This window comes from Diprion similis, chromosome 14, assembly GCF_021155765.1.
Source record: "Diprion similis isolate iyDipSimi1 chromosome 14, iyDipSimi1.1, whole genome shotgun sequence".
Lineage (NCBI taxonomy): Eukaryota > Metazoa > Arthropoda > Insecta > Hymenoptera > Diprionidae > Diprion > Diprion similis.
Genome location: NC_060118.1, coordinates 9,287,041 through 9,356,233, shown reverse-complemented (window position 1 = coordinate 9,356,233; position 69,193 = coordinate 9,287,041). Strand labels below are relative to the sequence as shown.

The 69,193-nt window shown below is 40.5% G+C and overlaps 7 protein-coding genes across 16 annotated transcripts; 3 read left to right on the top strand and 4 right to left on the bottom strand.

Moving 5' to 3' along the window:
- Nucleotides 1–6,225: 6,225 nt before the first annotated feature.
- Nucleotides 6,226–12,267, bottom strand: LOC124415086 (synaptic vesicle glycoprotein 2C-like). Its single transcript, XM_046896384.1, has 12 exons — nt 12,044–12,267; nt 11,714–11,782; nt 11,490–11,651; nt 11,271–11,433; nt 11,057–11,175; nt 10,751–10,989; nt 10,507–10,682; nt 10,094–10,353; nt 9,337–9,496; nt 8,349–8,476; nt 8,233–8,270; nt 6,226–6,407 (listed from the first exon to the last, which is right to left on the bottom strand). Exons 1-11 carry the CDS (start codon nt 12,117–12,119, stop codon nt 8,236–8,238), a joined length of 1,587 nt encoding a protein of 528 aa, XP_046752340.1. The 5' UTR covers nt 12,120–12,267; the 3' UTR covers nt 6,226–6,407; nt 8,233–8,235.
- Nucleotides 12,268–14,816: 2,549 nt separating this feature from the next.
- On the top strand, nt 14,817–16,015 carry LOC124415090 (outer dense fiber protein 3-B-like). Its single transcript, XM_046896391.1, has 4 exons — nt 14,817–14,861; nt 14,937–15,152; nt 15,218–15,422; nt 15,688–16,015. Exons 1-4 carry the CDS (start codon nt 14,819–14,821, stop codon nt 15,944–15,946), a joined length of 723 nt encoding a protein of 240 aa, XP_046752347.1. The 5' UTR covers nt 14,817–14,818; the 3' UTR covers nt 15,947–16,015.
- Nucleotides 16,016–16,279: 264 nt separating this feature from the next.
- Nucleotides 16,280–18,692, top strand: LOC124415088 (outer dense fiber protein 3B-like). The gene is made up of 4 exons (XM_046896390.1): nt 16,280–16,539; nt 17,829–18,029; nt 18,105–18,279; nt 18,353–18,692. The coding sequence occupies exons 1-4, from the start codon at nt 16,446–16,448 to the stop codon at nt 18,606–18,608; spliced, it is 726 nt and encodes a 241-aa protein (XP_046752346.1). The 5' UTR covers nt 16,280–16,445; the 3' UTR covers nt 18,609–18,692.
- Nucleotides 18,693–19,433: 741 nt separating this feature from the next.
- On the bottom strand, nt 19,434–23,591 carry LOC124415091 (sodium channel protein Nach-like). The gene is made up of 10 exons (XM_046896392.1): nt 23,414–23,591; nt 23,093–23,270; nt 22,284–22,429; nt 22,048–22,186; nt 21,822–21,944; nt 20,983–21,154; nt 20,431–20,484; nt 19,978–20,173; nt 19,800–19,906; nt 19,434–19,655 (listed from the first exon to the last, which is right to left on the bottom strand). The coding sequence occupies exons 1-10, from the start codon at nt 23,572–23,574 to the stop codon at nt 19,444–19,446; spliced, it is 1,488 nt and encodes a 495-aa protein (XP_046752348.1). The 5' UTR covers nt 23,575–23,591; the 3' UTR covers nt 19,434–19,443.
- A 5,496-nt stretch (nt 23,592–29,087) lies between these two features.
- LOC124415085 (transient receptor potential cation channel trpm) lies at nt 29,088–42,510 on the bottom strand. 7 transcript variants are annotated; one of them, XM_046896377.1, is made up of 22 exons: nt 42,150–42,510; nt 41,611–41,734; nt 41,279–41,539; nt 39,728–39,846; nt 39,139–39,221; nt 38,236–38,292; nt 37,418–37,628; nt 37,118–37,331; nt 36,897–37,056; nt 36,684–36,820; nt 36,439–36,595; nt 36,084–36,237; nt 35,710–36,018; nt 35,055–35,613; nt 34,735–34,946; nt 34,209–34,397; nt 33,766–33,828; nt 33,100–33,312; nt 32,667–33,015; nt 32,437–32,582; nt 31,759–32,349; nt 29,088–31,681 (listed from the first exon to the last, which is right to left on the bottom strand). In XM_046896377.1, exons 4-22 carry the CDS (start codon nt 39,788–39,790, stop codon nt 30,494–30,496), a joined length of 5,055 nt encoding a protein of 1,684 aa, XP_046752333.1. In that variant the 5' UTR covers nt 39,791–39,846; nt 41,279–41,539; nt 41,611–41,734; nt 42,150–42,510; the 3' UTR covers nt 29,088–30,493. The 7 variants fall into 7 exon arrangements, with proteins under 7 accessions (XP_046752333.1, XP_046752334.1, XP_046752337.1 ...); XM_046896378.1 differs by having other exon boundaries at nt 41,625–41,734; XM_046896381.1 differs by lacking the exon at nt 33,766–33,828.
- Nucleotides 42,511–43,153: 643 nt separating this feature from the next.
- On the top strand, nt 43,154–44,499 carry LOC124415087 (probable U3 small nucleolar RNA-associated protein 11). Of its 4 annotated transcripts, none has more exons than XM_046896387.1 (2): nt 43,154–43,258; nt 43,626–44,499. In XM_046896387.1, the coding sequence occupies exon 2, from the start codon at nt 43,639–43,641 to the stop codon at nt 44,398–44,400; it is 762 nt and encodes a 253-aa protein (XP_046752343.1). In that variant the 5' UTR covers nt 43,154–43,258; nt 43,626–43,638; the 3' UTR covers nt 44,401–44,499. The 4 variants fall into 4 exon arrangements, with proteins under 4 accessions (XP_046752343.1, XP_046752344.1, XP_046752342.1 ...); XM_046896388.1 differs by having other exon boundaries at nt 43,217–43,298; XM_046896386.1 differs by having other exon boundaries at nt 43,234–43,293.
- A 121-nt stretch (nt 44,500–44,620) lies between these two features.
- Nucleotides 44,621–46,811, bottom strand: LOC124414589. Its single transcript, XM_046895566.1, has 5 exons — nt 46,715–46,811; nt 46,182–46,316; nt 45,976–46,062; nt 45,797–45,887; nt 44,621–45,668 (listed from the first exon to the last, which is right to left on the bottom strand). The coding sequence occupies exons 1-5, from the start codon at nt 46,809–46,811 to the stop codon at nt 44,639–44,641; spliced, it is 1,440 nt and encodes a 479-aa protein (XP_046751522.1). The 3' UTR covers nt 44,621–44,638.
- Between the last annotated feature and the right edge of the window lie 22,382 nt (nt 46,812–69,193).

Sequence of the window (69,193 nt, the reverse complement as noted above, 5' to 3'; positions counted from 1 at the left end):
GTCACCAAAATGAGATTTTGGTGTACTTCGTAATCGAAAACCAGATCAGCTGCCATCTCGTCATTTCACCATCAAATCTCATGGAACTGGGCTCAAAATGTCTGTTTCATCACCGCCGAGTGGCATCATACCGGATAGTTCGATCCATTCAGTGTAACTGTGGAAATTTGGTCAATTTCTGTGGGTGGTAACCAATCCGTAATTTTTTTTTCCAAATTTTGAAAAAGTAAAAAGAAGCTCCACTTTTTGCGAAAATAAGGCATTAATTACCCAAGTTTCACTTTGATCGCTTGAGCGGTATAGGAGTTTTGCTTCCCCAAGTTTTCGAGATGTACGACGCTTGTTTATAAGCACCTTAAGTCCAGTCCAGCAGAAGAGAGAAACTTTTTTCGAGCAAGAAGCTGCACTCCTAGCCTAGAACAAGAAGCCTAGACTCTGAAGGCGTGAAACGCGCTGTAGAAACTGCCAATCAGCTCGGGTAGCCAGATTGCATGAGGCGCGGGCCCGCTGAGGTAGATTGGCACGGCCCTGACCGGAATGAACTCGACGAGAGGAGCTCACTTGGTATGCATCGTTGCACGGACCCGCGTCAGCGTAGAACAAACAACTCGTCGAGCACCGCTCGTCCTTTCTGCCCGCGGCATCGAAGCCCCAGGTCACTGCGCAAATTTGAATTTCTAGTACTCCATTCGCGAATTTGGACACGCGCTTTGATGGCGATCCGGAAGGCTGGAAGTAGGCCGTGAAATCTAAAATCCGATTTTCGGAAAGCTTTTCAGGACTCTGGAATCTTTTTAACGAGAAAGAAATACCAGGTCGATCTCTTCGATTTAATTTCTCTTGTAATATGTTATAGTAGACTAAAAACTAAGCGATACGTATTTTTTTTTTTTTTACCTTCCATCAAACACTTTAAAGGGGTTAAACCACCCTTCAAATTAAGATGGTTTCAACCACTAGAACATAATATTTCTTAACCAATTCAACTGAAAAAATGTAATTTTTGCAATGAAAAAAGAAAACAAAAAAAAACTGCCAAATCGCCCCTTGACATGCCTTATTTCGGGGCTGTTTCATCTCCCCCCCCCCCCAGTGTTTAATGGTAGATGAAAAAAAAATGCGCGTTGCCTAGTTTTTACCCTACTACAACATATTATAAAGGAAATCAAATCGGAATGATAAGATCTGGGATACCTTCTTCGTAAGTACTTCGAAAGACTTCTGGGATACTTTCGATCCTAAGATATCCTTTCAATGCAAGCGCAGGATTTTATTTTAATCTTATCAATACACGATAGCGACAATAGGTTTACCGAAAGCTGGCAATAGGTTGTGGAATCCAAAGATTGATTTCGAGGAAGCTTTCGTAGTCTCTCGAATTTTTTGAAGCCTCCTGGCATTTTCAGAGATTTTTTTGCTGTACGAAATTCTTTCAAAGTGATTGTGAGATTTTTCAAAATCGCTTCAATACGCGATGGTGGTCGGGAAAGCTGGAGATTCGATTATGAGATTCCGAATCTGGTTTTTGGGAAGCTTTTCGGGTATCTCGAATCTTTTTAAGCCCTTAAATCTCTTCTGAGCTTTTTACAGTCTTACGAAGTCCTTTCAAAGCAATTGTGAAATTTTTCAAAAATCGTTTCAACAAGCGTCACTGTTCCGGGAAAGGTGGATGCAATCGTGAAGTCAAAACTACGGTTTTCGGAAAGCTTTTGAAGCTTTCGGAGCCCTCCCGAAAATTTCTGAGATCTTTTTAGCCCACGAAATCCATTAAAAGCAATCGTTCAAAATGTTTCAAACAGTTATTGAGAAGCACTGAATGTTTTTTGTTCATTTTTTTATTTTATTTCTTCGAAATATCATTCAATTATTATCACTTCTGGGCAAAATTGTACTCAAGAATCATACGCGAAATATCCGGCGGAAACGGAATGTTAAAATGGTGGATATGAAACCTTTGAAAATCTGCAATATTGTTTAGAATCTTATATCATAATCTTACTTCAGTCCAGGGATTTTATTAGGCAGTAACGTCTTTAGGTACAAGAAGTTTAAGAAAATCAGAGACAGAAAGAAAGTCGCATCGTCATCTCGTTGTTTCCACATATTGTGTCATTCTTCAATCCCGGCTCTTTGCTGAGCCTTTGACAAGGCGGGCGTATAAAATGCTCAAATTTGATTCGAGAGCCTCTTGTCTCAGTTTCTCTTTGCACATACATACATACGTGAGCGAAACGTGAAAGTCACAATCCGGTAAGACTCTGATATCCACGAATCAAGGGGGCCGAAATTAAGCTGATACTAGGTTTGTAAAAAGGGATGAAACTCCGGCATAACAGTTTTATCGAAAATTCCGTGAGTTTTCCGTGAAACACGCTGCTGAGCGCCGGCAGATAGGCAACCGGAGTTGCACATCGAATAGACAGGATAGGAACAGATGCAGCATCGGTTGCCTATCTGCCGGCGTCAAGCGAGCAGTTTCACGGCAAACTCCCGATTTATCAAAACGGAGATACGAGGAAAGGTAAGGGAATTAAAAAGTTGGCCCAATTCCGGAAGTGAAAAGTTCGCAGAGGGTCTAAGACTCGATACCTACTCGGCGTACTGAACGCACCTGGGCATCGCCCCTCAAACGTTTCGTGCAAAAGTCGGACATTTGACACCGTCGAGCCGCAACGAGAAGGGGAAAAAGTTCCTGCAGGAACCTTCCTCCAGTTTGCAACCCTATGAAGGATTTATCGCGGAGAAGAAAAAAATTGGCTCCTCGACGCGTCTTTAAACCGTTATCGAGGAGAAAGAAAGAAAAAAAAAAAAAAAAAAACAGGAAAAGAAAATAAAAGAAAACGACGAGGAGGAAAAGGACGAAGCCCCGAGTTTAGGCTACGCGGAAGTTTGATGACCGAACTTCAATTCCGCGTTTCACAGATAAAACTTTACCTTTTTAGAAAGCGTGAGTCCTCGAAAACGACTCTTCTTCCCTCTTTTTTATCACCCCACGACTCGCACCGTTTGAATCTTAATTCGCTGTTCTTCTAAAATGATTCTGATTTTTATCTAGGTATATATATATATATATATTTCAAACGATGGGCAAAAAGAACTCAAGAATTGTTAGATTAAATTTCAAACTTTTAGTCGATCTGACCCGAATTTCGTGTTTCGATAATCAAATAGATCTCTCATAACCAGTTAATGTGATCGAGTGTGATTAATTAAGATTTGAAACATAATTTGGTCTCATTTGTAATATTTCTATTATTTGGTCGAGTAACGAAGAATTTTTAGCAAAAAATAAAAAGTCTGGGGAGAATACTCGTCCAGGATTCATGAAGCGGTTTAATCAAACACGACATTGCAGTGACGTGATTAGGGCAACATTGTCCGCTGACACCAGTCAGCATCACACCCGACATGAATTCGAATTCTGCATTCTGAATCCAGAAGTGGAACTCTGGAAGACAAAGAGGCACGCCCCAGATGAACTCACAATTAATCAACGTTAACTAATTCGAGCAGTTTCCATTCATTTCTCTTTCAAATCTATCTAATTTTCATTAACTTTCTAGCATTATAGGAAAAATTTTCGTCATATCGATATTGGATATATGGAATCTTTGTTAATAACTGTAAATAACTTTGTAAAGTCTAAATCAACGGTGGAAAAAGTAAGACTTGCAAGGATTACCATAATGTCAATTAATTCCATGAATTTCGCACGATCCCTAGTTGTTTCGAAGAATTTTCTTCCCACAATCATCAAAGTCCCTTTGATTAATAATCCGGTTTCCAAGTGTTAAACTCACGTCTTCCTCAACCAAAAGCAGGATCCTCGAATTGACCCTTTCCTGACCTTTAACGAGGTTTGGCAGAGACGAACGAACCGAAAATCGCGTGCAGACAAAAAAAAAAACGTGGCGAAGAAGAATGCTCGTGAATTTTCGTCACCCTAAGGGAGAAAATCGTCGCTCCTTTACCGGTTTCCGGAAGCCGGCATCGCGTCGACGGCTCGACGGTTCAACGAGTCTCCGAGTAATCCGATTTTCGAATGTCGGATTAGAGGGCCGTGGCTGATGTCAGATATTGCAGCAGCGGTCAAGCGGAAAATACATCCTAGCCAGACGTCGGTCGAGCTAGAGTCCCGGCTCATTTCACGGTCAGTTGGCAGGGCCAATACGTGAAGGCACCCCCACCCCCCCTTCTTATCGTTTCTTTGACGGGTTTCCCCGCTTCTTCGACAGCCGCACGTAATTCGCGTCCGCTCTTTTTCGCCCTGCCTTTATGCCCATTCATTTTTCCCCTGTATCGAGGGGGGAGGGGGAGGGGGAGGGGGGGTGTAAAATAAACATGCCTAAAGAGCCCCACGAGAGCAGCGACAAAAGCCTTTCACGCGAAAGCTCGCTTCCTGAAAGGTTCCGAAATTACATAATCAATATATAGCCGATCGTGCTCTTATTTACGCCCATCAGAGCGAAGTCATTGAATGAAAGTAATTCGAGAGATTCAGAAAGATGGTGAAAGAAATTCAACTCACCTTATCATTCTTTCGGCACTAACGTATGCAATTTATCATAAAATATTACCGAATTCAATTACATTTTCTGAAAATTATTATCAAAATTTTACAAAAAATTTCAAGTTTGAAATTTTTTTAAATATTCGAACCACCAAAATATATGCTTGAAAATTCAACTTTTCGACTGTTTTAATTATTTTCAATTAAAACAAAACGAGTAGTAATATATTGAAAAAAAAAAAAAAAAAAAAAAAAAAAAAACCATCAAACTTTTATGCACCGGATTATAAACCACACGCCGAAACCTCGCTTCGTGCGTAAAATAATAATTATTTACAAGGCATCTGGCACATATGCCATTGACAGCGTTCGGCGTGATATAAAACGCTAGGAAAATCCAATCTCCGAGCGAGAGGGTGAATATATATATATCGAACTGTATACATTATAGGTATCGATAGAGTTGGGGGGGGGGGGGGGGGGGAGGAGGAGGAGAAGGAGAGAAAACTAATCGACCAGCCTTAGGTGCGCTGAAGTAAACTATATCCTGAGGACCAAGTCTCAACGGTCTTCCTAAGAAGCGCGGGAATCAATACCAACAAGGATCAAGCCACGTGTTCACGATTTCCGAATTGTTTACCTCAATTCCTCTCAGCCAATCAGGGCAATTGATTGAATAAGTTGGCCAAGCGGCCGTCGGCATGGCCATAAGGAGCCCCCATGGTAATAAAGAATATTGGGCAAGAGTGAGGGGTGGGAGTGGGGGACGGGGGAATTCAGCGGGGGTTGGATTAACCGGAAACGGGGTCGCAACCTAGGAAAACCCGATCGGGGGACCGAACGAACTGACTCTAAATCGGCCTTGGAACGCGCTCAATCTCATCTTATACTCAATTAAACGGGGGCTAAGAGGGGGTTGGGGGGTAGGGGGTAGGGGTGAGTCCCTGGTGTACCCCAGGTTAAAAGGTAGTGCCGTTCTAAACCCGGTAGACGATAAAGCGAAATAACCCAACGCGAAACGCTGTGAAAATGCCGACCGGAGGAGGGAGGGAGGGAGGAAAAGAGGGTGAGTTGTACGGGAGAATTCAATTCCCGGCACACTTTCCTACCCCTCTGATCCAGAGGTGCGCGTGCCCGGCTACACGCAGCTGCTACGTTATAGGTACAGATTGAAAAGTTTCGATTCCCGATATATATATATATATATGTATATATTATAAGGAGCTGCGACGAAGAACGTCGCGATATAAGATCAGCTGCTAGAATCTTCGTCGACGCGAAACAAGGTTATATGCCTCGTCGAAGAGTATCGCAACTATTTTAACCGTTTTTATTTCTATTTTATGGACGTGCAAAAGGAGCAGCGTCGTAATATCGGAGAAAAAAAAAAAAAAAACTCGAGGAAAAAAAATTAGATGAACATACATGCGTCATGCAGTCTATATGTAAGTATAGTCAACTTATCTTCTGCAGGTCTGGATTTTACGATCCTGTACTGTAATACATATATAGTGAGCCTAATGATTGAAGAGTGAAAAAAAAAATTTGCTTCGAAATGGCGAAGAATTTTGATTATATATCTGAAATTCGATCGGAGTAATTTTGTTTCTGATTTTTTGGTAATAATTTTTTTTTTTTCGTTACAGTATATCGTGAAATTGTTGTTAACTGTACAGCTGAGACGAAATTCGAGATTCTGTGAAAAATATCGTTCTTACATGATATATCATTGGTTGTATATTTTTTTTAAATTGCTCACGTTCCAAACGAAGGCTTTCAACGGTCAAGATTTAAGCTGCTGAACCGAGCGTTCGCCTCAGTGGATATCTGTGTGGGTATATAGAGCTTGACAGGATATCCGGTTTCCGCTCAACTCTCCCGTGATCCTTCTCTGATTCTTCGCCGGCAGCAGCAGCAACAAAAACACGAGTTGAAATTAGTTTTTCTTATCGTCGAGAGTGTAGGGGATATTGTACATAGATACATGTATACACGTTATAAATAAGCAGGTTGAAAAAGTAAATAAATAAATAAATAAAAACAAACATGATAAAACGAAGCGGGCGTTTATGCGAGCCTGCACGAAGCCAAGAAGCGATTCATCGAGGTAGAGAAAATTTTTTTATTTAAATCTCACTTTTGAAAAGATGAAGAATTACCGCCGATCTTAAACTGATTACAGAATCCAAGAAAGGATGGAGAAGGAGGATGAGATGGGAGGAAGTGAAATTGAGATTTCGTGACATTATCGAAAGTGTTATGGGCGCGGATCGTTCGGGTATGAGTGCCGCTTTATAAAAGGTAAAAAGAACCCGGTAGCGGAACGAGATCGAAAAGAAAGAAAGAAATGAAAATAAGGGTGAGGGAGGAGAAGGGAAACGGTAAGGATTGGACCACCGGCAGAGAATCAGCGATGGGTCCAGCTGGATACATAAAGCGAGAAGAGCGGGAATTGGGGAGGCGGAAGATGGGACCGGGGAGGGCCATTATTGGGAATGATTAAATTTCCTTTGGGCAGTCAGTTTAATAACACGAAGCCCTCGTAAAATAACATTACCCGGCCTAGCGGGGGTGGAAAGCGCGAATCGCCACCCCCCGGAAGCTGCAGTGCTCTCCGAATGTATGGAAATTAAAGCCAAATACAAGGGTGGGTTACCAAACTGTACGTCGCGCTGCAAACGTCGCCGGAAAGCCAGCCGGGTGATCACGAATCCCGACGGTTTTACCCCTATTGTGCGAAATTGAATCGAGATTGCCGGATGGATGCGGTCACCTCGCTTGACTCACTCTCTCGGTCTAACTAGACATTAGACGTCAGGCCAATATCGGACGATCAAATTAGATTAGCTCGATATATTAGACGCAGAAAATAAAAAATCTGATCTCCACAATTATTAGTAGATATGTGTATAAGGCCGTTTCTGCGTACAGATACCGATACCGACATTTTACCGACATTCTAAGCCACTTTATAGCTCAGACATAATACTTTTTTCGGCTGGAGGTTATCCCCGCAGTGGTTAAATTTATCGATGGTAGGTAAAATCGGTAAGCGTCGGTAAAATGTCGGTATCGGAATTTGTACGCAAAACCAACCTTATATATATATATCTACTATTATTAAATTTTTGTTTTCATTTTTTATTTCTTCTATAAATACATTTCGAGGGAAAGACTGGATGAAAGGATATTTCAACGAGAATTTGATTTAGGTATAAATCAATTCCACGGTAGATTTGAATACTGTCTTTTCCATAGAAGTGAGAATGACAATTGATTTCCGTTTGAAAATGGTAAAGATCACTGTCCAAAACTGGACGAACTATTTCGAGGAAATTCGTTTCTCAAAATTTCTGGATGACATTTTCGTGAAGTAATGTGCAACCGCAATGGTTATAAAAGGATTTTGCATCCTGATGTTAAGCCGAGCTGATCGGCTTACCGCATTTCGAATAGAACAATACCCGAACAACCCGAGAGCTTCGTAGAGTACAGAGATTTTGTTGGTTGCTGCAATGACGCGATACAACCCCGGCTTACAAAGACCCTATTCCTGTATTCACACGCCCACATAAATACTCCGGGAGTCTATGTGGACGTTGATATTGTGTGAATAACGTGATATCACCCAACGATTTTACGGATCATTTTTTAACTGCGTGAGTAAACCGATTACAAGGCGGGATTTGAAAAACGAGATTAAAAGGTCTATAGTACTGCACCGTTTATTTCGGAAGCAGGATACAGAGGAGACTGCAAACTGGAACAAATTAAATCGCAAGAATAATTCTTTTATCGCAACATTGGAATTTTTTTTTCACCAATAATTGAAACTCACTTAAGGTCACGCAACTCAATCCAATCAGAGTGAAATCACAGTAGGATTCTATAAGGACGCCAATTGTATTCAAAGCAAGTGTGATACCCAAGCGTCCGAAAGTGTATGCCAGACCAACTGCCATTGCTCTGCAAAATAAAATGACAAAAAAGTAAGTGATCGTGATAAAGAACAGACGAATTTCGTTCAACCCGTTCCTTCTCTAAAGGATCCTTCCTCACGAGGAAAATGCTTGAAGAAAACTACTCGACGAGAGACGCCACAACCCGCAGTTTTTCTCTTTCGTTTCACTTCAGTCTGCTAACCGACATCAAAGAGCAGTCGGCACTATATTCGTATTGAATATTCTTCCAACGACGTTCATAGAGCCGCTTTTCTTATTACGCTCTTGCGAAAAGAATTTGTCAAACTACCCGCGTCTTTGCGAAGGCAATTATCATAACAAGCCTTTGAAACCGATACACTAACATTCAGTTTTTGCCACGTATAAACGAGACCTCAGTGCAAAGAAATGAAGAGCCATTCACTTCGAAATCGTTAATGATTTCCAGACGGTTTCCAATTTTGGGAGATAACTTGACTTGATTTTCACGTCAAATGTTAATTCCAAGTTTTTACTCGATAGCTTCAGTGATTTCAGACCAATTTATAAAGAGAATGGCCCTTTGCAAAGGAGTCGAATTATTTTATAATAAAAACTAGAGCAATGATAGTCAAACTGAAGATAATAATCCGTCCATTTTCCCTCAAGCTTAAGTTCGTTAAGTACAGAATTTTTTTTCAAACATTACTACAATCTCATATTTTATCTGCTTAGCATGAAAAAAAAACTCAATTAGACAGGATTGAACAAAAATAGGGGGCAACTGATAACATTGAAGCAATTAGGTAACGATGCGATTTTGGCGTGAAAAAGTTAAACAACAAAACAAGTTTGTAAATCAACTTTACGTTGTTTTTAAATTTAAACAATATTACACCGACTCACCTAAAATTGGTGGGATAAACCTCGACGATGATGGCGTTCGATACCGTGGCACAGGTTCCGGTGAGAATGATGGTTACCGATATGAGAAGAGCCACGATGATCTCATTCCTAGCGAAATAGCTTCCGAAACCGGCAATCGCACTCAAGAACAGGGCAGAAACTAATCAAGAAAGCGATTAGATCGATGTTAGTTTATACGGCTTTGGGTAAGCGCGTTTACCACGTCATGCATAAATGGAAGCAGTTTGACCGTAGACTTGGCATGTTTGTTATCAGCGTGATTATAAAGGTACGTATGGTCATGACACATTTATGGCCGCGGCGTGATTCACTATAACCGTTCAACCGATTAACAATAGCTATTTATGTGGCATGCCGGTAAACTGTCTGTTTTTTTTTGGCAAGGCTAAAGATTTCAGGACGAGCTGAAGGCGAGCCGGAAGCGAGTACTGAAATTATCCGAGCCAAAAAATGGTTTACGGGCATGCCACATACAATATTTTTTACGGTATGGGCATTGAAAAGCAAAACGAAGAGTGAGGTTATGTCGCGATCTGTTCGACGAAGCTACTTTATTCGCCAGTTTGGGATGCGCACTTCGAACTGCGCATCAAAACTGCGGAATAAAGACTTTATTCCGCAACTTTGTTCGCTGGCGTATAAAGCGTCACTTTACGGAACGAAAACTGCGACAAAAAGTGAACTTTTCAATGCCCATGCCGTAAAAAGAATATTTACCGCACTGCCTTATGTCTACCTAGCACTGTCTTCTTCCTTAGGATCTTGACCATCCCTCCGAGGGTCCCATAGGATACCACAAAGAGGACCCCAGTGACCAACGTGCTCATATAGACCTCGCTCCTGATCAGGCTGCTGCACTCCGCGGATTCTAGCGTGGAATTCAAGGTCAGATTAGCCTGGTTGGCCAAGACTAAGTCGCATATCGTCGCCCCGGATCCAGTCCCTGACTTCATCATGTTCACCAGATTCGGTAACCAGATGTACATGCCTATCGAGCTTTGGAACCAAAAATTACACTATGAAGCATATGATTGAGACGGAACAGAACCAATAACAAGAAAACAAGTATTTAGCTGTTGTTGTGTCACCGAGTAGAAGAACATCAGAGAACACAGTCTTAATTTGTATAATTTTCATGAGAATTCATACGTGCCGTAGATGCCAAACTGAAGCAGGCAGAAGAGTAGAGTGGTCCATCCGTATGGTGGGCGAAGAATCGCGATGGTTTGGCGCCACATGATCCTGACGAATCCTTGAAGCGTCGAGGACACTGGCGTCATAACGTGGCCGGGAGTGTCATGGACGTCGAACTTAAGCTCTTTGACCTGTGAAGCACGTAGGGAGCTTGACAGGTTGCATCTAAATTTTAGAGTGAACAGTTTAGGCAGCATACCGGATACTCGACGTTGCTGTTTCCCGAATTCCTGTTGTAGATTAGTCTGAGAACATCGAGTGCCTCGTGTTTCCGTCCAACCCACATGAGGAACTTTGGGCTTTCCGGAAATAAAGGTAACAGGAAACTCGTTGCGAGTGACAACGAGCCTACGGCTACCAAGTAGACGCGCCACGACGTGTAAACTACGAAACCAAGGTCCCAGTTTACTTCCAACGGGATCAAAACCCAAGCCAAACCTATCACGGGATGTAAATTTGATTTTGTAAACTGTTGCTTGGCTTCGTCCGTCGTTCATAAACTCACCGGGCATCAGAAGGTAGGCGGCTGCCATGAAGCCACATGTCCAGGTTATGATACTCCCTCGTTTTGAGGCGGGCAGAAACTCGCTGAGATAAACGTACACCGTCGATTGGTTGCCGCAGCTGGAAGTGAATTGCTCTGAGTGGTTTAAGCATCCTGACTGCACTTTACGAGACTCCGTAGAGCGATAATCGCGAGAATTTGAACGACTACTTACAACAAGCCTGTTACGAATCTGAGGACTATGTAGAAGTTGGTGTTTGGAGAGAAGCTCGACATGAAGCTGAAAGCCCAGGTACCGATGGTGGTGATCAGGAGTATCTTCTTCCTCCCGAAGATGTCTGCGAAGAATCCCCAGAGGTGCGCGCTGATGATCATTCCTGAGGGAAGAGCGGATCAGATTGGAAGATGATTACAGTCATCATCGGCAACTCACCCAAGAATAAAGTTCCGGACAAATAACCCTTTTCTGCGGTCGTCAAGGCCAACTCACACTGGGCTGCTGGCAGGACGAAACTTATTCCCATTGTCTCGCAGACCGTGATGATCAGAAGTGCACCGCATATTGCAATCAGTCCGATATGATACCATCCAAGACCTAATTAAGGATTAATGTTCAATTTGGTGAATAGAAAGAACTTGCGACGATGAACAACTCACCCGTTAACTCGATGGCGCGTTCCAAGTCTGCTTCTTCATCAGCTGACTTCAGCCCCCTTGGATGATCTCGTAGACATGTTTCCGTGTTCATAGGTGGAAAAGGGTGCAGGTAGGATTCAAAACTGTCAACTATCTGTTCAATTACTTCATCAAATGTCATTAATCAGAAAGATCAAAACTCCGATTGGTTTAAAATGCTAAAGAATGAACCCCTCAACGCTTTACCATAACTCATTTTTTTGATTTATTGTAATTATTCGGGATTCCGACCATTCGATATGGTTGGATTAGACAATGATCGATCGACTTATCGCCGTTAAGCATACTCACCTGACGAATAGTCTTGCACCTTCTTCAATTCAATGTCACCCTCCGGGTGTTCAGAGACTCGGTAGCTGTCTGACATTGACACGGAAGCTTTCACTGACGATATGGAAAACGGTTTTCAGTGACGATTCACAGTTTCCGTATTGATGGTCCGTCTCGCTTTACGGTTAAATTATATCTGCCAATGAGCAGTTCCCAGTTTGGCATAACGCTTGGTACGAATCCGAATGTTTTATGTTCCCTATCAGTAGAGCGAATGGGATTCAGCTAAAAAGCTTATCAACGAGCTCAGGCAGCGCGGTGATGCATTTCTTGTAGTTAGTTATTGGCAAAGTTTTCAATTCCGGATCCTGCGGCCCTTGGGAATCAGGATCACGATCTGGTTAAACGCAATTTCCAACCTACATGCTGGTCCGAACCTCAGTACTATCCACGATACTTCGGTAGGAAAAACCCTTCAAATTTATTTTTTTTGAATTATTACTGAAGATCTTTAATATGTATGTGTGCACATTTTTTTTCGCCTCTGTATATTCGTCTGATTATGAAATAAATGTGTGCAAGCTACAGTCTTATTTATTATATGAAATTTATTTTCAACGGTAAGACGAAAGCGTTGCGTAAATTACACAAATGAAATTTTTTATGTCATGAGTCGTGCATATTGAGTCACGATACTCAAGTAGTGAAAAGATAGGGAATAAGTTCGGTTCAAGATAAAAGTCGCGTCGTGAGTCAGAATTGGCGGTAAGGAAGAGGATGTAATAATATGCTAGAAAAAGTGAAAAGAAGGTCGAAAGACAAGCGTTCTTTAAATTTTTGATAATCTAGTTCAAATTACCAAAATTTTCAGAAATTATGTGTCACATATGTATATAGTTTTTGAGTCACCAGATTGCGCAGTCGATCGAACTGCGTCTCTCGATCCGATGCGCTAAACTAACTGAGAGTTATCTACAACAAAGGAAAGTTGTATTTTTTTGAATTTATATTTAAATGAATAAATATTGAATTAAAAACCAAAATCTTCATATGCTTTTGTCTTTTATACGTTGATAAATAAGTTTTAAAGGTTTTGGTTGACAGTACAAGCAGCAGGTAGCAGCTCGTTGAAATAAAAAGCAAACTTTATTTAATGAAATCATTTTTTCTTTTGTTAGTTACGTAGAAAAAATGAAAATTTGACTTTGAATAAATTACCGAAGAGTGACGATAAGTACTGCCGCATCTAACATGCACCAGTTATCTTACTGCGAGTGTATTCGAATTTACTTTGAACCTTGAAAGTTACGATGAACAGGCACTCGTTAAATTTATAACTTCGTTGGGTCACCTCGAGATAGAGAGACTTTTTCAAACGCGATTTTTTCAAATAAAAAAAAAAAGGTCAAGTCTAATCTGTAGATATAATTCTTAACTAAGCTATGTAAAGTTATAAATTGTCAAACCCATGGTGGATATGACTACAGTATTGATGCCACTTTGCAGATTTCCGATGTCTACACCTGATGTCGCGAGTCTTTCGTCTCGAGGAACATACTAGACGAAAATTACCCGGCGAGAGACCTTACAGCCCGCAGTTTCTCTCTTTCATTTCATTTCAACGTACTAAGCGACATCAAAGAACACCCGGCACGATATTCGAATTGAATATTTTTCGAACGTCGTTCATACAGGCGCTTTTCTTATTATGCTCTTGCGAAAGGAATTTATCAAACTAAACCCGCGTCTTTGAGACGACAATTATTAAAACAAACTTCTGAAACCGATATATATTTATGTTGTTAAGCTTTTGTCACGTGATATCGTTGACAATTCCCAAGTGATTTCCAAACAATTTCCAATTTTAAAGGATAGCTTAACTTCCAGTGATTTCTAAACGATTCAGAATCAGTGAATCACACCTTGCAAAGGTATCGCATTATTTTATAATAAAAAATAGCAAACCAGAAGAGTATTCTCGCACCTTCTTCAGTTCAATGTCACCCTCCAGGTGTTCGTAGACTCGGTAACTGTCTGATTTTGATACGGGTGCTTCCACTGGTCGTATAGAAAATGGTTATCAGTAACGACTCCATGAATTGATGGTCTGTCTCGGTTTGCGGTTGAAGTATATCTGACAATGAGTAGTTCTCCATTCGGCACGACGCTTAGCACGATTCCGAATGTTTTATGTTTCGCATTAGCACAGCGAATGGGAATTGGTTTAATAGCTGATTAACGATCTCAGGTTGCGCAATAATACATTTCTCCTCGTTAGCTATTGTCAGAGTTTCCACTCGTCAGACATCTCATGATGAGAATGACCGAAAATCTTCATACCGAAAAAATTCCACGTGCAAAAAAGTAATAATAAGTCTTGGATGGATTTAGCCTGACGTAGAAGCCACGCTCAACTTCATGAGGGGGAGAAATTCACTGGGTGTGAAACCGAATAACCATATTTCTCGGTTCCATTATCCTATCCAGTGACTAATTTGTGGTTCCACTTAAAGAATGGAGCCAGGTGGCGAGCGTAAAAGTGTCGATATTAGATTAGTTGAGAATCTATTGATCGAGGCTTGCTGAGGGCTTGGTACAGTGGATTATAAATGATCGAACCAAGGCTAACGCGGCCAGTTCGCACGTCGAAGACAAAAGGGACGCTAAGTCGACCATATGTATGGTCTTCACTTTTCACTGTCAACACATACGATGTTGACGGTAAAATTTTTTTAACCTCTTTTTGTACAAATTTTGCTACGAACATCCTTATTTTTAACCACTTTAACAACAACCATGGACGTCAAGGAAAAACCGAAGCTCAGCTGCACGGCGAGGGGTGAGTACCTACCACCTACCAACATTTTATCATCAACTTCGCAATACCAATTTCCTTCTAAAATATGATTCTCAGCGGGTCCAGGCCCGGCTTATCTGCTGCCCACTCTTGTCGGCTACAACGGTCACGATCCGTCGAAATATCGCAACCCTGCTTTCACGATGAGGACTCGAGTCGGCACCAATATTTACGCTGGAGGACCAGGTCCCCGCTACAAGATAGAGGGCCTGACTAACTACGGAGTGCAAAAGGCCCCCGCCTACTCCCTCGGCTTTCGCGATGGCACCAAAAGTTGGCCTCCGTTTCTCGAGTAACCCCTTAACTCTCGACTAAACTACCGAGCAATATTTTTCCAGTGGCGAGCTGTAGCGGCCCAGGACCTGGGGCCTATAGTCCGGAGAAATGTCCGCCCATGAATCACAGTGTGAGACCAGCGGCCTTCACGATCAAAAGCCGAACCAGTGATCACATGTCCGGGGATGGACCGGGCCCCATTTACCTAATTCCGTCCTGTCTCGGGCCCAAAGTCCCGGACAAAACCGCCTTGGGAGCATTTTCAATGTACGTATGGATCATGGTTTAGGATTAGGATGCCCGGGGATTTTTTCACACGGCAGTTTAGTTGTAAAGAAGGTTAAAGGTTTGCAGAGTTATACGAGTGGTTTCAAAGGATTTATCTCATTTCAATGGATATCGAGTTGAAGCTCAATGTGCCAATTGAACACAACCATTTACAGCTTCCTTTTCTACCACTTTTTTTTTACCACCATGCTTCTGGCCAGAATCCACCCTTAATTTTATTGCTCTACGTTTGACGACCCCACAGTGCGGGCCGGCATGGAAAGGACTACTGCGATTCAAGTCCAGGTCCTGCGGCCTACGGAAATCAGAATTACGACCTGGTTAAGCGCAGACTTCCAGCCTACACGCTGGCCTCGAGACAAAATAAATTTGGAACCGCGTGTGGACCCGGACCTCAATACTACCCACAATACTTCGGTGGGAAAAATCCTCCGAAATTTTCGTTCGGGGTAAAACACAGCGAATGCGCACCACCGGCCGTCACCGAATACGACGACGAGTAATTAACTTCGAGTGTATTCCTCAAGATATTTAATATTTATGCGTGCACATTTTGTCCCGCGTCTATGTATTTGTCTTCAATAAAATGTGCAAGCTACATTCGTCTTTGTTATTTGGAATTTATTTTTCAACACTAAGGCGTTTTGCGCAACTTGCAATTAAAAAATTTCATGTAGTTGTAGACAATGGACATTGTGAATCAATAAGACAGCACAAATCAGTTTTTATGAACTGTTTCAAACCTAGTTCGAGATGAAAGTCACGTGGTGAGTCAGAGCTGGCAATGAAACAAACAAAAAAAAATGAATAAAAATCAGCAAGAGAGACGCGAGCTTCAAATTTTGCACACCTGCGTGCATCGGTGTCATATTACAGATAATTTAGGTTAAAATAACAAAATTGTCAGAAATTATGGAGTGAAGCTTCAAGCGAGGATCAAGACTTTCGTAAATCTAAATTCAACGTATGAACAGAAACCACGATTAATTTCTCCATCCAATAATGCCAGAAAAGAAAGAAAAGAAATCAAAAAAAGACAACTCAGAATCATCTAAAAAGCAACCCAAGAAGTCCAATGGCTGCGTCAGCAACAAAGGTAAGCGATGCATGCCATTTACGAGCACTAAATTCGATTTGCTTATTCAACGACTTTCTATCGCCAAAAATATCGCGTATACAGGTAGGAGAGCTATTTCCGCCCGCTAACACCGAGTGGTGCCGATAAAATTGCCTTTGAATAAATTGCCGCAGAGTCGCGATGAGAGCTGCCGCATCTATAATGCACCAGCTACTTCAATGTGAAAAAATGTGTGTGCGTTGGCACTGGTTTATCCATGTATTCGAATATACTTTAGACCTTTAAAGTTACGGTGAACAGGCACTCGTAAAATTGACGACTTTGCTTTGGGTCACCTCGAGATAAAAGAGAGACACTCGCTGATGGTCGTATAAGAATTTGACTAGAGCGTGAAGTTGCAGCGCGATTTTTTCTCCGAATGGTCGAAACAACAGAAGAAAAAATCGTTCGAAGTCAAACGACAATATATGCAAGAAATCGAAACCAATTGGTACCACCCAATAATAGCTATTTATGTGGCATGCCCGTAAGCCGCCTGTTTTTTTTTAGCAAGGATAAAGATTTCTTGACGAGCTGAAGGCGAGCCGGAAGCGAGTACTGAAATTATCCGAGCCAAAAAACGGTTTACGGGCATGCCACATACAATATTTTTTACGGTATGGGCATTGAAAAGCAAAACGAAGAGTGAGGTTATGTCGCGATCTGTTCGACGAAGCTACTTGATTCGCCAGTTTGGGATGCGCACTTCGAATTGCGCATCAAAACTGTGGAATAAAGACTTTATTCCGCAAATTTGTTCGCTACCGTATAAAGCGTCACTTTACGGAACGAAAACTGCCACAAAAAGTAGACCCTTCAATGCCCATGCCGTAAAAAAAAAAATATCAAACCCAACCTGCTCATGCAATTCCAATCTATGACATATGAAGCTTTAAATTGTCAAATCTAACTCTAGATACTATCAGATCAAGACATGTAACCTCATCACACAAGGTACCGTAAATTACACTGTATGTACCTTAGGTTCTTTGGTCTTAAGTTCGAATAATATTTTTCTTTACATATCATTCGTAATTATAATATTTTTTCAAAAATGACAGATCCAATAACAGACACGCGTATATATACAAACAAATTTTTTATGGTCTTTTCGAAAATTCAACATCAGATAGTGTTAAATTGATACCAAATTCTAGCCCATAGAATCCCACACCGCAATTTGGTAGCTGAACAACATTCGGAGTCAAATTCCGTGTTTAATCACATCTGATGATTTTTAACTTGACGATCATGTTACCTAATCCTAGGCCCGGGTCCAGCGCGTTACCTGCTTCCGCCGCTGACCGGATATCCTCACCATGATGTAACGAGGTACCGAAATCCCGCCTTTTCCTTCCGGGGCAGGCAGACGTCGGGAATGCCATGCAACGGTCCTGGGCCAAAGTACTACGTCACCAGTCCACCAAGGCCCCCGGCATTCTCTTTCGGGGCCCGAGCAACGTCAACGAGTGAGCTTGGAAGCTGTTAAAGAAATTTGAAAGCCGCGTTCAGCGTTTAAATACTTTGTTCCCCTTTTCTATCAGGTAAATCCTGCACCCCGGGACCATACAAACTCCCGGATAGTCCACGTTCGCCAATATTCACAATCAGCGGAAGAACGAACCCCAGGACGGCTGGCGTCACTCCAGGACCATACCAGCTGCCTCCCGTGTTGGGATGTCGGATACCCTACAAGACGGCTTCGCCTTGTTTCACATTGTAAATAGGCGAGCATGATGTCCCGAGTCCAAAGACTCAATCCCCAAAGACTAAAATCATTTAAATTTTTCAGCGGAGCTCGACCCTGCGGGACCAAATGTGACGGTAGTCCGGGTCCTAAGGGCCTGACGAACCTAGACGTGATAAGACCCCGGGCCCCAAGGTTCAGCCTTGGGCCTCGACATACCGGGAGCCTTAAGACTTGTGGTCCTGGTCCGAAGTACATGTACTGCTACAAGTGTCACAAGTGTGCGCCAAACTTCAGCTTCGGCATACGTCACAGTGACTGTGCACCACCCTTGATAACTGAGTGTGATGAGAAGTGTTGAACTTTTCTACTTTTTACGGAGAGCTGTATACCGATCAATGATTGTGACAAATTGTAATTACATAGTCAGATTGAGAATGCTTAACGAAGAGTACTCGGTTACTTATTTAAACCATTAGAATCCGCTCGGATGGATCAATATCTGCGATTTTGCTACTGCATCTTGCACAGGGATTACTTGGATACTTCCTTTTCGTTTCGTTCTGAGGTTCCTTCTCTCGTTAAGTTGCAGAGTGTCGAAACTGATGAAAATGAAAAGTTTTACACACCATTTTTAACGGGACATGTATTGAAGTATCAGTGATACTAAATCTCGAACAGATACTTGCAGATATCAATTTCTATGTGTTCAGGTTCCAGTTTTCTGACATCAGTCATGTTGACCAAAAAACTTTTTTGAGCTGAACGGCACTACAAAGCTTAAAAACCGATTGTCCAGATGCCGTTCGAAAAAATGACGTCCATTATTTACACACCAAGATTGTACGAGCTGACATTATTTTCGAAATCAAGTCGATCACATTGCGAAAACAGTCATTCGATACGATAAAAGCTCCCGCAATCAGATACTATGATTATACGCATTGCGCTTCATTGGCCTCGTCAAATTCAGCCCGCGTCGATCATTAGCGTTACACACAAGGTTTTCATTAAATTCTCCCAACTTTCATTCAACAGGCTCGAAAGAATCATTAATTGTTGACAACACAAGGCGAGATGAAAAAAGTTTATCACGTGAGCTTTTCATTTAGGTTTATAGCTGTGTATTAATTTCAAAAACATTGGATCAGAAAAGATCTATCATTAAACCATTTCAGAGAATAACCTCGTCCCTATCAGTATTTGCCATACGGCTGCATCATCTCCTGCCAATACAACGGTCGCAGACTCGGTCTCACAGCTTTGACCAAGGTGAATTTGGATGATTTTTTTCCGCTTCTCATCTCGTCCTTCCGTTTGTACAGTCGCAGAGTGAAGAAGTAAATTAATTCAACCACGCTGATCAAGCTAACACCGAGAAAGAATCCACATATCCCGCCATAATTACCTGAAATCGATTAATCAGTCGTTTCGAAGAAACAAAAAGTTTATAGAAACGAAACTGTGCAGACTTGGTGAAAAAAAAAACAAACTATTGTTAAAAATCTGCCAAATGCAAATGAAACTTTCCACTCTATCGTCTTATACTCACTCATCAACTCCCACCAGTAAAAAATAACGTCCTGTTTGAGTCTGACTGTTCCAGAATTTTGGAAAAATATGTTTATTACGGTGTGATCGATGAATTTTTCCGTCTTTCTAGAATCAAATTCATCACCAGTGGTAGAAAACAGTACGGATAAAAATACTCGACAGTTCGAAAGCCTCACCCGCAGCTTTCACGGCTCCAGGTATCGTCTCCTGCAGCGGATAAAATCGCCGAACTGAGTGTAAATTCGTAAGCGATGTCTTCGCAGGCCGGTAAGCACCTGCTACAATTTAAATATCCATCTGGTCCGTTCAAAAAATTATCGGTGAATGGTTCCATTCCATTTTCAATCCTTGGTACGACCCTCCACCATCTGTCTGCGAAGCGTAACGTGAAAAACAAAGAGGTAAATCCATGGCTGTATTCACGGATTCGATTACATGTCGCTCGAATTTCGCGGTACAAAAATAACTCAGACAAAAACAACTTAATCGCGGAATATAAATACAGAAAAAAAAAATAAATAAATAATGGGAACATTTTTTTTTTCAAATTAATATTGTTGTTTTAAGTTATTTTTGTCAAAAGTTATTTTTGCCCGAGTTATTAAAATCGGTCAGCGAATTTCACTTACCCCTGTATTTCCTCAAGCAAGACAGATCCTTGAGATCGCAAGTCCTCACGGACTCTGAAACATAAAAAATTATTGTGTATATCATATCGTAAAAATGTTCTCATTTTTTCCTTAGTTTCGTTTGAAATTTTCCAATCTGTTTAAAAAATTGTGGGACGATTTTAAAAGAACTTTATAACAATAATTGGAAATAGTTTGGAAAATCCATTGATTCTAGATATGTTAGTCGAATAAATTTGTCTCAAGCTTTTTCCAGAAGACCATAATGAAAATTTCAGTCGATATTTATGTCACACAAGTTTTTCATTCGAAACTTTGCTGATAAATTTTATACAGAGATTTTGAAAAGACTTTAGAATAATATCGGAATGAATTTTTCACATCCGATGGATGACTAAACCAATTATTTTTCTTGTTGATTACAATCTTTTGAAACTAATTTCTCATATCCTTTTCAAAAAGCGTTGAAAATTCAGACGATAACCAAAAGGAGGGTCTGATCCATTATTTGAAATACTTTCTGGATGAATTTTTCCCACTCAAGGATCGTACCTTTGTCTAGCGGCGTTGGGTAGAAAAATGGCACACAGTTGCAGTGATCCAGTATGTCGTCTATTCTGCAGTACATTATGCAATCGCTGTACGAATAGTGTCCTCCAAATATGGCGGCCAATTCATCTTTGAAAAGGCAGTCTCGTACTTCGACGCTATACCGATAAACTTCCTAAAATTCAGGAACGAAAAATATTCGATTTGAATAACGGCAACGCGTCAAAAATCACAGTCCAATGATGAAAGTCAGCTTATGATCAGACGGAGACGAATTATTTTTTACGGCATGGGCATTGAAAAGTCCACTTTTTGTGACAGTTTTCGTTCCGTAAAGTCACGCTTTATACGGCAGCGAACAAAGTTGCGGAATAAAGTCTTTATTCCGTAGTTTTGATGCGCAGTTCGAAGTGCGCATCCCAAACTGGCGAATAAAGTAGCTTCGTCGAACAGATCGCGACATAACCTCACTCTTCGTTTTGCTTTTCGATGCCCATACCGTGAAAAATGTTGTATGTGGCATGCCCGTAAACCGTTTTTTGGCTCGGATAATTTCAGTACTCGCTTCCGGCTCGCCTTCAGCTCGTCCTGAAATCTTCATCCTTGCCAAAAAACAGGCGGTTTACGGGCATACCACATACAATATTTTGTTGACCGTGTTTTTCGCGTATGGATAGTGGATCAGGTATATTATTAATTATGATTAACTAATTTATGTGACATGAGCAATTTGAAAGCCCAAGAATTATGATTTGCCTCGATTAAAATGAAAAACTTAGGTTATGTGGTGATGAAATGGCGCCGAGAACCAGGCTCTGACGTCATGAGGAAATTTTCCATACCGGAACAGAGTAAAACGACGTCGCGTGAAGAGTGATGTAAGATTCCGTCCGTGGTGCGACGATAATTTCGCGAAGACTGCCGCTCGACGTGTCCGGGAAGTCCAACGAGGAGAATATCTGGATCTTATGAACAATCAATGAAAACGGCGCTGAGTAACGACAAAAATCCATCAATCAAGATCACTGGCAGACGACTCGATCCCTCCCAAGGTTCACATTATCGTACCTTGAAGCCAAGACTGGAAAGTGTCTTGTAGAAATGGTCCGTAAAATTTGAGTACAAGGAGACCCTGAGACCAGCCTGAACACCAATGCCGACGGCATGCTCGATCCCGTTGCTCGTCACGATGTCTGCGAGGATGTTTCTATTGACGTGTCAAAGGCGTGTGCCGTAAGAATTCTACCCCTTGTGAAATGAAAATCTACGATAATATAATCAGAAATGGAAGAGCTGCCACTCACGTTCCAAAATCGTCGCTTGGTCTGACGTAGTTAAAGATGCAACAGTAACCATCCGCAGTTTTTCGGGAGTAGAATATGTCTACACAGGAGTGGTCCTTTCCTGCCCAGCTGCAGCGTTGAAGCATCGATTGGCAATTCGGGGTAATCTGAAACGAGAAATTCCGTGACTGGATCGAACAGATCGATATAAACGAGGAGATTAATTGTTTTTTGATAAATTCAGTTGATCCTCTATGAAATACTTATTTTTCTCCTTCAAATGTTATGATGATTGGAATTGAGCGTTGTTTTTAGACAAGACTTAAGAGGCCAGATAAATCAAAAAAGACTTGTGATATCTTTTTCTACTTTCTTCAAAACTGTTCAATCTTTTTCCCTTGTACTTACGTAGCTTTAAATATGCTTACAATTACCATAGACAACAACTAGTGAAGCTAGATGAATAATAAATACAATAATAATAAATAGAAATTGAAAGTTGATTAGAAATTTTTCAAAAAATTTACGTGACAGGATGTTTTTAATATTCTTTTAAATATATTCGTATCTAATATCTACCGAAATTAGTACTCACAAGTTTCGTTAGGGGAAAACGATCGCAGGCCTGTATAATTCGTATAGAATTGAGCTCGGATTTTGTTTCGAATCAAAAACAAGTTAGTCGGAATGGCAAAGCATTCATGCATTTTATCGTGCAATTAATAAGAAGTAATTCCAACGAAATTCATTTAATTTCAACGGGAATTTTTAAAAAATCTCAGAAGAACAAAAATACAATTTCACACAACATATATAACAATAAAACAAACCTCTTTCAATATTCGAGGAGCGTAACTCTCGTATCGTTGGGTCAATAATTTGTGAAGAAATTCGACACTCTGCTCCTCGCCCTCGTTCAATTCGAAGACGTAAAGGTGTCCCAAGTATTTCAACATATCCAGGATCTCGTAATAGCTGATGTTATCGTTTATGATGTTGGCGTCCTCGCTGCAATCGAGGCAATAAATGGTTAGCGAAACGTCCAAAGATTTCTGCACTTTCTGATCGAAATTCCGAGATGCAATATTGGGAATAAATTTTTATGGTGCAAAATATTTTTCACATCCCCTGGAATATTAATAGGTACCTACAATATCTGGCGGGCAATTTTTCTGGCCCCGCTCAGGCTGATCTTGTTCAAATCGCAAATGGCTATCCCCGGAAAGTCGACTTCTTGAACTGGATAATCGGTTCTGTCGATAGTCGTGACCGTTGGGCTTGTCGCGTATTCGATGGTCGCTTCAATAGTCATTGCACCGATGAATAAGATCGACGTGATGTGGACAGCGAGCCAAAAAAGCCTGCGAAGAATAATATTTCAGTTGAAGAATCAGATTTTCGAGAATTACAATCAAGCTGAGGATTTCAGTCGCCTTTTCTGTAAAGAAAATGAATAAGTTCTGGAAAAAGAAAATTCGTTAATTAATTTTTGACGATTATGTTAAGACGTTGAAAAATTTTGTGAACATGTTTCAGTAGATAAATATTGATCGTCAATTGGAATTAATTTGCTACAAAATGTTCAAACGTTTTTCAAGAATTTTTTTCAAAACGACTAAATTAAAGAAACAAACATATTTTGCGGAGACTAAACAGATGTTTGCGGTGTTTAAAATTACCGCTCTTTAGGCCGCGTTCCGGGTGTGACGTAATAAGCGCATCCTGCGATGGAACTATTGCGTAAATAATCCTTGAGCCAATTTTTGAAGTGGCCGGAAACTGGGTGGGAAAATTTTTGCTTCGAAATAGTCATAATTGTTAAAGGCTTTTGAGATTCGCTGGCTTTGGCGATTCGTGGGATACTGATTAAAAGCGGGTATCGAGAAAAATTGAGACCGAAAAGTAAAAAGCGTTTTTCGTGACTCGTGCAGAACGAGATAGTAAAACTGTAACGAGTTAGCGAACGAACGTGCGAGTTTATACCGCGTACTGAATTATGCAAGACTTGGTAAACAGTTTTTTATTTACTTCACGTTGTTATCGGTCAGTCTTACAATCCAAACGCGGAAAATTGATTGTCTATTTTAAAAATTCGTCACGAAAATATGAATAAAAAAACTCTCACGCTTCTTTGATTCCTTTTCATCCAAACTAAAATAAACTTTGTGTAATTCTTAGAAAAAGTTTCAAAAGAATTTCATAAGGATACAGAGTAATTCACGGTTGATTTAATTTAAACATCCTTGGTAAAATTTAGATTCTGTATGTCTTCACAAGATTCGAAAATTAATTGATAAGTTAGAAATAAATGTTTTTTTTTCTTTTCTTGTGCAATGACTAAATGACTTGTGCTCTAATCATTCTCATTCAACTGTCGTGAAATTCTCAGAACAAAGTCTAGTTTATAAATATTTCTGAGCGTCTTGAATCGTTCCAATTTCGTCAGAATCCGATAAAAAGGAGCAGCTTTATCTCACATTAAACAAATAATGATTTCCATTAGAGATTGCCTTGCATTCACGGCACGACGACAAGGTGTACAAGGGTCGAAAATCTTTCCTGTATAAATCAAGGTTAATGGGATTGAGTCGAAGTTAGACATCCAGAAATTGCATCAAGTCACTCGTGATTAGGAAAGTTTCGCGCAGGCAGAGGGGGGAGAAGCGAATATGATTTCATGCACATCACGTACCATCAGAGTTGGGATAATTAACGTTGTATACGTTGAGTTGCGTAACTAGATTGTACGAAACAAAAACAAAAATCGAAACACACTCGTACACGAGGTTCGGAGTGTTACGTTTTTTGCTAATTCGATGCAAAACTGCCACAAGTGGAAATATAATGCCCTGAAATTAAAAGCGGATAGAATTTACGACGACTCATTATTTATTTACTCGTCAAATTTTACAAGCCTGCCCGCAATAGCTCGCGTTACAACTCGCCTCGCAAATCAAACTTATATCAGATTTAACCAGATTGAAGGTTACGCATTATAAAGCTACACGTAATTTATTATTTATTTCGAAACAACAGGTCGAGAATTCGGGAACCAGAAAGGGGTCGATGTGTTAATTAGTTTTTTCAGGGGTTAGGTATACTTGCAAGACCAGAAAAAAAAAAAAAAAACGCTTCTTTTGAAACTTTTTTTTTAAGACAGTTTTCATTATTCATTGATCAATATTTATCAGTCCGAGATATACACATTCCAAGAAGTTACGGTAATTTTTTTCATCTAAAAGAGTGATAAACAATCACTCAACAACAAAACATTTTTTACTTTCAACATTCACCATTTTGTCGAAAAAAAAAAAAAATTAAATTTTAATTGAATCTCGCTGTCAAGTACACGAGAATATTGTTTTTAACTAATTCCAACGATTTTGCTTGCTTCAGATGATCCAGTCATGAGTTATACGTTACACACCGCTAAACTTTTTTTTTTTTTTGGGGGGGGGGGGGGGAGGGCTCTGGGAGATTGGCTGTAACTCGGTTGTTAATCACACTTTTTACGTGAAAAAATTACTGTAACTTCTTGAAATGTGTATCTCTTGAACAGATAAATATTGATCAATGAATAACGAAGACTGTCTTTAAAAAAAAGCATTCTTTTTGGCCTTGCAGGTGTACCTAACCCGTTAATAACAATATCAATAAAAACACTTTTTGGATTGAAATCGTTTTACTGTGATACGAGATCGAAAGTTTTCAAAGACAAAAGTTGTGCGAACATACGTTTTGCATGTTCAATTTTTAAACAGTTCTAAAATACAATTAATATATTTAAAAAACGAACGAGAAATCGCAACAACATGTTAGGTTGAAATATCTCTCTTTGTTGCCACGTTCTAGTAACAATTCATTATCGCGATTACCATCGAGGAGCACATTTGTCTAATACATATATTTATATATACATATTTGTAGAAAAAAGTTTCAGACGAAGCGTGTCTTCGCAAGTTCGAGAAAAATTGAAAAAGTGATATGTGTGAAGTCAGATTCAGTTCGTTACATGTATATTCGAGTAAAAATCAGCCGATTTATGTGTGTGTTAAGTGTAAATTTTAAATACGCTATAAAAATCACTAAATAATTTACACGGTACGCCCGCGTAATGTGATATGAATTAACTAATGCAATTGTTACGCTCTTCCTGATATTACTATACTATTTTTTGATTTCTAACTATTGATAAAAAAAAATAAAAGTATTCCAACAATTAAGTACCGGAGTAAGCAGAAAGAATATTTTTTCGCGTTTCAAATTTTCTTCGCTAAATCGAATCATGTTAAAAAAAAAAAAGAAGAAGAACGCAGACTGAATTTTGAAAAGACCAAACTTACCCGGATTGATTTTTGAAAAATTCGCCGATAAAAAACGAGTCCGTGACCGATTGATTATAAGCAAAATAATTCGACGTGTAAGTTTTTCAATGATTTGTGTATAAAGTAAAATAATTCCAACGTGACCACGAAGAATGAATTTAACGTATGAATATGCATATTACGCGCAATGTATATCGTTGCTTCTTGACGTTCAATAATTACGAGCCCTGTCAATATAATAAATCTACTATAATACATAATATTGTACGTGTTATAATAAAGTAGGCAGTAGAACTTTCATTCGCTGGCTGACAAAACGCACCCCGCCATATACATCACATTACAATATGTATACATAGATATAACAAACCTAGAATAGCTTTAGATGCGAATAGATACGTGCGTTCGATTATCACTTTCGGATAATAAGTTTATAGAAATTTTAGACTAGTGTATATCCATAGGTGTGTATATATAATATATATAATATATATGTATGTATAGTAGGGTGGTCCTTGTTTAGGGTGTTGACGAATTTTTGCCGCCCCATACCCCAAATCAACTTCAAATAATTAAAAAACAATTAACTAATTTTTTCAGATTTTTAGACTATACCAGAGTTGAGATAGAAATCTAGAAAAATTAGACAATTGTTTTAAAATTATTTGAAGTTGATTTGGGGTATGGTGCGGCAAAAATTCGTTAACACCCTAAATAAGGACCACCCTAAATTGTATAGTCATATGTTAACAAGATTGCCAATTTTTTTTTCCATCTTAAACGTTATAGTTGCGTCGTTAAGCACATAGGTGAGTTAAGTTTATAATATATACTTTGAAAATTTACTTCTGAACCTAGATATTTATAGTATTTTATAAATATTGAAATACATCGCGGTGAGCGCTAGGAAGGAATCATTACACATGTAGTGATATGCATAAATGCATAAATATATATATCGTTGAGTAAAAGCGCGTAAATCGTTGTAAGGTATGTGTAACGAAACAGTTACTGGATGACAATAATTGTCTTACTTAAGTTTTATGCGTATAACCATTGATAAGTGATTTCATTATAGTTTATAACAAATGCGGGTAACCGATCGTTACATGTATATATCCGTAAACGTTACTCAATATAATTACAATATTAAAACGCAAAGTGTGAACTGATGTTTTCAAAAATTATTTTCAAAATATACGCAAATTTATACACACAGATAATATAATTATTGTCTCGCTTTAATCACTCGTGATATCATCTCGACGATATAATAATAATGTATCTTAATTATTGCTGAGGATAGTATTAGCAGATCGATAAAATATTCGTAATTGTAACAATTAATCCTCCGCTTTATCTTTTTTCTATACTGATTTATTCCTTTCTTTCTTTCTCTCTTGTATGTGTGAGTGTGTGTGTGTGTGTGTGTGTGTGTGTGTGTGTTTTTTTTTTTTTTGTTCATAATTTTATGTTTTAGACAAAATACTTGTCGCCATATTGTCCCACAAAAATAGGAAAACGAAACTTATAGTCCACCTATTTGACCAAAGATAAATTTATCACACTATACTATTATTATATCACCGTACTACAATTATTATTCGTGTCATAGTTTGACGATCTAACTGAAGTTATTGCAATATTACGAGCTAGGCTAGGTAACCTTGATATGGTAACTTTTTGTTAAAATACGAATGTTCTTTGTAAACTGGCCTAATTTTTCCATGTATGTACCTCTTGGATATGTTTTTCTTGTTTCCACGACCATTTGTTTGGAAATTGAGCTAAAAAGTATTTATTTATTCTTTTTTTTTCCCACGATTCGTTGGAACCAAAATTTTTCCACGATTTTACACAATATTCAGAAACGTCTCGAGAAAATCTAGAAACAAATTTATAAAGCACCATTATGTAGAGATTTAGAGTAAAGATCTGATATGAACGTAAAATATCAAGAAAAATAGATTGCTAAAAATATACGTTTGACCACTTGATATTTAGTTAAATATTTTTACTCCGAAATTATTCGTACTGTCATTCTAGAAATTTTTCATCGAGTCCTAATTGTCGCGAATTTCTAAAAATATTGATTTGAGGGGTTAATTTATACTTTTACTAAAAACCCACAAACCAGGAGAAATATTTCACGATGTATATGGAGAAGCGGCCGAGCTGAGAAAAAAAATCTCCATTTCAAAAATTGTCCAAATAGTTTCCTATTATTGCCTACATTTGTGACTAGTTGAAAAATCTCACGGTATATAAATTTGACTGTTTGGAAAAACAAAAAAAAAATAAGTGAAAAAAATTACCTAATAAAACACCGAACACGATAAATCATAACTGTCAACATAATTATATAAAATATACATGTTACAATGAACATAGAACTTCTGTTGTATGAATATTACGTGTTTCAGTATTACAAATGCGATCCATCGTTCGCGATATTTTCTTTTCAACTATTATTTCGCGACTAATGTTATTATTATTATTATTATTATGTTGTATTTGTTTGCGTATTTTCTTGGTTATTTTTTTTTTCTTTGAGCAATATTACAGTGTGTACTTGCATAAGCTTAGAGCTTTGAATTGCGAATGAAATTCTCAATTACGAAGCTGATGAGTTATATCCGACGTATATGAGGTGAAGGTACGTACGAATTACAAGTCATAGCTGACACACTATATTAGTCAATTAATTTTCAAAACCTATAACTCCCCCCCCCCCCCCCCTGTTATTATCTTTTTTGTTATTATTATTATTATGTACAATTTCCGATTTTTAGTAATTAATTATTACAAATTCATCAATCAAATCTTCGGTCAAATTTACTAATACTATAATAAGCTAATAAGCTCTATTGAAGGACATACACAGTAGTTAATAGATCGCCCGTAAACAATTTACGATCGTAAATGTAAAGGTATTCATAATACACATGTAAATTTTAGATATATGTATACATATACGTATTTTCATCCCATATAAACGTGAAGAAATATTAAATATAAATCACCAAGTTTTTAAAAAAAAACCTGTCACTACATCTGTGAGAGAACAATTTATTGGAAGCAATAACTATCATTGGTAAACTAGACGGTTTTGTTTTATGAGCCTAGGAAAGAAAGAGAGAGAAATAAACTACCGTGAACCATAGAAGAGGATCGATTCACGAAATCACATCTAGAAAACGCACTACAGACAAAATATCCAACAAAATGTCCTCTTTTGAGATCTAGTCTAATCTAATCTAATTACCTACTGATTGCAAAATACACGATGAGAATAATTTCGATTATCAAATTACGTGTATAACAATCGCAAATCTAATAAAATATATTCACCTAACTAAACGGTCGCAAAAGGATCGTTAAGCATGTATATACTAGATACTAAACAGTATCAAGTAATAAATTCATATTTACTCCAACTTCCGATTTCGGCGAAAGGTAATGTTTCAGAATATTTTTGCTACTGCAGCGAATAAATGATTACTACTCAGATGCGTGGTATCTTCTAAAGCTGAATCCATTACAGATTATTCTTACCGAAGGCTACACGAAATATATACTAAAACGTGAATCACAATTTCGAAACCTGATTGAATAGAAGTAAAAAAATATGTATAGCAAACCTACAGACTTCAACGATTAAGATTCTATAAGAAACAGTCGATTATAAAAGCACAGTGGAAGATCTAGGCGTGTGTACAATAGTGTACATGTATATTATAATGCGGAATACTGGAAGATGAATCTCGTAGAGAATATTCCATTTGGAATACCGTTTAAAAAAAATCGATAAGGTCATCAACAAACGACTGCGAATAACTAATGCTTGAGCTCAGAATCATGTAAGTTAAGCTCTCGGCGAGTGAGTGGAAAGAATGATGAAACAAATCAACACATCGTCTCAGACGCCGGAGCAGGACATGTGCTGAGACCGTGATCGGCGGGTAGATCAGTATCGCTATCTCGAATAGGAGGTCGAGCTAGAGTCTGTTCAATTTCTTTGGTGACGCTAATGGTGGGTCGGGATTTGAAGGCTTCATCTTCAACGGCGGAGGCCCGCCTTAGCTGTCGCCTCTCGTTGTGTACAGTCAGGAAAAAAGCGCTGTCCTCATTGTCATCGGATTCTACATCCTCCGGTATGTCAGTGTCGTGCATGTATCGTCGATGTATAAGTCCCTCCATAAGCTGGTAGTCACACTCCTCGGCGTCGCGTAGATGCTCTTTCTCAATGTGCAGAGCCATCTCGGGGTTTGACATCTCCGACGCGTATCGCCCTCGACGAGGCGGAGGCGAGACGGGCGGAGTTCTGGGGGGACTTAACAGGCCGCAGTAACTTTCGAGCTCGTCGGTGATGCTGGTGTACTCGGACCGCATGGCGAGAAGAACTGACCTCGGATTAGACGAGGCGTTGTTACTCCCCGCAGAGCTCGGTATCACAGCAACCTTCGGCTCGGCCCATGTCACTCCTCTTTGTGCACCGCTTGCAGGAGGTGCAAGTAAATTATCTGGCTCAGAGAGCGTGCGGCTCGATTGCCTCACAGACGGAGGATGACCCGAGGAATCGCGTCTCGCTTCGAACGCCGAAGTAGACGTGACGTCAACACTGCCTGACCTTTTGTAATGATCGTTGATTTCTTTCTCCGGTTTTGCATCCTCCTCGCTCGCGTTGCTCTCCCTACTTTCCGAGGTCTTGAACACCTCCTGAGACGCTGGTTCGTCACTGCTGTTCGACGAATCGTTCTTACTCAGATTGTCCAACGAGCTGAGAACCGTCGCTCGCAGAGGCACTTCGTCCTCCAATGGCGTTGTTGTCGTTGGGAAGAAGGTGGCGTCCGTTAACGATTTCAAAAGCTTGCGGCGTCGGGTGTGAAGCAGAGGCGATTGAGTGATCAAGTCTGACTCGGAAGCGGCCTCCGATCTCTCAGAGGCTCGTCTAGGTCGCGGTTCTGAGGTCGGATCGAACCGCGGTAGATCTAAATTCGATGTATGAGTCGCCATGAAACGATGTATTACTCCTAAATGAGCCAAGGTCTGTTCGTTCAGCTCCTCCAGTTTCCGCATCTTAAATTCTACAGCCTGAAATAAAAATATATTCAATTTTAACATCGAGAACGAAATTTCAATGCGCAATACTACTAACGCTGAATTCTTACCTGCAAGGAAACGTTCCGACTGTTCTCCTTTTTGTCGATGTCCTCAATTTTCTGATGCATGTGCTCGACGCGTTCGGTTGTTACTTTCACCCGCTCGTCTGTGGACATCTGTAGTTTGAGCTCTTGCTCCCTGAAATATCCCTCGACACAATCCTCCTCAAAGTCGTATAATCGCTCCATGTCATCCTCCTCGAGGAAGAGTTTTAGCCCATTGTCGTGTGCCTCTGTGGACAGCATCTCGCCTTGCCTGACGTATCTAATGATATATTTAATAAGCAAATAGATGTGCGAAACTATAATCAGTGGTGGAGGGAGAACCGGTTTCTGTTCGTACTCCATGACGACGGTGAAACGTTGGAACATCCATACTTGGTGAGCAACAGCGTTTACTTCGTTGAATATGTTGTTGAATACCGCTATCAGGAGATTGATCAAGAGAATATTAGCCACGAGAAGGTAGACGGACATGGCAGCGGGTGTTATCCACCTTCCCAGGAGGCACGGATCTTGTCCCGGGGCATTTCCGCAGTCTGGATCTATGCTGTCCGCGTACACTTCACCGTAAAGCATAAAGTACGGCTCCATAAATATCTGTAGAAAAGTTAATACATGAATCCAACGATCAATCGACAAATGACCATTACATTTGAAAAGGAAGTAACAATTTTGCAGACTTACGTCTCGCAAAATTCGCCACTTGGGTTCGGTATTAGGATTGAGAATAGCTTGTCTGGCTACGCCGAAACTCATCAATACAACTAGCAACAGTACAACAAAGTATATCATGTTCTTCACCATCTTTCCCATCATCGTAACCAAAGGACCTGCAATGCAAAGGCATTAAAACGCCTGAGTTAAGCAAACAGGTAAAGTATCATTTCCGAAATTTATTTTCTCAACTCAGGTACCTAAATACTTGTTGACTCCGAGAATATTGAGAATTCGCAGGTACCAATATATACAGTCCACACAATATATAACACGCCCTACTTCCATAGTAGGCATTCTCAGCCGTAGAACGAGACCAATTTGAAAAAATAGAATGGCCGCAGCGTCGCACGGGTTCCACATGTTCCATGCCCAGACACTGAACTTATGGGATAAAGTCGCTGGCTCGGAGGACACTATCTCTCGTACTTTTTCACAGCCGAGTGTGCAAATGTAGGCAATGGAGTATAATTCAGCCCAGGTGGGTATGTGACCCATTTTCACAAGAATGCAGTATGAGAATAGCACCAAGAATACTATGTACGCAATCTAAAATATAAGAATTTTATAGTCTATCCAGTTTTTTCAAAATAAGTAAAACAGAATACATATAATTGAGTTTTCAATACTGACCGAACTTGCCCAAAATTTGGTAATAGGAGCTGTGTAAAACTCGTAAAGCTTCTTCTTCAGGCGTAAGGGTCGGTTCGTTTTTATATCATAGTATTCGGGCAAGGCGTGGACAAATCTGCTACTGCAATCATCGTGATCTGTTATAACTTTACCATTCTCTCGAACAATTGTGTCTTTTGCAGCTATCGTGCCATTTTCAGTGGAGATTAATGCCTGCGAAAAACATGTCAAGTAATTAGAGAAATGTTAACATTGTTCAGTGTTTAGCGAGCGATAGACGGTGGGTATTACAGAGGTGAAAGTAGATACATAGGCAATTGTAACAATTTGTCGACGGTACTGAGAAACAGTGATGGAAGAATTTTGAAAGTAGTAAGAAAGCAGAGATAATGGAACCTGGAAAATGGAAGATGTACATCTAACGATTAAAACAGGTACATAATATAAGAATGTACAATAAATCGTTGTGCTATGTAAACGTAACCAAAGCTAATACAAAGAAAAACGACATTGACTGGGGACAAAGCGGAAAAAGAACAATAAATGAACAGCATTTATAAAATATCGTAGTAGGGTGAGAAGGGCGTAACATGACAATTCAAGCATTATATAAAAATGGAAGATAGCGATCAGTGATTGATCTCGATTTCCTCGACGCTGTTGTACCTTGATGCCTTGCTGACTGCAAGAGGATTTGCTGCGAATACTCAAGCTGCTACGTGGTCGTTTCTAAAAAATATGGAATAACAACCACCCATAACAATCAGATGCAAAATAACATTATAGCTTTTCATTAATCGTTGTCTTGACAGATAGTTCAAACGCAAAAAAAGGTCATGATTGATTAGCAATAATAATTCGGGATACGTTAGCACTCGAAAACTGATTTCCTCGCAAAGTTTACCAGCCACTGGGACAAAGTTTCAAGATCAGACCAAGAATTTAATTCGAAAGCGACAATATGCGTATATGCGCAACTCCTCACACTGGCTCTTAAACTTCACAAGGTAAACAATAAAAACCACTAACACCTAGTGTGTTTATTGTATTAGTACATACTAATGTGAAAACCCGTCAAACTTATAAAATTTACACAAACGCGATGTTACCTCGACTTCTGGGTGTACCGGAGCCTGCGCTAATGTCGGAGTGACTCCTTGCTCGTAATCACTATCCTCATCTTCGTCTTCAAGGGCAATTAGATGTTCCTCCTGTGTCTGTGGCATAAGCTGTAGCTCTTCTCGACTTTTGAATTCCAGCCGTGTTATGTATGGCGGACACAGCAGGCCAAGTACTACCTACAGTTCAAACAAATCATTGAGATCATCTAGTAAAAAAAGAAATTCAAACTACATAGGAGAACTTACAGTGGTACTATGTAACAGCTACTACACAACTAGGCTGAGAAATCATAAAACAAAAAGCAAAACGTAGTGTTTGCATGCAATTTATCCCTTCCTTGTCAATTATCTGTCAGTGTAATCAAAAGCCGCGTTGATTGCGAAAAAAAAAAAAATGATATTTTGTAAGAAAATGAATTGCATCATTTATTGTGGAAATAATATTATGATAAATTCACAACTAGGTACTAATAGGCATAAGTAAGGTCAGCATATACTAGATAACAAGGTTGACCTTGAGATTCGTATTTTTACGTGTTCGTAGCCCACCCATCCAGAGGTCAGCGAGAATAATTTGACTGCAAGGATGCGCTAGAAGAGGACGATGGTTCGCAGTTACAGCGAGTGACAAACACGTCTGACCTGACCAATTCTGAAGCTCTGACGTTAGCAACTGTTGAGTTTGATCGTCGTCTTGTCGATAACAAAAATCCAGAAGCTCTAATGCTAAACATTTAATCAAATGAATAATGTAAAACGACATCAAACACATTCATTAATTGGCAATTCAACATTAATCTGTAAACGCTCCGTAACACTCTGTGGAACACTCACCGATAGTTTCAAATTCCTTGCCGTAACTACGCAGTTCGTCGTAAACCTCTGTCTCAAGATCGTCTTCGGCAGCTTCGTGCGCCATTGCTTTATAAAGTTTTAGAGCTACCAGCGCTTTAGCCAATGCTTCCTCCCCGTGTTGCCACATGAGAAGCGCCATTTGCTGACGTTTTGTTAGAACAGCCCATATCAGCAGTTCGTTGAACGGGAAATCGAAGAGCGGTGTGTCTCTGTCGCCAGGCAGAGTCTCGGCCAGCAGAGTCATCGTCAAGCTATCAGTTTTTCCAGCTGCACCGCTAACTGAATAGCATCGGCCAGCAAAACTCGCTGCGCTATTTGTACGATGAGCATGAGCGTGATGCGCGTGTCCGCCAGACTTCTTCATAACTCGAGAATAAACCGCTCTAAACTTTCGCCGAGTGTATTGAGCCCGATAAGCTCCACCCATCAGCTTATTAATCACAAGACCGATATCGTGCAGAGTATAAATATATCCACGCGGTATGTGAGGTCTTACGTCCCTCAAAATGTAGCCAAGAGTGTTGGACGGCCCTTCTTTCTGGTAAATTTTGTCAGGAAAAAGGAAAGAGAAATTATTTGGTGAAGACATATTAACAGCAGTTAGATTATGAGTTTGACCAGTGATTTTACTCACGGTGTTGTAGAGATCTTCGAGACGAGGTATGGAGAGGAATTTACGCATTGAAACACCATTCTCAAGCAAAAGTTTAACAAAATCAATTCGGTCATGCTGTAGAGCCTGCATCATGGATTGTTCAAGTGCTCCGGGCGGCCATTCTTGTCCATATACAAATATTTCGCTACGAGCTATATCGACTCTGTTCCAAGTTAGAGCTAGTGACAGTTGTTCAGCCGGGGACAGCTGCTGCGATTTGAATAAGGCTGTGAGGATTGTTTGGTCGAGTTCTTGAGGCCGATCGTGCGTAATTCTGAATACTGTAATCTGGAGAACGAAAAAGAATTTAGCAAATCTATTGGAGAACAACAAAAGTTATAATAAAGACGCACAAGGTTTTTGTTACGTGTGCACTGAAGTAGCTCCAAGTAGAGTTGTTCCGCCTGTTCCGTAGAAACTTCAAAGGTGTGCCGAATAGTGCCTAACAAATGTAGGCGCATCCCCTCTGGTAAGCCGTCGCCCTCTGTTTCACTCTCTGTCGCGTACCTTTAGGATAATAATTTTTATTCACGGCTACATTCTACAAAAGAGAAGTCGTAAATAAAACGGAAAAAATTACCACATAGAATTGTAATACTGTAATAATTTTTGGAAGTATTTACAAAAGTAGTTGAATAAAAAGAAAATATAGACAATACTTCATAAGGCAAGAGATTCGGTAATTAAACTCAATGATTGTTGGTTTACTTGTGCATGAAAGCAATAAGGTCGGCTGCCCGACCAGAGCCATCGCAAACAACAACGGGGACTGGCGGTTCATCTGTAACGTATTCAAGAACTGCTCGGATAGTGTTTGTTCCTCCTTCGATTACAAGTGCCACAACGGGAATGCTACTATGCGTGTCTAAAAACACATTACACAACTCATGAGTAATTGATTGACGATTTTATTCCATCGCTTCTAAAACAACAATAATAACTGGTAATCTTACATGGCTGAAGTTTCTGATTTGATATGTATTTTTCGAGCTTCCTTCGCAGCATTATTTCAGCTCCGTACCTCCCTCCAGTTCCATTATCAACCAAAAGAAAATACGCATGCCTGCTATTCAGTACAGCGTATTTAGACCTGTAAAAATCAACCAAATTTTTTCTATACCGTGCCGGGTTGACCAGAGAAAATGATAACACTGTGTTTCAAATACCTTGGAGACGCAATAGCGTGATAAGGAACGTCACGTCCGCGACCGACCAGTTCATGTCCATTCTCAAGTATCCCCCAAGGCGCAATGCCGATACTGACAACCCTCCCTTGTCTCTGAGAACGCTCCAAAAGCAGAGCATCGCCAACCTGTCGTGTTACACCTGAAAATACGACCAAAGAAGTCATGGAATCTATATTTGAGCCACAAAATTCTTCATTTACCGGTATTTGTCCCTCCCGTAAAGATCCAAGCACCCGTTGTCTTTGCTGCCTTCAAAAGGCCTTTTCTGAGAACTTTCTTCAAGCTTGGTTGTAGCTCGAAATTCGACCTCCCACCATGAACGGTGATCAATAACTTTGGTAAGTCGAGGTTCCATTCGTGCCTCAGTAGCTGAACAATAGGCTCTGGTCGAGTATCGTACGCGAGCCTGACATACTGAGCATTGGATAAACATACTGGAGTTAGAATTTTATCGATAGCGATGTACCAAGGAAGCCATCTACCAAAATTGTTCTATTTACCTGCGCTTTGGCTGGATGGGGTCCACCCTGAAACTCTATTGTGCCATATGCATCGGTCGGACTAACTCGAGTATTTTTACCTGGAGTCCAAACCTCTCGCTCAGCATCAATTTTGTTGTCTCCGGTAGCAGCGCTGACGCCAGCGGTGGAATGACTTTGAACATCGGCGCCAGTTCCACAATGAAACGTGAAGGAATGCCCGCAGCAGCATCTGAAATAGCATGGGATAACAAAGGCTGAGTAAATTCTAGACTAAATCTGTCAGGAGGAAAATTGACAAGTGCTGAAAATAATTTAATTGAAAGCTCCAGAACAAGCTGCTCCAGGATTGTACACTTTTTTCTGCAAAAAACATTAAATTACATTGCAAAAAGTGTTACATCAAGGTATTCAATAATCTGCGTAGCCATAATTTATCGTAGACTCAATGTGGTAACTATAAGAATTAAAATCGACAAGGAGACCTCGAAACGCATAGACGACCTGCAGGCTGCATCTGTACCGCATTTTTTAACCAGCATTGTATAATCGATTTTTGAATAGCAGGCAGTATAACACACTTACTAGGCGCCACATCCAATACAAAAAAAAAAAAAAAAAAAATGTTTTCTTCAATGTATCTACTGCTCGGATGATAGGACAAAACAATGATTAATTTCATCAAGACACAAGGGTTTAGTAGAGCGTGTAGATGATGTCCAATCTGATGTAGTAGTTTTTTATTTTTTCACAGTTCTCTGTCACGTCTCTGACAGTAAGAATTCAATCTTACAATTTTGTACAACGCGGGATGATGGAGCATTCTAGATCATTCTCACCTGGCTGTTGTGATTACGTCGTACTCAGCACCCTTATCTCCCTCTACTTCTTTCAACCTAAAAACGCAATGAAACAAGGAAAAGTAAATTAAACTGAAATGAATGAACGAAGATGAAAAGTGGAAGCAATTTTCTTTTTGCCAAATGTGGTGATAAGAGAAAATAAATCAGTTTTAATAATCTCAAATAATAATGGATTTTAATTGTCCGGCAATAAATTTATAATATTATACATCTTATTCTGCTCCACTTTACGTCACCTTGTTGCAAAACAAAACAAAAATATATATATATATATAACTGAGTTAATCTAACGGAAATAATGAATATAAAAAGCATGATTTTTTTATGAATTTGAAAATAAACACAAAATGCACACGTAAAGCCAATAACAGCAAACTTATTTACTAACCCAAGATTGATTTGACCAAAGTTGTTTGTTAAACTGTCCAATTCTAACATTTTGCATCAAAGATAAGAAAGCCCAAAATGGGTACAAAAATTAAACTGAGTACATTTAGAGAAAACAAGGAGAATTCAAATATTCTAATGAGTACCAAGGCTCCTCCATCTCTATTTCTATACTTTCGATAACCCAATGATACCACTTAGAATCCAAAGTGTATTAACTGTCGAAGCTATAAACAGATTTTCAGTTTACCACTAACGCTAAGTTTTTTCGAAATTATTGCAATAAAAACACATGCTATTAGCTGCCCCTAAGATTTCGATACTTCATGTACAGCTACTTACGCACTATAAATTTTTATGTATACGGTTACAGGTTATTAAATCATCATTAAATTTATTCCTGATAATCAATAAGCCCATCGATAAATATCATCTGTAGCTTGAGGCTGTAAATATTGATAGATTCATGCCCCCTAATCCCACCCTACTCACCTGTGCTCGTCTCGAGGACTAGGAATAAATTTTGCACATTCTCTCTTTTGAAAAGTAGCTTCTATCCAACTCCGCGCTGTTGTCTGGAATGCAAAATTGTAATGATCACAATTCGATAAATTTAAGACCATGGTATTTATACATATATGTATGTTTTTTTCATCAGGACCACGAATACTGTACAAATAGAAATTGCAGAAATTTAAGAAATTAATATCGAATGATCGAATAAAATCAACTTAATCATGGTCCATTTTGAAATAAAAATATGAATAAATCACAATGAGAAAGCTGATATATAAAACTATTTATTATTCAAGTTAGTCACTATGGAGTAAAGCTCTTCCAGAAAAATCTGGTTTCATAAGTTTCTTTGGAAACATGGACACTAATTTTACTGCTGATAAAACATGAGCGTAAAGCACAAATTGTTAATTAATTTTAATACTAAATTTTGTTAATCAAGGATAAAAAAAAAAAGTTCACACTTAAATGTGATCTTAGTTCATATAATACAGCGCTCAATTTTGTCATTCTCCATATATCTCTGATAGGAAGTGAGAAATTGACAAGACTTGTTTAACTCTACCTTGACCTTCTTTCGTTTCACTTTTGGAGTGTTTGCTCCGCAAATCACATTGCCGATGGCCATCTTCGCGCGATATCAGGTGGTATTTTCATTCACATTAAGCCTAAGTGGTCCGTAAACTAAAAAACATAAGGTAGAACAAGAAAAGAAGACTCAAAATATCATGTTTTCAACATCTCCCTGCACACGAATTGCGCAGGCCAGTTAAACAGAAATTAAAATTAAAATATACAGTCCAAATTATTCTCCTAACTCGATCACCTGTTTCACTGCCATATCTGATCAGTTTTATCATTTTCCTCAAGTACTCTGGCTATAGACCTCTGATTATTTAAAAATTTCATTACATAGCTAAGTAAGTGTCAAACAAATGAATGACAAAACACCACGGAAGAAAGAACGCGCATGATAGATAAGAAAAATTAACATTAGATAAGAGGTGATTTATGGTTGACTTTCAAAAGATAATAGAAATACCAAAGTAAAAATATATACTCGAGACTGATCGTTACAAGGAGAAAAGATGGGTACATAAATATATATAACATGATACATTAGACTGTATCAAAAAAATGGACTATTTTTTTTTTTTTTTTTTTTTTTTGAAAAATATACTGAAAATATTATTCAGGATACCGAAAAAAGGTGCCTGTTAAAATAGGAGCTCTTAATTTTAATACTAAGAAGTGCCTCATCGCGATTTTCTACTTTCCATAAGAATAACATGGCAAAAATGGTTCTTGCTCCTTGCGATTTTTATAACTAGATAACGACGCATCGTACAGAAAATTCATAAACATATTTTTGTAGGAAATTGAACGTTCTACAAAAAAGGTCTCTTGTCATTTTACGATAAATCTACTTCAAAAGTTATTTGAGGTCCTTTGCTGATGTTTGACCTTAAATAACTTTTGAAGGAGTAGACTTATCGTAAAATGACAAGAGACCTTTTTTGTAGAACGTTCAATTTCCTACAAAAACATGTTTATGAATTTTCTGTACGACGCATCGTTATCTAGTTATAAAAATCGCAAGGAGCAAGAACCATTTTTGCCATGTTATTCTTATGGAAAGTAGAAAATGGCGATGAGGGACATCTTAAAATTAAAATTAAGAGCTCCCATTTTAACAGGCGCCTTTTTTCGTTATCCTGAACGCCATTTTCAGTATATTTGAAAAAAAAAATAAAAATAGTAAATTTTTTTGATACAGTCTAATAATACATACATAATACTCAAGTTTTGGGTAGTCAAAGGTCATTCGAGTAATGAAATGTGGGAAAACTGAAAAAATTTTTTCCCTGAAACTCAAAAACAAGATTCAGAAGATGTTCACGTATCATTAGCTCTAATGCAACGTATAAACAGCAACGAGCTATATTTTGTTATTTATTCTTTGCTGTGTTGTTGCAGTAAGTTAAAGTATAAGTAAGCAGATGCAGTACTAAAAAGCGAACTCTGGAGTTTGATTTTTGTACACGAGGATGAGAATTAAAATTAATACAGCTAACTGAGCACGCAAATTTTCGTTTGTTTTCATCGATCTACTTACTACTCGGATTGGTTTGTTCTTGTCGATCATCCCCGGGAAATGAATGGTGAATTTGGAATGGTTCAGGTGAAAGGCTGAATATCTTCTCTGACCAGATTGCGGCGTTTCTAACGTCTTGCTTCACGCTGTCATGCTGATAGGAGCGAAATATATTTGTTATTCACGGGTTGGCGACTGTGATTATGCGGGATTCTCTGCTACCGCAGCTGATGGCGCTGTTAACGAAGAGTCGAGTTTGAAGTGGGATAAAAAAATCAACGCCTGTAACAAGTGAATATCAATTACTTCATGATTCCTTAATAATTTTTACAATAGAATTCTAATTTATCTACCTTGTGTCAAATACCTTGCGAAGAATGCGCTGATCTTCAATTCAAATACCATATTGACACGTTATTTGAATTGTGAACAAATTGCCAACAAACGGCGAGCATCAATCGTCGTTGTATCTGTAACCTATAAATAGAAATCGATTAAAAATATTCAGAAATTCTCGCTTTCTTTTAGTTCATCAATTTTCTGCGAATAAACGCGTCCAGATATTACAAGAGTCTCATAAGAGCGTAAGTAAAACTGTAAATTAAATGGAGTGTATCGAGCGCGAGTTAAATTAGCCAATTGGTAATAAATTCGAGTAAACATTTTTTTTTTTTTTTTTTTTTTTTTTCCTTTTGTTTTTACTATTTACGTAAGCCGTCTGGCTTTTTGCGTAGGAACATGTCACCGACGTCTCTCGCAATATTTACTCGACCCGCGCAAACAGAATGCCAGAGAAGACTAGAATAAGGGAATGCCAGAGGGAAGAGAGAGAAAAAAAATAACTTGAACGAAGAGCGGGGATTATTATTGGCAAGCGTTCTATACGTAATACCTGCGTGTCTGATTCTCCGTTCGAATAAAAGAAGGAGAAGAAAAATTGAGTGGGCAAAAAATCAGTTCCAGCGAAAGAAGGTTAAAAATGTTCTCGTATATTCGTATTCGTCTAAATATAGACACTTATAACCTCGCGTCAATATAAAATTCACTGTGTCAACGTCGCACAAAAGTAATTTTTTACAATTTTTTTTACACAGCCCAACACAACACGGGACACAATCAATTTGCTAAACCCGCCCTCTTCTTTCTTCACTTCTCACCAATGTGTGAATTATAGATTAACGCTAATCAATTTACACACTCTCATTCGCGGGCACGATCTATCGAACGTGCTCGAACGTTCGCACGTCGTTGACCACTGATCTCTGATCAGACCACGATCAGACACTGACTGCTGAAGTCCGAGAACTTGTGAGAACCTTCAGAGCCAATATAGAGGGGATAATCTCTGGTGGAATCTGCCTTATTCAGCTCACTAGCGCCTCTGGTGGCGGTCACAGGATACATTGCTCTACGTCTGATCCCCACTACCTGACTTAGCGGGTAATTTGAATTAAAATTTTTGACTTTCAGTCGCTGGTATGCGTGCAAAACGAATTTAGTAGTGAAATTATATTACGTGGAATACGCAATTTATGATAGAGTGTAGGGTATAGAAGTAGGAAACATATATTGAATGTGTAAATGGTGTCGAAAAGTATTGTTACCATAACTACGAATACTATTATGTATTACTGATTCTCTTTTCACTAATCAGAACAAGAACAGTCCTAAGTACGAACTAGACTGTTCTAGACTAATCAAGTTTTGAGTAGCTAGTTTAAAATAGCAGCTTTAAACAGAAAATATGGAGAAAGAGACTTGCGTGGGCTTGCAGGGGCCATACGAAGCCGTGTTAGCGATCCGGTAGCTTCTTTACCGACGGAACCCGTTTAACACGCAACAGCAGGTGGCATTTATCGAGGAATTCGCATGCTGTAAAGATACACACACGGTTTTGTGCGTTGCATTTATGTTGCATATTTACCAATTAAGAGGTGGCAAAAAAAAAATACGTTAAGCATATAATTATCTGAAAACTAGTCGGGATACGAGTCAATTAGTCTAAGAGGATTAATTGTCTACGTGGGTAAAGTAGGGTTAGGTTAGGTTATTTTAGTAATATCAATTTTTTTTAAATATCAGAAAGTTAAACGTAAGATATAAAGTTTGAATCAACGACAAAACGAAACTATACCAATCATTTAATTAACCTAATTAAACATTATTGTTGCTATTATTACTGACAAATTCAGATTCCAATATTAGGTTAGGTCTACAGCATAATTTTTCATGATCGTGTACATTGGTTTTTAATATCGAAGGAAAATTAAACTTTTTTACCGTCATCAAAAATATATACGTCTTACAAATTTCTAGTGAATCTATGCATCGATTTCAAACCTTGAATAACCCGATCGAATAATTCCAGGTGAGAAAGAAAAATGTCGTCATGGAAAAGAGCGGCAAAGGCGAACCAAAAAACTCATCGAGAGCGTCACCAGCCGGAAAGCAGATCGCACTTGGGTCTGCTGGAAAAGAAGAAGGATTATGTAGCGAGGGCTACGGATTACCATGAGAAACAATCGACGATAAAGCTGCTGCGTAAGCGAGCGCTGAACAAGAATCCAGACGAGTTCTACTTTCACATGATAAACGCGAAGCTTCGTAATGGAATTCACAGAGAAAAGGAAAAGGCAGAGGAGCACACGCCGGATCAGATAAAACTAATGGAGACTCAGGACATCAGATATGTTTCTTACAAGAGGAACATCGAGGCAAAAAAAATCGACAAACTACAGAGCCAGCTACACATGATCGATGCGGCTAACGAGACCAGAAATAAGCACACGTTCTTTGCTGACGATGGGAATGAAGTGAAGTCTTTCGACGTGGCCAAGAGGCTAGACACGCATGCGACGCTGCTTGACCGGCGAACGAATAGACCAAAACTGTCCAAGCTGAAGGAAATGAAGCTACCAGATATCGATGAAAAAATGCTGGCAAAAATGGAGCAGCAGAAACACATGGCTTACAAGGAATTACACAAGCGTATCGACCGCGAAAGAGAACTGTCGATCGTGCAGCAGAAAATTGAAATAAAACGAGCGTTACAAGATAAAAAGGTCCCCAACCCTAAGCAAGTCAAACCTGGAACACCCGACGGGCCACCCATCTTTCAATGGAAATTTCAACGGAAACGATGAATATCTGTGTAGTATTTTCGATACAATCGATATGAAATAAATCAACGTTTTTTTTCTACGTGACGTTTTCGTTTCTTTTCTGTTTTTTTTTTCTTTTTTTTTTTCATGCCCATGAGTAGGTAAAATAAATTTAATTATCGTGATAAATGTATAAATTAATTGAATGTATGTATAAATGTTTTTAAACTTAGAAAATAAGGTGTGTGTATGTATGTATATAGTAAATTCAAGACTGCAATCATTCGGGAAATATTATTTTCCCATCCGAGTTATTGTTTACGGATAATTCAACGATCTTGCTATTAGCATCGAGCTGATTCTGAGGTGCGGGAGTCTCGAGCTCCTCGACGCTCCTGTCGACGATCCATCCTCTGTTATTATCGTTGGTTCCGGTTCTCGAAACGATTCCAAATCCGGGAGGAATCCTGTCGGGAAAGCTGCTCGTCCTGTTGTCGTAATACTCCGGAAGACCCGTCTCGATCGGTTCGTCCTGCTGGATGAACGGCGTATTCTCCAGGACGAAAAGCCCCGGTGGCAAAACCGGAATCAACGGTCGCTGGGACAATATCACGTTGTTAGACGACATGACGTCGAATTTCATCGAATTCCCTGGTCCCGGCTCTGACATCGGTACCGAAATCGTTTCTCCGTTAACGATTCCGCTTTTCCACGTTGTCATCCTCGGCAAACCGTCCTTCCTTCCTCTAAGTATCACCTGCATTTTCGCTGCCGCATTACCCGGCTTTTTAGGACTCCGCCTCGAGCGGTGAAGACTGATCTCATCGTCTTCGAGGGTCGAGAGACGCCACAGATTGTCTAAAACTAATTCGTTTCGGATTTTCCCCCCTTTTCTCGACTTCCATAACGAACTGTATCGGATTTTCGGACGCCCGGAATCTCCGGGCTCTTTGACCCCCCGCAGCCATCTTGAAGTAAGCATTGGACCCGGTACGTTCACCATTCTTTGCATTTGACCTGGCGGCATTTGACCTCCTGGCATTTGACCCATTTGAGGAGGTGGAGAACCATTGGGGGGAGGCATCTGGCCGGAATTTGATGGATTCGCTCCCGTTTGGGGGGGCGGCATTTGACCACCTCCTGGTTGCATCCCGGTCGAACCGTTCAAAACAGTGTTAGTGGTGGTCGGTGGTCCCGTCGCATTTGACGATTGGTTCGGTAAAATGGTCGAGAGACTGATGCAATTATAATTAATCACCCAGTTCTCAGCCTTCGACATTACGTCGAGTTGAGCGCATATCGTTATTGATCTGAAACATCGATAACGTGAGAGGGATCAGTTACTGAAAATTTTCATGTGAATTCTTTCAAAACATTTTATGATTTAAGACACGAAGATTTGCAGCAGGGGTTAATTCTTCTCCCGGAGGATACGTACCTTGGAAACAGAGAAACTTCCATAACGTCAACGCAGGCGAAAGAGTAACGACAGTCTGGTATCGAGCTGCAGACTTTGAACGCTCTGTAATCTGGGGAAAATTAAGAAAAAAACTCGATAATGGCAGTGACTTGAAATGGTAACCTTTCACAGCTGCACTATTAACGGCTTTTTATTACCTATTACCGAGACGTGTCGAATGGCGTTCGAACCCAGAGTGATGTTCATGCTCAGTCCAGTTTGCTGGTAGGCGAAGTTTACGCAGACTGAATAATCGATAAACAATATTCGCTTTGAGTATTTTTATTACCAAATAGTCTTATAATTAGTCTCGTAATGGCAAGGATATGAATCTTCGTTGATTTCAAAGTCACTAGGTACTCACGGTTCTTCGCAACCCCTCGCAGCAGGATTGTTACGCTTTGGCAACAAGAGCAAGACGATATCGTGGAGCATGAACAACTTTTTTGAGTAACCGAAACGGTTCGGTGGAGAAGAAATCCCAGTGACAAATACGATTCTGAAATTAATTCGACATTGCGAGTATCGCGAAAAATTCATATAAGGATAAACGATCAAGCTGTTATACCTTCATGAAAATTTCTACCACTACGAATTTTCACTGTAATTACAAAATTTCGTATCATTTCTTACACAAAATTGTAAATATGCGTAGTTTTTCAAAAATTGCAGTAGCTTGTGAATTTTTTACAAAAAAAAAAAAAAAAAAAAAAAAAAAAAAAAAAAAAAAAAAAAAAAAAAAAAAAAAAAAAAAAAAAAAAAAAAAAAAAAAAAAAAAAAAAAAAAAAAAAAAAAAAAAACTTTTTTAATCCAATAAATTATGTCCAAATTTCACGAAAAATTCTTAGAAAATTGTAGAAGTCATTTTCACCAAGGTGGGGAACGAAAATCACGCACTTTCCATCGCAGCATCGTTCGGCTCGATTTCCGTGAAGCTGCCAAGAGACACGAGGGTAATAATGAAGTAAAGATTGATCGGAAGCCACCCCTTCATTATTCCAAATTTTTATCAATAATCAGCGTGAAAAATCGAGTGAAAAGTAATTGATCGGTTGTCTTTCAAACACTTATTAAAACGTTTCTATACCGACTCGCGGATGTTCCATCGCGAAAATGGAAAACGGAATGACGAATAGTCGATGAAAGAGCCATACCTCTGCCTATGGTGGCCAAGCATTGAATCTACCGGTGTAAGCCCGGTGACCCGAACAGGATGCAATTATCCAGGGGTAAAAAAATTAGTTTGAAATTACGCGTTATTCATGTTACTTCATAATCTCGGTGGAAACTAGGTGAACTCACCATCCGTGGAATAACAACGTAACATATAAACACGTACTTGCCTACGGTTAACAGTACAATCAGCACGTATATTTTCACTCTATGGCAATAAGCGAAGCGTATACATCAGCACATAGTCCGAATAATTATACCCATCATCGTGTCATGGTATGGGTTTTTTTTTATTTTTTTTTACAGCAATGTCCTTTTTTGCAACAATCCCCGATTCTCATCTGTATTTTCTGGCACAGGGACGGCTGGAGTGGATTATGTTTTATATGTTTTAGTTTGTTTATAACAACATTTTGGAACAGCAGCTTCCTGGTTGAGAAATTAGGGCAGATGTTGTATATCGGTTACTTGGTGTGAAACAATGAAGATTGACGATATAAACCGTGCGCACGAAAAATCACAGAATGAATTTGTTGATAGTTATGAGGATGAAAAAAATAGAGCTTATTTCGAGGAGATTAACAATGATCGTGATCCCGACAAATCCCATTGAAATTAACATAACGTTACACTTGGATTTGAGGGTGGGGTTGAAAATTTTTTAAAAACATATTCACTGTAACTGCATTCGATGGTTTTCAAAGTCCCGTCAAAACGTGTATACACTTGAAATTTTCAACTCGGCTAAGAAGTGGACTTCGTACACAGAATTTGTAGTAATTAGACGCCCAGGGACTCGAGAAACACATCATATATAGCGTGGGCCCAGCAGCAGAGAAATGACGATGAAAATCTGCAGTTTTTCGGCTGTAACTTTACAGGTGTTGCTCGCAGCGTATCGGGACTGCGATCAATCGTTTCCTCTCGCAAAATCACGTCGGAATAGTGTCCTAAAGAATTAATTGCAGCACTTTTCAAAGTCGTCGAAATTTTCGCCAAAAATGCAAAGGGGTTAGCCTTGGATTTTTTTTGGCCGAAAAATCTTTTGTCTGGGAATCGATCCGTAGGACGCTTTTTAGACTAATTCGACGCCCAGGAACTCAGAAAACACAGGAAAAATAGCGTAGGACCAGCAGCAGAGAAATGACGATGAAAATCTGCAGTTTTTCGGCTGTAACTTTACAGGTGTTGCTCGCAGCGTATCGGGACTGCGATCAATCGATTCCTCTCGCAAAATCACGTCGAAATAGTGTCCTAAAGAATTATTTGCAGCACTTTTCAAAGTCGTCGAAATTTTCGCCAAAAATGCAAAGGGGTTAGCCTTGGATTTTTTTTGGCCGAAAAATCTTTTGTCTGGGAATCGATCCGTAGGACGCTTTTTAGACTACTTCGACGCCCAGGAACTCAGAAAACACAGGAAAAATAGCGTAGGACCAGCAGCAGAGAAATGACGATGAAAATCTGCAGTTTTTCGGCTGTAACTTTACAGGTGTTGCTCGCAGCGTATCGGGACTGCGATCAATCGATTCCTCTCGCAAAATCACGTCGAAATAGTGTCCTAAAGAATTATTTGCAGCACTTTTCAAAGTCGTCGAAATTTTCGCCAAAAATGCAAAGGGGTTAGCCTTGGATTTTTTTTGGCCGAAAAATCTTTTGTCTGGGAATCGATCCGTAGGACGCTTTTTAGACTAATTCGACGCCCAGGAACTCAGAAAACACAGGAAAAATAGCGTAGGACCAGCAGCAGAGAAATGACGATGAAAATCTGCAGTTTTTCGGCTGTAACTTTACAGGTGTTGCTCGCAGCGTATCGGGACTGCGATCAATCGATTCCTCTCGCAAAATCACGTCGAAATAGTGTCCTAAAGAATTAATTGCAGCACTTTTCAAAGTCGTCGAAATTTTCGCCAAAAATGCAAAGGGGTTAGCCTTGGATTTTTTTTGGCCGAAAAATCTTTTGTCTGGGAATCGATCCGTAGGACGCTTTTTAGACTAATTCGACGCCCAGGAACTCAGAAAACACAGGAAAAATAGCGTAGGACCAGCAGCAGAGAAATGACGATGAAAATCTGCAGTTTTTCGGCTGTAACTTTACAGGTGTTGCTCGCAGCGTATCGGGACTGCGATCAATCGATTCCTCTCGCAAAATCACGTCGGAATAGTGTCCTAAAGAATTAATTGCAGCACTTTTCAAAGTCGTCGAAATTTTCGCCAAAAATGCAAAGGGGTTAGCCTTGGATTTTTTTTGGCCGAAAAATCTTTTGTCTGGGAATCGATCCGTAGGACGCTTTTTAGACTAATTCGACGCCCAGGAACTCAGAAAACACATGAAAAATAGCGTAGGACCAGCAGCAGAGAAATGACGATGAAAATCTGCAGTTTTTCGGCTGTAACTTTACAGGTGTTCCTCGCAGCGTATCGGGACTGCGATCAATCGATTCCTCTCGCAAAATCACGTCGGAATAGTGTCCTAAAGAATTAATTGCAGCACTTTTCAAAGTCGTCGAAATTTTCGCCAAAAATGCAAAGGGGTTAGCCTTGGATTTTTTTTGGCCGAAAAATCTTTTGTCTGGGAATCGATCCGTAGGACGCTTTTTAGACTAATTCGACGCCCAGGAACTCAGAAAACACAGGAAAAATAGCGTAGGACCAGCAGCAGAGAAATGACGATGAAAATCTGCAGTTTTTCGGCTGTAACTTTACAGGTGTTGCTCGCAGCGTATCGGGACTGCGATCAATCGATTCCTCTCGCAAAATCACGTCGGAATAGTGTCCTAAAGAATTAATTGCAGCACTTTTCAAAGTCGTCGAAATTTTCGCCAAAAATGCAAAGCGGTTAGCCTTGGATTTTTTTTGGCCGAAAAATCTTTTGTCTGGGAATCGATCCGTAGGACGCTTTTTAGACTAATTCGACGCCCAGGAACTCAAAAAACACAGGAAAAATAGCGTAGGACCAGCAGCAGAGAAATGACGATGAAAATCTGCAGTTTTTCGGCTGTAACTTTACAGGTGTTGCTCGCAGCGTATCTGGACTGCGATCAATCGATTCCTCTCGCAAAATCACGTCGGAATAGTGTCCTCAAGAATTAATTGCAGCACTTTTCAAAGTCGTCGAAATTTTCGCCAAAAATGCAAAGGGGTTAGCCTTGGATTTTTTTTGGCCGAAAAATCTTTTGTCTGGGAATCGATCCGTAGGACGCTTTTTAGACTAATTCGACGCCCAGGAACTCAGAAAACACATGAAAAATAGCGTAGGACCAGCAGCAGAGAAATCACGATGAAAATCTGCAGTTTTTCGGCTGTAACTTTACAGGTGTTGCTCGCAGCGTATCGGGACTGCGATCAATCGATTCCTCTCGCAAAATCACGTCGGAATAGTGTCCTAAAGAATTATTTGCAGCACTTTTCAAAGTCGTCGAAATTTTCGCCAAAAATGCAAAGGGGTTAGCCTTGGATTTTTTTTGGCCGAAAAATCTTTTGTCTGGGAATCGATCCGTAGGACGCTTTTTAGACTAATTCGACGCCCAGGAACTCAGAAAACACATGAAAAATAGCGTAGGACCAGCAGCAGAGAAATCACGATGAAAATCTGCAGTTTTTCGGCTGTAACTTTACAGGTGTTGCTCGCAGCGTATCGGGACTGCGATCAATCGATTCCTCTCGCAAAATCACGTCGGAATAGTGTCCTAAAGAATTAATTGCAGCACTTTTCAAAGTCGTCGAAATTTTCGCCAAAAATGCAAAGGGGTTAGCCTTGGATTTTTTTTGGCCGAAAAATCTTTTGTCTGGGAATCGATCCGTAGGACGCTTTTTAGACTAATTCGACGCCCAGGAACTCAGAAAACACAGGAAAAATAGCGTAGGACCAGCAGCAGAGAAATGACGATGAAAATCTGCAGTTTTTCGGCTGTAACTTTACAGGTGTTGCTCGCAGCGTATCGGGACTGCGATCAATCGATTCCTCTCGCAAAATCACGTCGAAATAGTGTCCTAAAGAATTAATTGCAGCACTTTTCAAAGTCGTCGAAATTTTCGCCAAAAATGCAAAGGGGTTAGCCTTGGATTTTTTTTGGCCGAAAAATCTTTTGTCTGGGAATCGATCCGTAGGACGCTTTTTAGACTAATTCGACGCCCAGGAACTCAGAAAACACAGGAAAAATAGCGTAGGACCAGCAGCAGAGAAATGACGATGAAAATCTGCAGTTTTTCGGCTGTAACTTTACAGGTGTTGCTCGCAGCGTATCGGGACTGCGATCAATCGATTCCTCTCGCAAAATCACGTCGAAATAGTGTCCTAAAGAATTAATTGCAGCACTTTTCAAAGTCGTCGAAATTTTCGCCAAAAATGCAAAGGGGTTAGCCTTGGATTTTTTTTGGCCGAAAAATCTTTTGTCTGGGAATCGATCCGTAGGACGCTTTTTAGAGTAATTCGACGCCCAGGAACTCAGAAAACACAGGAAAAATAGCGTAGGACCAGCAGCAGAGAAATGACGATGAAAATCTGCAGTTTTTCGGCTGTAACTTTACAGGTGTTCCTCGCAGCGTATCGGGACTGCGATCAATCGATTCCTCTCGCAAAATCACGTCGGAATAGTGTCCTAAAGAATTAATTGCAGCACTTTTCAAAGTCGTCGAAATTTTCGCCAAAAATGCAAAGGGGTTAGCCTTGGATTTTTTTTGGCCGAAAAATCTTTTGTCTGGGAATCGATCCGTAGGACGCTTTTTAGACTAATTCGACGCCCAGGAACTCAGAAAACACAGGAAAAATAGCGTAGGACCAGCAGCAGAGAAATGACGATGAAAATCTGCAGTTTTTCGGCTGTAACTTTACAGGTGTTGCTCGCAGCGTATCGGGACTGCGATCAATCGATTCCTCTCGCAAAATCACGTCGGAATAGTGTCCTAAAGAATTAATTGCAGCACTTTTCAAAGTCGTCGAAATTTTCGCCAAAAATGCAAAGCGGTTAGCCTTGGATTTTTTTTGGCCGAAAAATCTTTTGTCTGGGAATCGATCCGTAGGACGCTTTTTAGACTAATTCGACGCCCAGGAACTCAAAAAACACAGGAAAAATAGCGTAGGACCAGCAGCAGAGAAATGACGATGAAAATCTGCAGTTTTTCGGCTGTAACTTTACAGGTGTTGCTCGCAGCGTATCTGGACTGCGATCAATCGATTCCTCTCGCAAAATCACGTCGGAATAGTGTCCTCAAGAATTAATTGCAGCACTTTTCAAAGTCGTCGAAATTTTCGCCAAAAATGCAAAGGGGTTAGCCTTGGATTTTTTTTGGCCGAAAAATCTTTTGTCTGGGAATCGATCCGTAGGACGCTTTTTAGACTAATTCGACGCCCAGGAACTCAGAAAACACAGGAAAAATAGCGTAGGACCAGCAGCAGAGAAATGACGATGAAAATCTGCAGTTTTTCGGCTGTAACTTTACAGGTGTTGCTCGCAGCGTATCGGGACTGCGATCAATCGATTCCTCTCGCAAAATCACGTCGAAATAGTGTCCTAAAGAATTATTTGCAGCACTTTTCAAAGTCGTCGAAATTTTCGCCAAAAATGCAAAGGGGTTAGCCTTGGATTTTTTTTGGCCGAAAAATCTTTTGTCTGGGAATCGATCCGTAGGACGCTTTTTAGACTAATTCGACGCCCAGGAACTCAGAAAACACAGGAAAAATAGCGTAGGACCAGCAGCAGAGAAATGACGATGAAAATCTGCAGTTTTTCGGCTGTAACTTTACAGGTGTTGCTCGCAGCGTATCGGGACTGCGATCAATCGATTCCTCTCGCAAAATCACGTCGAAATAGTGTCCTAAAGAATTATTTGCAGCACTTTTCAAAGTCGTCGAAATTTTCGCCAAAAATGCAAAGGGGTTAGCCTTGGATTTTTTTTGGCCGAAAAATCTTTTGTCTGGGAATCGATCCGTAGGACGCTTTTTAGACTAATTCGACGCCCAGGAACTCAGAAAACACAGGAAAAATAGCGTAGGACCAGCAGCAGAGAAATGACGATGAAAATCTGCAGTTTTTCGGCTGTAACTTTACAGGTGTTGCTCGCAGCGTATCGGGACTGCGATCAATCGATTCCTCTCGCAAAATCACGTCGAAATAGTGTCCTAAAGAATTAATTGCAGCACTTTTCAAAGTCGTCGAAATTTTCGCCAAAAATGCAAAGGGGTTAGCCTTGGATTTTTTTTGGCCGAAAAATCTTTTGTCTGGGAATCGATCCGTAGGACGCTTTTTAGACTAATTCGACGCCCAGGAACTCAGAAAACACAGGAAAAATAGCGTAGGACCAGCAGCAGAGAAATGACGATGAAAATCTGCAGTTTTTCGGCTGTAACTTTACAGGTGTTGCTCGCAGCGTATCGGGACTGCGATCAATCGATTCCTCTCGCAAAATCACGTCGGAATAGTGTCCTAAAGAATTAATTGCAGCACTTTTCAAAGTCGTCGAAATTTTCGCCAAAAATGCAAAGGGGTTAGCCTTGGATTTTTTTTGGCCGAAAAATCTTTTGTCTGGGAATCGATCCGTAGGACGCTTTTTAGACTAATTCGACGCCCAGGAACTCAGAAAACACATGAAAAATAGCGTAGGACCAGCAGCAGAGAAATGACGATGAAAATCTGCAGTTTTTCGGCTGTAACTTTACAGGTGTTCCTCGCAGCGTATCGGGACTGCGATCAATCGATTCCTCTCGCAAAATCACGTCGGAATAGTGTCCTAAAGAATTAATTGCAGCACTTTTCAAAGTCGTCGAAATTTTCGCCAAAAATGCAAAGGGGTTAGCCTTGGATTTTTTTTGGCCGAAAAATCTTTTGTCTGGGAATCGATCCGTAGGACGCTTTTTAGACTAATTCGACGCCCAGGAACTCAGAAAACACAGGAAAAATAGCGTAGGACCAGCAGCAGAGAAATGACGATGAAAATCTGCAGTTTTTCGGCTGTAACTTTACAGGTGTTGCTCGCAGCGTATCGGGACTGCGATCAATCGATTCCTCTCGCAAAATCACGTCGGAATAGTGTCCTAAAGAATTAATTGCAGCACTTTTCAAAGTCGTCGAAATTTTCGCCAAAAATGCAAAGCGGTTAGCCTTGGATTTTTTTTGGCCGAAAAATCTTTTGTCTGGGAATCGATCCGTAGGACGCTTTTTAGACTAATTCGACGCCCAGGAACTCAAAAAACACAGGAAAAATAGCGTAGGACCAGCAGCAGAGAAATGACGATGAAAATCTGCAGTTTTTCGGCTGTAACTTTACAGGTGTTGCTCGCAGCGTATCTGGACTGCGATCAATCGATTCCTCTCGCAAAATCACGTCGGAATAGTGTCCTCAAGAATTAATTGCAGCACTTTTCAAAGTCGTCGAAATTTTCGCCAAAAATGCAAAGGGGTTAGCCTTGGATTTTTTTTGGCCGAAAAATCTTTTGTCTGGGAATCGATCCGTAGGACGCTTTTTAGACTAATTCGACGCCCAGGAACTCAGAAAACACATGAAAAATAGCGTAGGACCAGCAGCAGAGAAATCACGATGAAAATCTGCAGTTTTTCGGCTGTAACTTTACAGGTGTTGCTCGCAGCGTATCGGGACTGCGATCAATCGATTCCTCTCGCAAAATCACGTCGGAATAGTGTCCTAAAGAATTATTTGCAGCACTTTTCAAAGTCGTCGAAATTTTCGCCAAAAATGCAAAGGGGTTAGCCTTGGATTTTTTTTGGCCGAAAAATCTTTTGTCTGGGAATCGATCCGTAGGACGCTTTTTAGACTAATTCGACGCCCAGGAACTCAGAAAACACATGAAAAATAGCGTAGGACCAGCAGCAGAGAAATCACGATGAAAATCTGCAGTTTTTCGGCTGTAACTTTACAGGTGTTGCTCGCAGCGTATCGGGACTGCGATCAATCGATTCCTCTCGCAAAATCACGTCGGAATAGTGTCCTAAAGAATTAATTGCAGCACTTTTCAAAGTCGTCGAAATTTTCGCCAAAAATGCAAAGGGGTTAGCCTTGGATTTTTTTTGGCCGAAAAATCTTTTGTCTGGGAATCGATCCGTAGGACGCTTTTTAGACTAATTCGACGCCCAGGAACTCAGAAAACACAGGAAAAATAGCGTAGGACCAGCAGCAGAGAAATGACGATGAAAATCTGCAGTTTTTCGGCTGTAACTTTACAGGTGTTGCTCGCAGCGTATCGGGACTGCGATCAATCGATTCCTCTCGCAAAATCACGTCGAAATAGTGTCCTAAAGAATTAATTGCAGCACTTTTCAAAGTCGTCGAAATTTTCGCCAAAAATGCAAAGGGGTTAGCCTTGGATTTTTTTTGGCCGAAAAATCTTTTGTCTGGGAATCGATCCGTAGGACGCTTTTTAGACTAATTCGACGCCCAGGAACTCAGAAAACACAGGAAAAATAGCGTAGGACCAGCAGCAGAGAAATGACGATGAAAATCTGCAGTTTTTCGGCTGTAACTTTACAGGTGTTGCTCGCAGCGTATCGGGACTGCGATCAATCGATTCCTCTCGCAAAATCACGTCGGAATAGTGTCCTAAAGAATTAATTGCAGCACTTTTCAAAGTCGTCGAAATTTTCGCCAAAAATGCAAAGGGGTTAGCCTTGGATTTTTTTTGGCCGAAAAATCTTTTGTCTGGGAATCGATCCGTAGGACGCTTTTTAGACTAATTCGACGCCCAGGAACTCAGAAAACACAGGAAAAATAGCGTAGGACCAGCAGCAGAGAAATGACGATGAAAATCTGCAGTTTTTCGGCTGTAACTTTACAGGTGTTCCTCGCAGCGTATCGGGACTGCGATCAATCGATTCCTCTCGCAAAATCACGTCGGAATAGTGTCCTAAAGAATTAATTGCAGCACTTTTCAAAGTCGTCGAAATTTTCGCCAAAAATGCAAAGGGGTTAGCCTTGGATTTTTTTTGGCCGAAAAATCTTTTGTCTGGGAATCGATCCGTAGGACGCTTTTTAGACTAATTCGACGCCCAGGAACTCAGAAAACACAGGAAAAATAGCGTAGGACCAGCAGCAGAGAAATGACGATGAAAATCTGCAGTTTTTCGGCTGTAACTTTACAGGTGTTGCTCGCAGCGTATCGGGACTGCGATCAATCGATTCCTCTCGCAAAATCACGTCGGAATAGTGTCCTAAAGAATTAATTGCAGCACTTTTCAAAGTCGTCGAAATTTTCGCCAAAAATGCAAAGCGGTTAGCCTTGGATTTTTTTTGGCCGAAAAATCTTTTGTCTGGGAATCGATCCGTAGGACGCTTTTTAGACTAATTCGACGCCCAGGAACTCAAAAAACACAGGAAAAATAGCGTAGGACCAGCAGCAGAGAAATGACGATGAAAATCTGCAGTTTTTCGGCTGTAACTTTACAGGTGTTGCTCGCAGCGTATCTGGACTGCGATCAATCGATTCCTCTCGCAAAATCACGTCGGAATAGTGTCCTCAAGAATTAATTGCAGCACTTTTCAAAGTCGTCGAAATTTTCGCCAAAAATGCAAAGGGGTTAGCCTTGGATTTTTTTTGGCCGAAAAATCTTTTGTCTGGGAATCGATCCGTAGGACGCTTTTTAGACTAATTCGACGCCCAGGAACTCAGAAAACACATGAAAAATAGCGTAGGACCAGCAGCAGAGAAATCACGATGAAAATCTGCAGTTTTTCGGCTGTAACTTTACAGGTGTTGCTCGCAGCGTATCGGGACTGCGATCAATCGATTCCTCTCGCAAAATCACGTCGGAATAGTGTCCTAAAGAATTATTTGCAGCACTTTTCAAAGTCGTCGAAATTTTCGCCAAAAATGCAAAGGGGTTAGCCTTGGATTTTTTTTGGCCGAAAAATCTTTTGTCTGGGAATCGATCCGTAGGACGCTTTTTAGACTAATTCGACGCCCAGGAACTCAGAAAACACATGAAAAATAGCGTAGGACCAGCAGCAGAGAAATCACGATGAAAATCTGCAGTTTTTCGGCTGTAACTTTACAGGTGTTGCTCGCAGCGTATCGGGACTGCGATCAATCGATTCCTCTCGCAAAATCACGTCGGAATAGTGTCCTAAAGAATTAATTGCAGCACTTTTCAAAGTCGTCGAAATTTTCGCCAAAAATGCAAAGGGGTTAGCCTTGGATTTTTTTTGGCCGAAAAATCTTTTGTCTGGGAATCGATCCGTAGGACGCTTTTTAGACTAATTCGACGCCCAGGAACTCAGAAAACACAGGAAAAATAGCGTAGGACCAGCAGCAGAGAAATGACGATGAAAATCTGCAGTTTTTCGGCTGTAACTTTACAGGTGTTGCTCGCAGCGTATCGGGACTGCGATCAATCGATTCCTCTCGCAAAATCACGTCGAAATAGTGTCCTAAAGAATTAATTGCAGCACTTTTCAAAGTCGTCGAAATTTTCGCCAAAAATGCAAAGGGGTTAGCCTTGGATTTTTTTTGGCCGAAAAATCTTTTGTCTGGGAATCGATCCGTAGGACGCTTTTTAGACTAATTCGACGCCCAGGAACTCAGAAAACACAGGAAAAATAGCGTAGGACCAGCAGCAGAGAAATGACGATGAAAATCTGCAGTTTTTCGGCTGTAACTTTACAGGTGTTGCTCGCAGCGTATCGGGACTGCGATCAATCGATTCCTCTCGCAAAATCACGTCGAAATAGTGTCCTAAAGAATTAATTGCAGCACTTTTCAAAGTCGTCGAAATTTTCGCCAAAAATGCAAAGGGGTTAGCCTTGGATTTTTTTTGGCCGAAAAATCTTTTGTCTGGGAATCGATCCGTAGGACGCTTTTTAGACTAATTCGACGCCCAGGAACTCAGAAAACACAGGAAAAATAGCGTAGGACCAGCAGCAGAGAAATGACGATGAAAATCTGCAGTTTTTCGGCTGTAACTTTACAGGTGTTCCTCGCAGCGTATCGGGACTGCGATCAATCGATTCCTCTCGCAAAATCACGTCGGAATAGTGTCCTAAAGAATTAATTGCAGCACTTTTCAAAGTCGTCGAAATTTTCGCCAAAAATGCAAAGGGGTTAGCCTTGGATTTTTTTTGGCCGAAAAATCTTTTGTCTGGGAATCGATCCGTAGGACGCTTTTTAGACTAATTCGACGCCCAGGAACTCAGAAAACACAGGAAAAATAGCGTAGGACCAGCAGCAGAGAAATGACGATGAAAATCTGCAGTTTTTCGGCTGTAACTTTACAGGTGTTGCTCGCAGCGTATCGGGACTGCGATCAATCGATTCCTCTCGCAAAATCACGTCGGAATAGTGTCCTAAAGAATTAATTGCAGCACTTTTCAAAGTCGTCGAAATTTTCGCCAAAAATGCAAAGCGGTTAGCCTTGGATTTTTTTTGGCCGAAAAATCTTTTGTCTGGGAATCGATCCGTAGGACGCTTTTTAGACTAATTCGACGCCCAGGAACTCAAAAAACACAGGAAAAATAGCGTAGGACCAGCAGCAGAGAAATGACGATGAAAATCTGCAGTTTTTCGGCTGTAACTTTACAGGTGTTGCTCGCAGCGTATCTGGACTGCGATCAATCGATTCCTCTCGCAAAATCACGTCGGAATAGTGTCCTCAAGAATTAATTGCAGCACTTTTCAAAGTCGTCGAAATTTTCGCCAAAAATGCAAAGGGGTTAGCCTTGGATTTTTTTTGGCCGAAAAATCTTTTGTCTGGGAATCGATCCGTAGGACGCTTTTTAGACTAATTCGACGCCCAGGAACTCAGAAAACACAGGAAAAATAGCGTAGGACCAGCAGCAGAGAAATGACGATGAAAATCTGCAGTTTTTCGGCTGTAACTTTACAGGTGTTGCTCGCAGCGTATCGGGACTGCGATCAATCGATTCCTCTCGCAAAATCACGTCGAAATAGTGTCCTAAAGAATTATTTGCAGCACTTTTCAAAGTCGTCGAAATTTTCGCCAAAAATGCAAAGGGGTTAGCCTTGGATTTTTTTTGGCCGAAAAATCTTTTGTCTGGGAATCGATCCGTAGGACGCTTTTTAGACTAATTCGACGCCCAGGAACTCAGAAAACACAGGAAAAATAGCGTAGGACCAGCAGCAGAGAAATGACGATGAAAATCTGCAGTTTTTCGGCTGTAACTTTACAGGTGTTGCTCGCAGCGTATCGGGACTGCGATCAATCGATTCCTCTCGCAAAATCACGTCGAAATAGTGTCCTAAAGAATTATTTGCAGCACTTTTCAAAGTCGTCGAAATTTTCGCCAAAAATGCAAAGGGGTTAGCCTTGGATTTTTTTTGGCCGAAAAATCTTTTGTCTGGGAATCGATCCGTAGGACGCTTTTTAGACTAATTCGACGCCCAGGAACTCAGAAAACACAGGAAAAATAGCGTAGGACCAGCAGCAGAGAAATGACGATGAAAATCTGCAGTTTTTCGGCTGTAACTTTACAGGTGTTGCTCGCAGCGTATCGGGACTGCGATCAATCGATTCCTCTCGCAAAATCACGTCGAAATAGTGTCCTAAAGAATTAATTGCAGCACTTTTCAAAGTCGTCGAAATTTTCGCCAAAAATGCAAAGGGGTTAGCCTTGGATTTTTTTTGGCCGAAAAATCTTTTGTCTGGGAATCGATCCGTAGGACGCTTTTTAGACTAATTCGACGCCCAGGAACTCAGAAAACACAGGAAAAATAGCGTAGGACCAGCAGCAGAGAAATGACGATGAAAATCTGCAGTTTTTCGGCTGTAACTTTACAGGTGTTGCTCGCAGCGTATCGGGACTGCGATCAATCGATTCCTCTCGCAAAATCACGTCGGAATAGTGTCCTAAAGAATTAATTGCAGCACTTTTCAAAGTCGTCGAAATTTTCGCCAAAAATGCAAAGGGGTTAGCCTTGGATTTTTTTTGGCCGAAAAATCTTTTGTCTGGGAATCGATCCGTAGGACGCTTTTTAGACTAATTCGACGCCCAGGAACTCAGAAAACACATGAAAAATAGCGTAGGACCAGCAGCAGAGAAATGACGATGAAAATCTGCAGTTTTTCGGCTGTAACTTTACAGGTGTTCCTCGCAGCGTATCGGGACTGCGATCAATCGATTCCTCTCGCAAAATCACGTCGGAATAGTGTCCTAAAGAATTAATTGCAGCACTTTTCAAAGTCGTCGAAATTTTCGCCAAAAATGCAAAGGGGTTAGCCTTGGATTTTTTTTGGCCGAAAAATCTTTTGTCTGGGAATCGATCCGTAGGACGCTTTTTAGACTAATTCGACGCCCAGGAACTCAGAAAACACAGGAAAAATAGCGTAGGACCAGCAGCAGAGAAATGACGATGAAAATCTGCAGTTTTTCGGCTGTAACTTTACAGGTGTTGCTCGCAGCGTATCGGGACTGCGATCAATCGATTCCTCTCGCAAAATCACGTCGGAATAGTGTCCTAAAGAATTAATTGCAGCACTTTTCAAAGTCGTCGAAATTTTCGCCAAAAATGCAAAGCGGTTAGCCTTGGATTTTTTTTGGCCGAAAAATCTTTTGTCTGGGAATCGATCCGTAGGACGCTTTTTAGACTAATTCGACGCCCAGGAACTCAAAAAACACAGGAAAAATAGCGTAGGACCAGCAGCAGAGAAATGACGATGAAAATCTGCAGTTTTTCGGCTGTAACTTTACAGGTGTTGCTCGCAGCGTATCTGGACTGCGATCAATCGATTCCTCTCGCAAAATCACGTCGGAATAGTGTCCTCAAGAATTAATTGCAGCACTTTTCAAAGTCGTCGAAATTTTCGCCAAAAATGCAAAGGGGTTAGCCTTGGATTTTTTTTGGCCGAAAAATCTTTTGTCTGGGAATCGATCCGTAGGACGCTTTTTAGACTAATTCGACGCCCAGGAACTCAGAAAACACATGAAAAATAGCGTAGGACCAGCAGCAGAGAAATCACGATGAAAATCTGCAGTTTTTCGGCTGTAACTTTACAGGTGTTGCTCGCAGCGTATCGGGACTGCGATCAATCGATTCCTCTCGCAAAATCACGTCGGAATAGTGTCCTAAAGAATTATTTGCAGCACTTTTCAAAGTCGTCGAAATTTTCGCCAAAAATGCAAAGGGGTTAGCCTTGGATTTTTTTTGGCCGAAAAATCTTTTGTCTGGGAATCGATCCGTAGGACGCTTTTTAGACTAATTCGACGCCCAGGAACTCAGAAAACACATGAAAAATAGCGTAGGACCAGCAGCAGAGAAATCACGATGAAAATCTGCAGTTTTTCGGCTGTAACTTTACAGGTGTTGCTCGCAGCGTATCGGGACTGCGATCAATCGATTCCTCTCGCAAAATCACGTCGGAATAGTGTCCTAAAGAATTAATTGCAGCACTTTTCAAAGTCGTCGAAATTTTCGCCAAAAATGCAAAGGGGTTAGCCTTGGATTTTTTTTGGCCGAAAAATCTTTTGTCTGGGAATCGATCCGTAGGACGCTTTTTAGACTAATTCGACGCCCAGGAACTCAGAAAACACAGGAAAAATAGCGTAGGACCAGCAGCAGAGAAATGACGATGAAAATCTGCAGTTTTTCGGCTGTAACTTTACAGGTGTTGCTCGCAGCGTATCGGGACTGCGATCAATCGATTCCTCTCGCAAAATCACGTCGAAATAGTGTCCTAAAGAATTAATTGCAGCACTTTTCAAAGTCGTCGAAATTTTCGCCAAAAATGCAAAGGGGTTAGCCTTGGATTTTTTTTGGCCGAAAAATCTTTTGTCTGGGAATCGATCCGTAGGACGCTTTTTAGACTAATTCGACGCCCAGGAACTCAGAAAACACAGGAAAAATAGCGTAGGACCAGCAGCAGAGAAATGACGATGAAAATCTGCAGTTTTTCGGCTGTAACTTTACAGGTGTTGCTCGCAGCGTATCGGGACTGCGATCAATCGATTCCTCTCGCAAAATCACGTCGGAATAGTGTCCTAAAGAATTAATTGCAGCACTTTTCAAAGTCGTCGAAATTTTCGCCAAAAATGCAAAGGGGTTAGCCTTGGATTTTTTTTGGCCGAAAAATCTTTTGTCTGGGAATCGATCCGTAGGACGCTTTTTAGACTAATTCGACGCCCAGGAACTCAGAAAACACAGGAAAAATAGCGTAGGACCAGCAGCAGAGAAATGACGATGAAAATCTGCAGTTTTTCGGCTGTAACTTTACAGGTGTTCCTCGCAGCGTATCGGGACTGCGATCAATCGATTCCTCTCGCAAAATCACGTCGGAATAGTGTCCTAAAGAATTAATTGCAGCACTTTTCAAAGTCGTCGAAATTTTCGCCAAAAATGCAAAGGGGTTAGCCTTGGATTTTTTTTGGCCGAAAAATCTTTTGTCTGGGAATCGATCCGTAGGACGCTTTTTAGACTAATTCGACGCCCAGGAACTCAGAAAACACAGGAAAAATAGCGTAGGACCAGCAGCAGAGAAATGACGATGAAAATCTGCAGTTTTTCGGCTGTAACTTTACAGGTGTTGCTCGCAGCGTATCGGGACTGCGATCAATCGATTCCTCTCGCAAAATCACGTCGGAATAGTGTCCTAAAGAATTAATTGCAGCACTTTTCAAAGTCGTCGAAATTTTCGCCAAAAATGCAAAGCGGTTAGCCTTGGATTTTTTTTGGCCGAAAAATCTTTTGTCTGGGAATCGATCCGTAGGACGCTTTTTAGACTAATTCGACGCCCAGGAACTCAAAAAACACAGGAAAAATAGCGTAGGACCAGCAGCAGAGAAATGACGATGAAAATCTGCAGTTTTTCGGCTGTAACTTTACAGGTGTTGCTCGCAGCGTATCTGGACTGCGATCAATCGATTCCTCTCGCAAAATCACGTCGGAATAGTGTCCTCAAGAATTAATTGCAGCACTTTTCAAAGTCGTCGAAATTTTCGCCAAAAATGCAAAGGGGTTAGCCTTGGATTTTTTTTGGCCGAAAAATCTTTTGTCTGGGAATCGATCCGTAGGACGCTTTTTAGACTAATTCGACGCCCAGGAACTCAGAAAACACATGAAAAATAGCGTAGGACCAGCAGCAGAGAAATCACGATGAAAATCTGCAGTTTTTCGGCTGTAACTTTACAGGTGTTGCTCGCAGCGTATCGGGACTGCGATCAATCGATTCCTCTCGCAAAATCACGTCGGAATAGTGTCCTAAAGAATTATTTGCAGCACTTTTCAAAGTCGTCGAAATTTTCGCCAAAAATGCAAAGGGGTTAGCCTTGGATTTTTTTTGGCCGAAAAATCTTTTGTCTGGGAATCGATCCGTAGGACGCTTTTTAGACTAATTCGACGCCCAGGAACTCAGAAAACACATGAAAAATAGCGTAGGACCAGCAGCAGAGAAATCACGATGAAAATCTGCAGTTTTTCGGCTGTAACTTTACAGGTGTTGCTCGCAGCGTATCGGGACTGCGATCAATCGATTCCTCTCGCAAAATCACGTCGGAATAGAGTCCTAAAGAATTAATTGCAGCACTTTTCAAAGTCGTCGAAATTTTCGCCAAAAATGCAAAGGGGTTAGCCTTGGATTTTTTTTGGCCGAAAAATCTTTTGTCTGGGAATCGATCCGTAGGACGCTTTTTAGACTAATTCGACGCCCAGGAACTCAGAAAACACAGGAAAAATAGCGTAGGACCAGCAGCAGAGAAATGACGATGAAAATCTGCAGTTTTTCGGCTGTAACTTTACAGGTGTTGCTCGCAGCGTATCGGGACTGCGATCAATCGATTCCTCTCGCAAAATCACGTCGGAATAGTGTCCTAAAGAATTAATTGCAGCACTTTTCAAAGTCGTCGAAATTTTCGCCAAAAATGCAAAGGGGTTAGCCTTGGATTTTTTTTGGCCGAAAAATCTTTTGTCTGGGAATCGATCCGTAGGACGCTTTTTAGACTAATTCGACGCCCAGGAACTCAGAAAACACATGAAAAATAGCGTAGGACCAGCAGCAGAGAAATGACGATGAAAATCTGCAGTTTTTCGGCTGTAACTTTACAGGTGTTCCTCGCAGCGTATCGGGACTGCGATCAATCGATTCCTCTCGCAAAATCACGTCGGAATAGTGTCCTAAAGAATTAATTGCAGCACTTTTCAAAGTCGTCGAAATTTTCGCCAAAAATGCAAAGGGGTTAGCCTTGGATTTTTTTTGGCCGAAAAATCTTTTGTCTGGGAATCGATCCGTAGGACGCTTTTTAGACTAATTCGACGACCAGGAACTCAGAAAACACAGGAAAAATAGCGTAGGACCAGCAGCAGAGAAATGACGATGAAAATCTGCAGTTTTTCGGCTGTAACTTTACAGGTGTTGCTCGCAGCGTATCGGGACTGCGATCAATCGATTCCTCTCGCAAAATCACGTCGGAATAGTGTCCTAAAGAATTATTTGCAGCACTTTTCAAAGTCGTCGAAATTTTCGCCAAAAATGCAAAGGGGTTAGCCTTGGATTTTTTTTGGCCGAAAAATCTTTTGTCTGGGAATCGATCCGTAGGACGCTTTTTAGACTAATTCGACGCCCAGGAACTCAGAAAACACATGAAAAATAGCGTCGGACCAGCAGCAGAGAAATCACGATGAAAATCTGCAGTTTTTCGGCTGTAACTTTACAGGTGTTGCTCGCAGCGTATCGGGACTGCGATCAATCGATTCCTCTCGCAAAATCACGTCGGAATAGAGTCCTAAAGAATTAATTGCAGCACTTTTCAAAGTCGTCGAAATTTTCGCCAAAAATGCAAAGGGGTTAGCCTTGGATTTTTTTTGGCCGAAAAATCTTTTGTCTGGGAATCGATCCGTAGGACGCTTTTTAGACTAATTCGACGCCCAGGAACTCAGAAAACACAGGAAAAATAGCGTAGGACCAGCAGCAGAGAAATGACGATGAAAATCTGCAGTTTTTCGGCCGTAACTTTACAGGTGTTGCTCGCAGCGTATCGGGACTGCGATCAATCGATTCCTCTCGCAAAATCACGTCGGAATAGTGTCCTAAAGAATTAATTGCAGCACTTTTCAAAGTCGTCGAAATTTTCGCCAAAAATGCAAAGGGGTTAGCCTTGGATTTTTTTTGGCCGAAAAATCTTTTGTCTGGGAATCGATCCGTAGGACGCTTTTTAGACTAATTCGACGCCCAGGAACTCAGAAAACACAGGAAAAATAGCGTAGGACCAGCAGCAGAGAAATGACGATGAAAATCTGCAGTTTTTCGGCTGTAACTTTACAGGTGTTGCTCGCAGCGTATCTGGACTGCGATCAATCGATTCCTCTCGCAAAATCACGTCGGAATAGTGTCCTAAAGAATTAATTGCAGCACTTTTCAAAGTCGTCGAAATTTTCGCCAAAAATGCAAAGGGGTTAGCCTTGGATTTTTTTTGGCCGAAAAATCTTTTGTCTGGGAATCGATCCGTAGGACGCTTTTTAGACTAATTCGACGCCCAGGAACTCACAAAACACAGGAAAAATAGCGTAGGACCAGCAGCAGAGAAATGACGATGAAAATCTGCAGTTTTTCGGCTGTAACTTTACAGGTGTTGCTCGCAGCGTATCGGGACTGCGATCAATCGATTCCTCTCGCAAAATCACGTCGGAATAGTGTCCTAAAGAATTAATTGCAGCACTTTTCAAAGTCGTCGAAATTTTCGCCAAAAATGCAAAGGGGTTAGCCTTGGATTTTTTTTGGCCGAAAAATCTTTTGTCTGGGAATCGATCCGTAGGACGCTTTTTAGACTAATTCGACGCCCAGGAACTCAGAAAACACATGAAAAATAGCGTAGGACCAGCAGCAGAGAAATGACGATGAAAATCTGCAGTTTTTCGGCTGTAACTTTACAGGTGTTGCTCGCAGCGTATCTGGACTGCGATCAATCGATTCCTCTCGCAAAATCACGTCGGAATAGTGTCCTAAAGAATTAATTGCAGCACTTTTCAAAGTCGTCGAAATTTTCGCCAAAAATGCAAAGGGGTTAGCCTTGGATTTTTTTTGGCCGAAAAATCTTTTGTCTGGGAATCGATCCGTAGGACGCTTTTTAGACTAATTCGACGCCCAGGAACTCACAAAACACAGGAAAAATAGCGTAGGACCAGCAGCAGAGAAATGACGATGAAAATCTGCAGTTTTTCGGCTGTAACTTTACAGGTGTTGCTCGCAGCGTATCGGGACTGCGATCAATCGATTCCTCTCGCAAAATCACGTCGGAATAATGTCCTAAAGAATTAATTGCAGCACTTTTCAAAGTCGTCGAAATTTTCGCCAAAAATGCAAAGGGGTTAGCCTTGGATTTTTTTTGGCCGAAAAATCTTTTGTCTGGGAATCGATCCGTAGGACGCTTTTTAGACTAATTCGACGCCCAGGAACTCAGAAAACACATGAAAAATAGCGTAGGACCAGCAGCAGAGAAATGACGATGAAAATCTGCAGTTTTTCGGCTGTAACTTTACAGGTGTTCCTCGCAGCGTATCGGGACTGCGATCAATCGATTCCTCTCGCAAAATCACGTCGGAATAGTGTCCTAAAGAATTAATTGCAGCACTTTTCAAAGTCGTCGAAATTTTCGCCAAAAATGCAAAGGGGTTAGCCTTGGATTTTTTTTGGCCGAAAAATCTTTTGTCTGGGAATCGATCCGTAGGACGCTTTTTAGACTAATTCGACGCCCAGGAACTCAGAAAACACAGGAAAAATAGCGTAGGACCAGCAGCAGAGAAATGACGATGAAAATCTGCAGTTTTTCGGCTGTAACTTTACAGGTGTTGCTCGCAGCGTATCGGGACTGCGATCAATCGATTCCTCTCGCAAAATCACGTCGGAATAGTGTCCTAAAGAATTAATTGCAGCACTTTTCAAAGTCGTCGAAATTTTCGCCAAAAATGCAAAGCGGTTAGCCTTGGATTTTTTTTGGCCGAAAAATCTTTTGTCTGGGAATCGATCCGTAGGACGCTTTTTAGACTAATTCGACGCCCAGGAACTCAAAAAACACAGGAAAAATAGCGTAGGACCAGCAGCAGAGAAATGACGATGAAAATCTGCAGTTTTTCGGCTGTAACTTTCAAGGTGTTGCTCGCAGCGTATCTGGACTGCGATCAATCGATTCCTCTCGCAAAATCACGTCGGAATAGTGTCCTCAAGAATTAATTGCAGCACTTTTCAAAGTCGTCGAAATTTTCGCCAAAAATGCAAAGGGGTTAGCCTTGGATTTTTTTTGGCCGAAAAATCTTTTGTCTGGGAATCGATCCGTAGGACGCTTTTTAGACTAATTCGACGCCCAGGAACTCAGAAAACACATGAAAAATAGCGTAGGACCAGCAGCAGAGAAATCACGATGAAAATCTGCAGTTTTTCGGCTGTAACTTTACAGGTGTTGCTCGCAGCGTATCGGGACTGCGATCAATCGATTCCTCTCGCAAAATCACGTCGGAATAGTGTCCTAAAGAATTATTTGCAGCACTTTTCAAAGTCGTCGAAATTTTCGCCAAAAATGCAAAGGGGTTAGCCTTGGATTTTTTTTGGCCGAAAAATCTTTTGTCTGGGAATCGATCCGTAGGACGCTTTTTAGACTAATTCGACGCCCAGGAACTCAGAAAACACATGAAAAATAGCGTAGGACCAGCAGCAGAGAAATCACGATGAAAATCTGCAGTTTTTCGGCTGTAACTTTACAGGTGTTGCTCGCAGCGTATCGGGACTGCGATCAATCGATTCCTCTCGCAAAATCACGTCGGAATAGTGTCCTAAAGAATTAATTGCAGCACTTTTCAAAGTCGTCGAAATTTTCGCCAAAAATGCAAAGGGGTTAGCCTTGGATTTTTTTTGGCCGAAAAATCTTTTGTCTGGGAATCGATCCGTAGGACGCTTTTTAGACTAATTCGACGCCCAGGAACTCAGAAAACACATGAAAAATAGCGTAGGACCAGCAGCAGAGAAATGACGATGAAAATCTGCAGTTTTTCGGCTGTAACTTTACAGGTGTTGCTCGCAGCGTATCTGGACTGCGATCAATCGATTCCTCTCGCAAAATCACGTCGGAATAGTGTCCTAAAGAATTAATTGCAGCACTTTTCAAAGTCGTCGAAATTTTCGCCAAAAATGCAAAGGGGTTAGCCTTGGATTTTTTTTGGCCGAAAAATCTTTTGTCTGGGAATCGATCCGTAGGACGCTTTTTAGACTAATTCGACGCCCAGGAACTCACAAAACACAGGAAAAATAGCGTAGGACCAGCAGCAGAGAAATGACGATGAAAATCTGCAGTTTTTCGGCTGTAACTTTACAGGTGTTGCTCGCAGCGTATCGGGACTGCGATCAATCGATTCCTCTCGCAAAATCACGTCGGAATAATGTCCTAAAGAATTAATTGCAGCACTTTTCAAAGTCGTCGAAATTTTCGCCAAAAATGCAAAGGGGTTAGCCTTGGATTTTTTTTGGCCGAAAAATCTTTTGTCTGGGAATCGATCCGTAGGACGCTTTTTAGACTAATTCGACGCCCAGGAACTCAGAAAACACATGAAAAATAGCGTAGGACCAGCAGCAGAGAAATGACGATGAAAATCTGCAGTTTTTCGGCTGTAACTTTACAGGTGTTCCTCGCAGCGTATCGGGACTGCGATCAATCGATTCCTCTCGCAAAATCACGTCGGAATAGTGTCCTAAAGAATTAATTGCAGCACTTTTCAAAGTCGTCGAAATTTTCGCCAAAAATGCAAAGGGGTTAGCCTTGGATTTTTTTTGGCCGAAAAATCTTTTGTCTGGGAATCGATCCGTAGGACGCTTTTTAGACTAATTCGACGCCCAGGAACTCTGAAAACACAGGAAAAATAGCGTAGGACCAGCAGCAGAGAAATGACGATGAAAATCTGCAGTTTTTCGGCTGTAACTTTACAGGTGTTGCTCGCAGCGTATCGGGACTGCGATCAATCGATTCCTCTCGCAAAATCACGTCGGAATAGTGTCCTAAAGAATTAATTGCAGCACTTTTCAAAGTCGTCGAAATTTTCGCCAAAAATGCAAAGCGGTTAGCCTTGGATTTTTTTTGGCCGAAAAATCTTTTGTCTGGGAATCGATCCGTAGGACGCTTTTTAGACTAATTCGACGCCCAGGAACTCAAAAAACACAGGAAAAATAGCGTAGGACCAGCAGCAGAGAAATGACGATGAAAATCTGCAGTTTTTCGGCTGTAACTTTACAGGTGTTGCTCGCAGCGTATCTGGACTGCGATCAATCGATTCCT

Bases quoted from the DNA above. Each gene is read 5' to 3' on its own strand.
- LOC124415086 (XM_046896384.1), bottom strand. From the start codon at position 12,119: ATGTCAGACAGCTACCGAGTCTCTGAACACCCGGAGGGTGACATTGAA. The intron at 11,652-11,713 runs GTGAGTTGTTCA...ATCCTTAATTAG, and splicing joins ACGCGCCATCGAGTTAACGG to GTCTTGGATGGTATCATATC. The intron at 10,990-11,056 runs GTGAGTTTATGA...ATCCCGTGATAG, and splicing joins CGCCTACCTTCTGATGCCCG to GTTTGGCTTGGGTTTTGATC.
- LOC124415090 (XM_046896391.1), top strand. From the start codon at position 14,819: ATGGACGTCAAGGAAAAACCGAAGCTCAGCTGCACGGCGAGGG. The intron at 15,153-15,217 runs GTTGGCCTCCGT...ATATTTTTCCAG, and splicing joins CTTTCGCGATGGCACCAAAA to TGGCGAGCTGTAGCGGCCCA. The intron at 15,423-15,687 runs GTACGTATGGAT...ACGACCCCACAG, and splicing joins GCCTTGGGAGCATTTTCAAT to TGCGGGCCGGCATGGAAAGG.
- LOC124415088 (XM_046896390.1), top strand. From the start codon at position 16,446: ATGCCAGAAAAGAAAGAAAAGAAATCAAAAAAAGACAACTCAGAATCA. The intron at 18,030-18,104 runs GTGAGCTTGGAA...CTTTTCTATCAG, and splicing joins GGCCCGAGCAACGTCAACGA to GTAAATCCTGCACCCCGGGA. The intron at 18,280-18,352 runs GTAAATAGGCGA...TAAATTTTTCAG, and splicing joins GCTTCGCCTTGTTTCACATT to CGGAGCTCGACCCTGCGGGA.
- LOC124415091 (XM_046896392.1), bottom strand. From the start codon at position 23,574: ATGACTATTGAAGCGACCATCGAATACGCGACAAGCCCAACGGTCACG. The intron at 22,430-23,092 runs GTTTGTTTTATT...TTCTCGTTTCAG, and splicing joins CTCCTCGAATATTGAAAGAG to ATTACCCCGAATTGCCAATC. The intron at 21,945-22,047 runs GTACGATAATGT...ATTGTTCATAAG, and splicing joins TTTCCAGTCTTGGCTTCAAG to ATCCAGATATTCTCCTCGTT.
- LOC124415085 (XM_046896377.1), bottom strand. From the start codon at position 39,790: ATGGCCATCGGCAATGTGATTTGCGGAGCAAACACTCCAAAAGTGAAA. The intron at 39,222-39,727 runs GTAGAGTTAAAC...TTTGCATTCCAG, and splicing joins TGAAACGAAAGAAGGTCAAG to ACAACAGCGCGGAGTTGGAT. The intron at 33,313-33,765 runs GTACAACAGCGT...TGTTTTTCGCAG, and splicing joins GCAGTCAGCAAGGCATCAAG to GCATTAATCTCCACTGAAAA.
- LOC124415087 (XM_046896387.1), top strand. From the start codon at position 43,639: ATGTCGTCATGGAAAAGAGCGGCAAAGGCGAACCAAAAAACTCATCGA.
- LOC124414589 (XM_046895566.1), bottom strand. From the start codon at position 46,811: ATGAAGGGGTGGCTTCCGATCAATCTTTACTTCATTATTACCCTCGTG. The intron at 46,317-46,714 runs GTGCGTGATTTT...AATTAATTTCAG, and splicing joins GAACGATGCTGCGATGGAAA to AATCGTATTTGTCACTGGGA. The intron at 45,888-45,975 runs GTAATAAAAAGC...AATTTTCCCCAG, and splicing joins TCGACACGTCTCGGTAATAG to ATTACAGAGCGTTCAAAGTC.